The sequence below is a fragment of the Primulina eburnea genome, chromosome 4 (genome assembly GCF_022965805.1).
Source record: "Primulina eburnea isolate SZY01 chromosome 4, ASM2296580v1, whole genome shotgun sequence".
NCBI lineage: Eukaryota > Viridiplantae > Streptophyta > Magnoliopsida > Lamiales > Gesneriaceae > Primulina > Primulina eburnea.
Window position 1 is genome coordinate 13,181,012 of NC_133104.1, and position 72,089 is coordinate 13,253,100.

Here is a 72,089-nt window from a genome sequence, read left to right on the forward strand (position 1 = left end):
ATTTTGTGCCAAGTTTAGCCCATAAATTATTCCAAAAGTAACTCAAAAATTTAACATTGCGACGAGAAACAATAGTCCTAGGCAAGACATGCAACCTAACGACTTCTCTAAAGAACAAATCCATAATGTTTGAAGCATCATCGGTTTCATGACAAGCTATAAAATGTGCCATCTTAGAGAATCTATCCACAACTACAAATATAGAATCCCTCCTCTTCTTAGGCCTAGGCAACTCCAAAATAAAGTCCAGAGAAATGTCAATCCAATTTCTTTTTAAGAATAGCACGCAAAAGTGTTCCCAAAGTTCTATTGACAACTTCAGTTTGTCCATCCGTTTGAGGATGACAAGTAGTAGAAAACAACAATTTTGTGCCAAGTTTAGCCCATAAATTATTCCAAAAGTAACTCAAAAATCTAACATTGCGACGAGAAACAATAGTCCTAGGCATGCTTATGCAACCTAGCGACTTCTCTAAAGAACAAATCCGCAATGTTTGAAGCATCATCGGTTTTATGACAAGCTATAAAATGTGCCATCTTATAGAATCTATCCACAACAACCCCAAAATAAAGTCCATAGAAATGTCAATCCAAGTTCTTTTAAAGAATAGCACGCAAAAGTGTTCCCAAAGTTATATTGACAACTTCAGTTTGTCCATCCGTTTAAGGATGACAAGTAGTAGAAAACAACAATTTTGTGCCAAGTTCAACCCATAAATTATTCCAAAAGTAACTCAAAAATTTAACATTGCGACGAGAAACAATAGTCCTAGGCATGCCGGCATGCAACCTAGCGACTTCTCTAAAGAACAAATCCGTAATGTTTGAAGCATCATCGGTTTCATGACAAGCTATAAAATGTGCCATCTTAGAGAATCTATCCACAACTACAAAAATAGAATCCCTCCTCTTCTTAGGCCTAGGCAACTCCAAAATAAAGTCCAGAGAAATGTCAATCCAAGTTCTTTTTAAGATTAGCACGCAAAAGTGTTCCCAAAGTTCTATTGACAACTTCAGTTTGTCCATTCGTTTGAGGATGACAAGTAGTACAAAACAACAATTTTGTGCCAAGTTTAGCCCATAAAGTCTTCCAGAAGTAAATCAAGAATTTAACATCGCGACCAGAAACAATAGTCCTAGGCATGCCAAGCAACCTAGCGACTTCTCTAAAGAACAAATCCGCAATGTTTGAAGCATCATCGGTTTTATGACAAGCTATAAAATGTGCCATCTTAAAGAATCTATCCACAACAACCCCAAAATAAAGTCCATAGAAATGTCAATCCAAGTTCTTTTTAAGAATAGCACGCAAAAGTGTTCCAAAAGTTATATTGACAACTTCAGTTTGTCCATCCGTTTGAGGATGACAAGTAGTAGAAAACAACAATTTTGTGCCAAGTTCAGCCCATAAAGTGTTCCAAAAGTAACTCAAGAATTTAACATTGCGACGAGAAACAATAGTCCTAGGCATGCCATGCAACCTAGCGAATTCTCTAAAGAACAAATCCGCAATGTTTGAAGCATCATCGGTTTCATGACAAGCCATAAAATGTGTCATCTTAGAGAATCTATCTGTGACACCCCGATCCTCTTTTAAAATAAATACGCAGCGGAAATAAAATTTTCTCTTTAAAATATACGGAAGGAGTTTCAAAATACATTTCATCAAATATCTTTACAAAATAAATACATGATCATTTAAATGACATAACAAAAACAAAACATCATTCCTATGATCATGCCAAAATCCTCCTTCCAACGGTGTATGCATATGACCCCCGATCTACAGTCAACGTCCCGAGGCACCACTCTGATCTGCATCACATGAAAATAACTGAAATGAGAATAAATCTCAGCAAGTGGAACTCTTATATAACAATGAACAATAACTCTGTAAAACATCTCTTTGAAATCATAAATACCATCAACTCTGAACTGTAAACTCTGAATATCAATAATATAGCAATAGCATAAAATATGATGGTATTTCTCTTTTGCTCTGGGGATTGATATCAATAGTATCTCTGCTCTGGGGTTGCTCGTATCCCAAATCGATATAAATACCGATAACTCTGAGGGATATAAGCCTCTGGGCGATGATCATCTAATATTGCATGCAATCTCTGACTATGTATTTATCAATCCGAAAACATTTAAACTCTTCTCTGGTTTTAACAATCACTTTGAACTCTATATATCTCTTTGTATTCCCTTTAATCAATAATGAGACATACAATGCCTCCAATACATATAACAATACATACTATGGATCAAATGAAAGGGAATAACACCATAAACTCTTTGAAACACATACATATAAAATCATGTGAGCAAAAGGAATGAATTTCCACTTACAAACCACAACAAACACCTCAACTTAGCTCTTGATCACCACCTACAACAAATAATCCACAAATAACACCAATATCAACTAAATATCCAAGATTACAAGCTAAATAATACATAAATCCACATAAACAACCAACCTAAACAACTCTTAATTTACAACCTTAACAGAATCGCACCAAAAACTTACCCAAGCTTCCTAGCACCAAGGAGAACGTCGAACTCAAGTCGAAATTCCAAACAAACGCTTGAATCGAAGATAGGAAGTGAAAGAAATGACCAAAAACCCTCGCAATGGAGAGAAATGCGAAAATGAGAAGGAAAGAAAAAGGAAAAGTGATGGCCAACCACTCCAAAATCGACTAAATATCTCGCCCATACCTTCACCGCGGGTGCGCCAACACAAGGACCGCGGGTGCGCTGAGCTTTCGGCAGTCCACAAAAATCCTGAACCACAGACACCGCGGGTGCGGTACTGCAAGCACCGCGGGTGCGCTACACACCGCGGGTGCGGTCACTGCATCACCGCGGGTGCGGTGATGCTACGGCCCTCCAACACAAAAACTGGAACAGTCGACCGCGGGTGCACTCCTTGCACTACCGCGGGTGCACTAAGGTCACGGCCAAGATCACCTCCAATGCAACTAAAATCGATCCGAAACTCTGAAACGAACAACCAACATCAACTAACACTTCAAGACAATAAAACTAACAATACTATCGCCCAAAAATACAACTCTGAACATCTAATCAAATATCCCAAATAACAAACGAAACTTAAATCGTACCGTACACCGGGCTCGGCTATTACAATCTCCCCCCCTTAAGGGAATTTCGTCCGCGAAATTGACGTCACGGCACGAACAACTCAGGATACTTCTCTCTCATCTCATCCTCTGGTTCCCACGTAGCCTCCTCTAACAAATGGTTCCTCCAAAGAACTTTGACAATGCCGATCTCTTTGTTCCTCAGAACTCTAACTGTGCGATCCAAAATCTGAATCGGAATCTCTTGATATGTCAAATTCGGCGTCAAGTCCAATGGCTCATGGCGTAGAACATGGGAAGGATCTGCAACATACTTCCTGAGCATCGAAACGTGAAACACATTATGAACTCTGTCAAGATCTGGAGGTAGGGCTAATCTGTAGGCTCTGTCACCAACTCTGTCCAAAATCTCGAATGGACCAATAAATCTAGGACTCAACTTGCCCTTCTTGCCAAATCTCATCACACCCTTGAGAGGTGCTATCTTCAGAAACACGTGGTCGCCAATCTCGAACTGCAAAGGTCTGCGACGAACATCTGCATAGCTCTTCTGTCTGGACTGGGCAGTCTTCATCCTTTCTCTGATAACAGCAACAACATCAGCAGTCTGCTGGACCAACTCTGGTCCCAACATCTTCCTCTCACCAACCTCGTCCCAATACAAGGGAGACCTGCACTTCCTGCCATAAAGTGCCTCATACGGTGCCATGCCAATCGTTGCCTGGTAGCTATTATTATAAGTGAACTCAGCCAAAGGCAACAAAGAATCCCAGCTACCTGGAAAGTCTATAGTACACGCTCTGAGCATATCCTCAAGAATCTGAATGACTCTCTCTGACTGACCATCACTCTGAGGATGATAGGCTGTACTGAACGCTAATCGCGAACCCATAGCTCTGTGCAAACTCTTCCAAAACTCTGAAGTAAATCTGGGGTCACGATCAGACACGATCGACACAGGAACACCATGAAGTCTGACAATCTCTGCTATGTAGTCCTCGGCATACTGGTTCATCGAATACGTCGTCTTGACTGGAAGAAAGTGCGCTGACTTAGTCAATCTATCAACGATAACCCAAATAGAATTGAAACCTCTCCGCACTCTGGGAAGACCAGTCACGAAATCCATCGTAATATGCTCCCACTTCCACTGAGGAATCGGCAACGACAACAATGTCCCAGCAGGTCTCTGGTGCTCAATCTTCACCTGCTGACAAGTAAGGCACTGAGAAATGAACACGGCAACATCCTTCTTCATACCTGGCCACCAGTAGAGTCGACGAAGATCCTGATACATCTTCGTACTGCCTGGATGAATCGAATACGGCGCGGTATGAGCCTCTGTCAGAATATCTCTACGAATATCGTCGCCAGAAGGAACACAAATACGACCTCTGAAAGTCACCAAACCATCACCATTCAAGACGAACTCTGAATTACCTCTAATCTCTGCTCTATCTCTCAACTCTGTCAACTGAACATCAGTCGACTGCTCTCTACGAATCCTGTCCGTCAATGAAGATCGAATAACTAACGCTGAAAGACGAGCAATGGTGCCTGGAATCACCAGATCAATATCCTCTCTCTGCAAATCCATCAGTAACGGTCTCTGAATCAAAGAACTCAATGAAACACTCGACTTGCGGCTTAAAGCATCAGCCACAACATTCGCCTTCCCTGGGTGATAACTGATAGTTACATCGTAATCCTTGACAAGCTCTAACCACCTCCTCTGCCGCATATTGAGCTCTTTCTGCGAGAACAGATACTTCAAACTCTTGTGGTCTGTGAAGATCTCACACTTTTCGCCATACAGATAATGTCTCCAAATCTTAAGGGCGAAAACCACAGCTGCTAGCTCCAAATCGTGCGTCGGATAATTCTTCTCATAATCCTTCAACTGGCGAGAAGCATAGGCAATGACCTTACCTCTCTGCATCAACACTGCACCGAGACCCTTCTTCGACGCATCGGTAAAGACCACAAAATCCTCTGAACCACTGGGCAATGCGAGAATAGGAGCTGACGTCAATCTATCCTTCAACTCCTGAAATGCGCTCTGGCAATCTATAGACCACTCGAACTTCACAGTCTTCCTTGTCAGATTGGACAATGGCAGGGCAATCTTGGAAAAATCCGAAATAAAACGACGATAATAACCCGCCAAACCAAGGAAACTGCGTACCTCTGAAACAGTCGTAGGAATAGGCCACTTCTGAATCGCCTCTATCTTCATCGGATCAACAGCAATGCCATCCCTCGAAACGACATGGCCTAGAAAAGAAATCTGATCCAGCCAAAACTCACACTTCTTCAACTTAGCAAACAACCTCCGCTCTCTCAGCAACTGGAGAACAACTCTGAGATGCTCTGAATGAAGCTCTCTGGTCTTGGAATAGATCAATATATCGTCGATAAAGACAATGACGAAGCTATCCAAATACGGCTTGAACACACGGTTCATCAGGTCCATGAAAACAGAAGGGGCATTGGTCAAACCAAAAGACATCACGAGAAACTCATAGTGACCATACCTGGTCCTGAAAGCCGTCTTAGGGATATCAGACTCCCTAACCTTCAACTGATAGTAGCCAGACCGAAGATCAATCTTCGAGAAAACAGTGGCACCCTGGAGTTGGTCAAATAGATCGTCAATCCGTGGCAACGGATACTTGTTCTTGATCGTCACTTTGTTGAGCTCTCTGTAATCGATACACAGACGCAAAGACCCGTCCTTCTTCTTAACAAATAGAACCGGAGCTCCCCAAGGCGAAGAACTCGGACGAATGAAACCCTTATCTAGAAGATCCTGCAACTGCGTCTTCAACTCTTTCATCTCGGTAGGAGCCATCCTATACGGAGCCTTAGAAATAGGAACCGTACCTGGAGCAAGATCAATAACAAACTCTACATCTCTATCCGGCGGCAAACCCGGAACATCATCCTCAAACACATCCGCAAACTCCCTCACCACATCAATATCATCAATATTCAACTTAATCAGTCTATCCATATCCACAACAGATGCTAGAAAAACATCACAACCTCTACACAATAGCCTCTCAGCACCAAGACACGAAATAAAAGGAAGGACCAGCGAAGTACCTGAGCTGGCGAGAATTCCTCCCTGGTCATCATCTGCAAAAGTCACCGTCTTAGCAACGCAATCAATAACAGCACGATAGGTCGACAGCCAATCCATGCCAAGAATAACATCAAAGGCAACCATCGGGATCACAATCAAATCAGCAAAGACCTCTCGATCAACAAAACGAACGGGGCACGCATACACTATGGAAGTCGGGCACAAAACATCTCCCGAAGGCAAAACAACACTAAGCTGAAGGGGAATAACAGAAGGAACTATACCCAAAGATCTCAAAAACAATTCAGACATAAAAGAATGAGTAGCACCAGTATCAATCAAAGTAGTAGCTACTCTGCCTGAAATCAAAATGGAACTAGAGATTACAGAAGAATTACGATTAATACCTTCCTTAGTCATCGAAAAGATACGACCCTGCACCTTCTCCTGGCTAGCTCCCCTAGGACAATCTCTGGAAATATGGCCTGGCATGCCACAACGATAACAAGAACGAGTGCCAAATCTACACTCTCCACGATGGGGTCTGCTACACTTGGGACACAAAGATCTCTCAGAATCAGACGGAGCAACTGGCACTGACGGTGGCCTAGGACTCTGATCCACCTTGCCCTTCCCCTTGAATCGATCTCTGCCACGCTGACCTGAACTCTGGCCTCTTTGAACATTAGCCTGGTGCCTCGCCTGTCTCTCCCTGGCGATATCTTTCTCGTCCTGCTCTGCTAGCAACGCCTTGGACACAATCTCCTTGAAAGTCACAGCCTTGGACATATTGATATCACGCCTGATCTCCGCTCTAAGGCCTCGAATGAAGTGAGCACCTTTATCTTTATCACTGGTAGCAATGTACGGAGCAAAAAGGCAACCCTCCTCGAACTTGAGAATATACTCGTCCACATTCAAGCTCCCCTGACGAAGCTCCAAGAACTCTGTGACCTTCCTCGCTCGCAGTGCATCAGGAAAGTACTTGTCGTAGAAAAGCTCAGTAAACTCAGACCACTTCAAAGTAGAAACATCAATGCCAACCTTGGTCGCATTCCACCACAAACGTGCAGCTTTAACCAGCATGAAAACAGCACAACTGATACGGTCTCTGTCCTCATAGTGGAGATGATCAAAAATCGCCTCCAAAGCCTTGACCCACTCTACTGCAGCTAAAGGATCGGAGCTGCCTGGAAACTCGGGTGGATCCATCCTCTTAAACGCAGAAAAGATAGCATCAGAACCAACTGCTACTGGAGCAACCTGCCCCCTACCTTGGTCTCTGCCCTGGCCTGCTCCTTGCAGTCTAAGCAACTGCTGGATCTGCTCACTGTGAACCTTAGCCTGCTCCTTCAGTAACTTGCCGAACTCGTCGACAACTCTCGAGGACGAACTATCCTCCCCCTCTGACGCCTTACGCTTAGGAGGCATCCTCTACTCTACAATGCTCACAAGATACCAATCAATACATAACAATAGATAGATGCAAAGAAAACATACCCGGACAGTTGAAAGTAGACGAAGTCATATGCATTGGTCCGAAGAACACCGCTCTGATACCACTAAATGTGACACCCCGATCCTCTTTTAAAATAAATACGCAGCGGAAATAAAATTTTCTCTTTAAAATATACGGAAGGAGTTTCAAAATACATTTCATCAAATATCTTTACAAAATAAATACATGATCATTTAAATGACATAACAAAAACAAAACATCATTCCTATGATCATGCCAAAATCCTCCTTCCAACGGTGTATGCATATGACCCCCGATCTACAGTCAACGTCCCGAGGCACCACTCTGATCTGCATCACATGAAAATAACTGAAATGAGAATAAATCTCAGCAAGTGGAACTCTTATATAACAATGAACAATAACTCTGTAAAACATCTCTTTGAAATCATAAATACCATCAACTCTGAACTGTAAACTCTGAATATCAATAATATAGCAATAGCATAAAATATGATGGTATTTCTCTTTTGCTCTGGGGATTGATATCAATAGTATCTCTGCTCTGGGGTTGCTCGTATCCCAAATCGATATAAATACCGATAACTCTGAGGGATATAAGCCTCTGGGCGATGATCATCTAATATTGCATGCAATCTCTGACTATGTATTTATCAATCCGAAAACATTTAAACTCTTCTCTGGTTTTAACAATCACTTTGAACTCTATATATCTCTTTGTATTCCCTTTAATCAATAATGAGACATACAATGCCTCCAATACATATAACAATACATACTATGGATCAAATGAAAGGGAATAACACAATAAACTCTTTGAAACACATACATATAAAATCATGTGAGCAAAAGGAATGAATTTCCACTTACAAACCACAACAAACACCTCAACTTAGCTCTTGATCACCACCTACAACAAATAATCCACAAATAACACCAATATCAACTAAATATCCAAGATTACAAGCTAAATAATCCATAAATCCACATAAACAACCAACCTAAACAACTCTTAATTTACAACCTTAACAGAATCGCACCAAAAACTTACCCAAGCTTCCTAGCACCAAGGAGAACGTCGAACTCAAGTCGAAATTCCAAACAAACGCTTGAATCGAAGATAGGAAGTGAAAGAAATGACCAAAAACCCTTGCAATGGAGAGAAATGCGAAAATGAGAAGGAAAGAAAAAGGAAAAGTGATGGCCAACCACTCCAAAATCGACTAAATATCTCGCCCATACCTTCACCGCGGGTGCGCCAACACAAGGACCGCGGGTGCGCTGAGCTTTCGGCAGTCCACAAAAATCCTGAACCACAGACACCGCGGGTGCGGTACTGCAAGCACCGCGGGTGCGCTACACACCGCGGGTGCGGTCACTGCATCACCGCGGGTGCGGTGATGCTACGGCCCTCCAACACAAAAACTGGAACAGTCGACCGCGGGTGCACTCCTTGCACTACCGCGGGTGCACTAAGGTCACGGCCAAGATCACCTCCAATGCAACTAAAATCGATCCGAAACTCTGAAACGAACAACCAACATCAACTAACACTTCAAGACAATAAAACTAACAATACTATCGCCCAAAAATACAACTCTGAACATCTAATCAAATATCCCAAATAACAAACGAAACTTAAATCGTACCGTACACCGGGCTCGGCTATTACACTATCCACAACTACAAAAATAGAATCTCTCCTCTTCTTAGGCCTAGGCAACCCCAAACTAAAGTCCATAGAAATGTCAATCCAAGTTCTTTTTAAGAATAGCACGCAAAAGTGTTACCAAAGTTTTATTGACAACTTCAGTTTGTCCATCTGTTTGAGAATGACAAGTAGTAGAAAACAACAATTTTGTGCCAAGTTTAGCCCATAAATTATTCCAAAAGTAACTCAAAAATTTAACATTGCGACGAGAAACAATAGTCCTAGGCATGCCATGCAACCTAACGACTTCTCTAAAGAACAAATCCGTAATGTTTGAAGCATCATCGGTTTCATGACAAGCTATAAAATGTGTCATCTTAGAGAATCTATCCACAACTACAAATATAGAATCCCTCCTCTTCTTAGGCCTAGGCAACTCTAAAATAAAGTCCAGAGAAATGTCAATCTAAGTTCTTTTTAAGAATAGCACGCAAAAGTGTTCCCAAAGTTCTATTGACAACTTCAGTTTGTCCATCCGTTTGAGGATGACAAGTAGTAGAAAACAACAATTTTGTGCCAAGTTTAGCCCATAAATTATTCCAAAAGTAACTCAAAAATCTAACATTGCGACGAGAAAGAATAGTCCTAGGCATGCCATGCAACCTAGCGACTTCTCTAAAGAACAAATCCGCAATGTTTGAAGCATCATCGGTTTTATGACAAGCTATAAAATGTGTCATCTTAGAGAATCTATCCACAACAACCCCAAAATAAAGTCCATAGAAATGTCAATCCAAGTTCTTTTTAAGAATAGCACGCAAAAGTGTTCCCAAAGTTATATTGACAACTTCAGTTTGTCCATCCGTTTGAGGATGACAAGTAGTAGAAAACAACAATTTTGTGCCAAGTTCAGCCCATAAAGTCTTCCAAAAGTAACTCAAAAATTTAACATTGCGACGAGAAACAATAGTCCTAGGCATGCCATGCAACCTAGCGACTTCTCTAAAGAACAAATCCGTAATGTTTGAAGCATCATCGGTTTCATGACAAGCTATAAAATGTGCCATCTTAGAGAATCTATCCACAACTACAAAAATAGAATCCCTCCTCTTCTTAGGCCTAGGCAACTCCAAAATAAAGTCCAGAGAAATGTCAATCCAAGTTCTTTATAAGAATAGCACGCAGAAGTGTTCCCAAAGTTCTATTGACAACTTCAGTTTGTCCATCCGTTTGAGAATGACAAGTAGTAGAAAACAACAATTTTGTGCCAAGTTTAGCCCGTAAATTTTTCCAAAAGTAACTCAAAAATTTAACATTGCGACGAGAAACAATAGTCCTAGGCATGCCATGCAACCTAGCGAATTCTCTAAAGAACAAATCCGCAATGTTTGAAGCATCATCGGTTTCATGACAAGCTATAAAATGTGCCATCTTAGAGAATCTATCCACAACTACAAAAATAGAATCCCTCCTCTTCTTAGGCCTAGGCAACCCCAAACTAAAGTCAATAGAAATGTCAATCCAAGTTCTTTTTAAGAATAGCACGCAAAAGTGTTACCAAAGTTTTATTGACAACTTCAGTTTGTCCATCTGTTTGAGAATGACAAGTAGTAGAAAACAACAATTTTGTGCCAAGTTTAGCCCATAAATTATTCCAAAAGTAACTCAAAAATTTAACATTGCGACGAGAAACAATAGTCCTAGGCAAGCCATGCAACCTAACGACTTCTCTAAAGAACAAATCCGTAATGTTTGAAGCATCATCGGTTTCATGACAAGCTATAAAATGTGCCATCTTAGAGAATCTATCCACAACTACAAATATAGAATCCCTCCTCTTCTTAGGCCTAGGCAACTCCAAAATAAAGTCCAGAGAAATGTCAATCCAATTTCTTTTTAAGAATAGCACGCAAAAGTGTTCCCAAAGTTCTATTGACAACTTCAGTTTGTCCATCCGTTTGAGGATGACATGTAGTAGAAAACAACAATTTTGTGCCAAGTTTAGCCCATAAATTATTCCAAAAGTAACTCAAAAATCTAACATTGCGACGAGAAACAATAGTCCTAGGCATGCTATGCAACCTAGCGACTTCTCTAAAGAACAAATCCGCAATGTTTGAAGCATCATCGGTTTTATGACAAGCTATAAAATGTGCCATCTTATAGAATCTATCCACAACAACCCCAAAATAAAGTCCATAGAAATGTCAATCCAAGTTCTTTTTAAGAATAACACGCAAAAGTGTTCCCAAAGTTATATTGACAACTTCAGTTTGTCCATCCGTTTAAGGATGACAAGTAGTAGAAAACAACAATTTTGTGCCAAGTTTAACCCATAAATTATTCCAAAAGTAACTCAAAAATTTAACATTGCGACGAGAAACAATAGTCCTAGGCATGCCGGCATGCAACCTAGCGACTTCTCTAAAGAACAAATCCGTAATGTTTGAAGCATCATCGGTTTCATGACAAGCTATAAAATGTGCCATCTTAGAGAATCTATCCACAACTACAAAAATAGAATCCCTTCTCTTCTTAGGCCTAGGCAACTACAAAATAAAGTCAAGAGAAATGTCAATCCAAGTTCTTTTTAAGATTAGCACGCAAAAGTGTTCCCAAAGTTCTATTGACAACTTCAGTTTGTCCATTCGTTTGAGGATGACAAGTAGTACAAAACAACAATTTTGTGCCAAGTTTAGCCCATAAAGTCTTCCAGAAGTAACTCAAGAATTTAACATCGCGACCAGAAACAATAGTCCTAGGCATGCCAAGCAACCTAGCGACTTCTCTAAAGAACAAATCCGCAATGTTTGAAGCATCATCGGTTTCATGACAAGCTATAAAATGTGCCATCTTAGAGAATCTATCCACAACTACAAAAATAGAATCCCTCCTCTTCTTAGGCCTAGGCAACTCCAAAATAAAGTCCAGAGAAATGTCAATCCAAGTTCTTTTTAAGATTAGCACGCAAAAGTGTTCCCAAAGTTCTATTGACAACTTCAGTTTGTCCATTCGTTTGAGGATGACAAGTAGTACAAAACAACAATTTTGTGCCAAGTTTAGCCCATAAAGTCTTCCAGAAGTAACTCAAGAATTTAACATCGCGACCAGAAACAATAGTCCTAGGCATGCCAAGCAACCTAGCGACTTCTCTAAAGAACAAATCCGCAATGTTTGAAGCATCATCGGTTTTATGACAAGCTATAAAATGTGCCATCTTAAAGAATCTATCCACAACAACCCCAAAATAAAGTCCATAGAAATGTCAATCCAAGTTCTTTTTAAGAATAGCACGCAAAAGTGTTCCAAAAGTTATATTGACAACTTCAGTTTGTCCATCCGTTTGAGGATGACAAGTAGTAGAAAACAACAATTTTGTGCCAAGTTCAGCCCATAAAGTCTTCCAAAAGTAACTCAAGAATTTAACATTGCGACGAGAAACAATAGTCCTAGGCATGCCATGCAACCTAGCTAATTCTCTAAAGAACAAATCCGCAATGTTTGAAGCATCATCGGTTTCATGACAAGCCATAAAATGTGCCATCTTAGAGAATCAATCCACAACTACAAAAATAGAATCTCTCCTCTTCTTAGGCCTAGGCAACCCCAAACTAAAGTCCATAGAAATGTCAATCCAAGTTCTTTTTAAGAATAGCACGCAAAAGTGTTACCAAAGTTTTATTGACAACTTCAGTTTGTCCATCTGTTTGAGAATGACAAGTAGTAGAAAACAACAATTTTGTGCCAAGTTTAGCCCATAAATTATTCCAAAAGTAACTCAAAAATTTAACATTGCGACGAGAAACAATAGTCCTAGGCATGCCATGCAACCTAACGACTTCTCTAAAGAACAAATCCGTAATGTTTGAAGCATCATCGGTTTCATGACAAGCTATAAAATGTGTCATCTTAGAGAATCTATCCACAACTACAAATATAGAATCCCTCCTCTTCTTAGGCCTAGGCAACTCTAAAATAAAGTCCAGAGAAATGTCAATCCAAGTTCTTTTTAAGAATAGCACGCAAAAGTGTTCCCAAAGTTTTATTGACAACTTCAGTTTGTCCATCCGTTTGAGGATGACAAGTAGTAGAAAACAACAATTTTGTGCCAAGTTTAGCCCATAAATTATTCCAAAAATAACTCAAAAATCTAACATTGCGACGAGAAAGAATAGTCCTAGGCATGCCATGCAACCTAGCGACTTCTCTAAAGAACAAATCCGCAATGTTTGAAGCATCATCGGTTTTATGACAAGCTATAAAATGTGTCATCTTAGAGAATCTATCCACAACAACCCCAAAATAAAGTCCATAGAAATGTCAATCCAAGTTCTTTTTAAGAATAGCACGCAAAAGTGTTCCCAAAGTTATATTGACAACTTCAGTTTGTCCATCCGTTTGAGGATGACAAGTAGTAGAAAACAACAATTTTGTGCCAAGTTCAGCCCATAAAGTCTTCCAAAAGTAACTCAAAAATTTAACATTGCGACGAGAAACAATAGTCCTAGGCATGCCATGCAACCTAGCGACTTCTCTAAAGAACAAATCCGTAATGTTTGAAGCATCATCGGTTTCATGACAAGCTATAAAATGTGCCATCTTAGAGAATCTATCCACAACTACAAAAATAGAATCCCTCCTCTTCTTAGGCCTAGGCAACTCCAAAATAAAGTCCAGAGAAATGTCAATCCAAGTTCTTTATAAGAATAGCACGCAGAAGTGTTCCCAAAGTTCTATTGACAACTTCAGTTTGTCCTTCCGTTTGAGAATGACAAGTAGTAGAAAACAACAATTTTGTGCCAAGTTTAGCCCGTAAATTTTTCCAAAAGTAACTCAAAAATTTAACATTGCGACGAGAAACAATAGTCCTAGGCATGCCATGCAACCTAGCGAATTCTCTAAAGAACAAATCCGCAATGTTTGAAGCATCATCGGTTTCATGACAAGCTATAAAATGTGCCATCTTAGAGGATCTATCCACAACTACAAAAATAGAATCCCTCCTCTTCTTAGGCCTAGGCAACCCCAAACTAAAGTCAATAGAAATGTCAATCCAAGTTCTTTTTAAGAATAGCACGCAAAAGTGTTACCAAAGTTTTATTGACAACTTCAGTTTGTCCAACTGTTTGAGAATGACAAGTAGTAGAAAACAACAATTTTGTGCCAAGTTTAGCCCATAAATTATTCCAAAAGTAACTCAAAAATTTAACATTGCGACGAGAAACAATAGTCCTAGGCAAGCCATGCAACCTAACGACTTCTCTAAAGAACAAATCCGTAATGTTTGAAGCATCATCGGTTTCATGACAAGCTATAAAATGTGCCATCTTAGAGAATCTATCCACAACTACAAATATAGAATCCCTCCTCTTCTTAGGCCTAGGCAACTCCAAAATAAAGTCCAGAGAAATGTCAATCCAATTTCTTTTTAAGAATAGCACGCAAAAGTGTTCCCAAAGTTCTATTGACAACTTCAGTTTGTCCATCCGTTTGAGGATGACAAGTAGTAGAAAACAACAATTTTGTGCCAAGTTTAGCCCATAAATTATTCCAAAAGTAACTCAAAAATCTAACATTGCGACGAGAAACAATAGTCCTAGGCATGCCATGCAACCTAGCGACTTCTCTAAAGAACAAATCCGCAATGTTTGAAGCATCATCGGTTTTATGGCAAGCTATAAAATGTGCCATCTTAGTGAATCTATCCACAACAACCCCAAAATAAAGTCCATAGAAATGTCAATCCAAGTTCTTTTTAAGAATAGCACGCAAAAGTGTTCCCAAAGTTATATTGACAACTTCAGTTTAACCATCCGTTTGAGGATGACAAGTAGTAGAAAACAACAATTTTGTGCCAAGTTCAGCCCATAAAGTCTCCCAAAAGTAACTCAAAAATTTAACATTGCGACGAGAAATAATAGTCCTAGGCATGCCATGCAACCTAGCGACTTCTGTAAAGAACAAATCCGTAATGTTTGAAGCATCATCGGTTTCATGACAAGCTATAAAATGTGCCATCTTAGAGAATCTATCCACAACTACAAAAATAGAATCCCTCCTCTTCTTAGGCCTAGGCAACTCATAAATAAAGTCCAGAGAAATGTCAATCCAAGTTCTTTATAAGAATAGCACGCAGAAGTGTTCCCAAAGTTCTATTGACAACTTCAGTTTGTCCATCCGTTTGAGAATGACAAGTAGTAGAAAACAACAATTTTGTGCCAAGTTTAGCCCGTAAATTTTTCCAAAAGTAACTCAAAAATTTAACATTGCGACGAGAAACAATAGTCCTAGGCATGCCATGCAACCTAGCGAATTCTCTAAAGAAAAAATCCGCAATGTTTGAAGCATCATCGATTTCATGACAAGCTATAAAATGTGTCATCTTAGAAAATCTATCTACAACTACAAAAATAGAATCCCTCTACTTCTTAGGCCTAGGCAACCCCAAACTAAAGTCCATAGAAATGTCAATCCAAGTTCTTTTTAAGAATAGCACGCAAAAGTGTTCCCAAAGTTATATTGACAACTTCAGTTTGTCCATCCGTTTGAGGATGACAAGTAGTAGAAAACAACAATTTTGTGCCAAGTTCAGCCCATAAAGTCTTCCAAAAGTAACTCAAAAATTTAACATTGCGACGAGAAACAATAGTCCTAGGCATGCCATGCTACCTAACGACTTCTCTAAAGAACAAATCCGTAATGTTTGAAGCATCATCGGTTTCATGACAAGCTATAAAATGTGCCATCTTAGAGAATCTATCCACAACTACAAATATAGAATCTCTCCTCTTCTTAGGCCTAGGCAACTCCAAAATAAAGTCCAGAGAAATGTCAATCCAAGTTCTTTTTAAGAATATCACGCACAAGTGTTCCCAAAGTTCTATTGACAACTTCAGTTTGTCCATCCGTTTGAGGATGACAAGTAGTAGAAAACAACAATTTTGTGCCAAGTTTAGCCCATAAATTATTCCAAAAGTAACTCAAAAATCTAACATTGCGACGAGAAACAATAGTCCTAGGCATGCCATGCAACCTAGCGACTTCTCTAAAGAACAAATCCGCAATGTTTGAAGCATCATCGGTTTTATGACAAGCTATAAAATGTGCCATCTTAGTGAATCTATCCACAACAACCCCAAAATAAAGTCCATAGAAATGTCAATCCAAGTTCTTTTTAAGAATAGCACGCAAAAGTGTTCCCAAAGTTATATTGACAACTTCAGTTTGTCCATCCGTTTGAGGATGAAAAGTAGTAGAAAACAACAATTTTGTGCCAAGTTTAACCCATAAAGTCTTCCAAAAGTAACTCAAGAATTTAAAATCGCGACCAGAAACAATAGTCCTAGACATTACAGGCAACGTAACGACTTCTCTAAAGAACAAATTCGCAATGTTTGAAGAATCATCGGTTTAATGACAAGCTATAAAATGTGCCATCTTAGAGAATGTGGGGACCCGGGCTCTAACTCTATTCTTTTGGGATTTAATTGGATCTTTGTTCGAAAATGTGGGTCAAAATTTTGCTTTTAATTTTAATTCAAATGTATTAACTAAAGCATAACATATCTCGATAGAAATTAAACAACGTAATGTACATACAAGTCTGTTCGTACAACATACACTAGTGTTCACATGACAACTACAAACATAAGTAGTACAAGTGCCATAAGAAACCACTAGTAATCTGCAATGCCCGAGATCTCCACGCTATCATCATCTCTCATCTAGCTCGTGACCCCGATCCTGCCCCACCTGTTGCCATGCACACATACAGACACGACAACAGCCGGATAACTCCGGTGAGAACATATCCCAGTATAAAACATGGATGCATGCAATGTAATAAATCATGTACAAATGCATAACATAAATCAAGTAACATGAATATACATCTAAACATGTAGTAGAATACAAATCTGTATTCGACAATTCAAATCTTGACTCGACTCTTTTCTAATCTAGGGATCCCGGTGTGAATAAGACGGTCTGTTACCTACCCAACCACTCGGGGCAACGGTACGTCTTATTCCTAGACTTCGGTCAACTCTGTATCGAGGGTCTACACATATAGCAAATCTGCTCCTATGCGTACGATACACCGAAACGTCTAGTTTTGGCAAGTCTGCCAATCTCTCCTATCTCAGGACTCGAATATAAATCAATAAACAAGGCATTACATAATCAATGTAATAACAATCTAGTATGTGATTTAGGGAAACTCGTATCAAATCTGAATCGAGTTGTGCAATCCCGTGACCACATGAATTATACCTTTCTTATCGCACAATGTCTGTCGAGATCTTGAAATCGGAATGTCGAGTCTGACAATAACAACTCTGAAAGGCAATGTAGACATGCAATATCAGTTCTCAATTCAATTCAGCACATATACAATTCAATACTCGGTTTTGATATAATTTGACGGCATAACAGCGTACTTCTTCGATACCGATAACTCACTAATAGTCTACTCCATCATACTCAATCACAAGCAACTCATACTATCAATATACATGCTGAAATCTGCATATTCTCAACACAATACATGCTGAAAATCGAGCCAATAACATACGGTGTCTGAAAATCGATCCGACAACGAATATACTATGCTCTATATATCAAGAACACATATTCTAACTCAAATCTGAATTCCCCCAACACATACATATCGAGACATGCTGGAAATGAACAATACTTACATCCTTTCGTAGCCAACGCTGTAAGGATCGCAAATCTTAACTCGGAACAAAATTCGGATGGCTAAATCATGCAAACTCTCAAGTTGAAAATCAAAAGAATGAAAGCTCCTCCCTCCAAGCTCTCTCGGTTCCTACTTGCTGATCAGATGAAGAAAATGAGGTGTCATGCAAGCTTATATACCCCAAGCCATGTGTCAACACGAAATTCAAAGGTGGCATTTTCGCATGCAAACCGCGGGTGCGGTGTCTCAAGAGCGCGGGTGCGCTAAGCTCTCGGCAGCCCTATCATTTTCGGAAATTCACGTACCGCGGGTGCGGCGCTTGCACCGCCGCGAGTGCGGTTTCAGCACCGCGGGTGCGGTCTTGCGCGCACCGCGGGAGCGGTGTTACTTCGCAAAATCTCCCAATTTTCTATCACCTACACCGCGGGGGCGGTAGTCTTAACACTGCGGGTGCGATGTGGCTTCGGCCCTGCTGCTCAAAATCTCATAATTCATGCATTCTTATCTATACAAGTCTAACATCCATGCCAATTGACAATTCTCGAGCCTTACATTTCTCCCCCTCTTAGACAAGAGTTCGTCCTCGAACTCACAAGCAATTACTCATGCAAGTATATACAAAATTGTAAAGTTAACACGGGAAGAAAGACTCACATCATACAAATAGCTCGGGATGCTTCTGTCTCATCTCAGACTCTGTCTCCCAAGTTGCTTCCTCGATGCCATGACGACTCCATTGAATCTTCACTAGCGGAATGGTCTTGGTTCTAAGCCGTTTCTCTTTCCGATCAAGAATCTGTATCGGTCTTTCAACGTAGCTCAAGGTCTGATCCAGCTCGGCTTCGTCAGGTTGAATGACATGAGAACCATCTTGTATATATTTGCGCAACATCGATACATGAAAAACATCATGTATACCGGATAGTGAGGAGGAAGAGCAAGTCTGTAAGCTCGATCGCCAATCTTCTCAAGAATCTCATACGGACCGACGTATCTAGGAGACAACTTTCCTCGCTTGCCAAATCTAACAACGCCTCTGAAAGGTGAAATTTTCAAAAATACTCTGTCTCCCTGTTCGAATACTAACGGTCTACGTCTAATATTGGCGTACTTCGCTTGCCTATCCTGTGCCGTCTTCATTCGTTTCTGAATGATCTTCACTTTTTCTGTCATCTCACGAATCATATCAGGCCCTAACTCTGGTACCTCAGAAATATCATCCCAGTACAACGGAGATCTGCACTTCTTTCCGTATAAAGCTTCGAACGGTGCCATCTCTATGCTCGTCTGATAGCTGTTGTTGTATGAAAACTCACACAATGGCAATGAATCTTGCCAACTAGTACCAAAATCTAGTACTACAGCTCTCAGCATATCCTCTAAAGTCTGGATAGTCCGCTCTGACTGTCCGTCCGTCTGGGGATGATAAGCAGTGCTCAGGTGTAAAGTCGTACCTAAAGCCTGCTGCAAGCTGTGCCAAAAGTGAGAAGTGAATCGTGGATCCCGATCTGATACGATCGACTTCGGCACACCATGCAATCTGATGACCTCTCTGACATACAACGCTGCCATCTGATCATGTCGATAAGTCATCCTGTACGGAATAAAGCACGCTGATTTGGTCAGTCTGTCTATCACAACCCAAATCGCGTCACAGCCCCGCGAAGATCGAGGTAACTTCGTCACGAAGTCCATGGAAATGTGGTTCCATTTCCATTCAGGAACAGACAAACTCTGAAGTAAACCTCCGGGCTTCTTTCCTCTCTGCCTTCACCTGCTGGCAATTCAGGCACTTAGACACAAATTCTGCAATGTCTGTCTTCATCTGCTTCCACCAGAATTGTGTCTTCAAGTCGTTATACATCTTCCTGCCACCAGGATGAATGCTGAACCGACTACAGTGTGCTTCCGACATGATCTGTCGTCTCAAATCTGAAATCTCTGGCACCACTAAGCGGTTATTCACATACAGAACAGAATCTCTGACCTGATATTCTGAGATATGTCCAGCTCTGACCATATCAATCGATTTCTGCACACTCGGATCAGTTCTCTGTGCTTCTTTGATCCTCGAAATCAAGTCTGGCTCAATCTGAATCGCAGCAAGTCGCAACGGTCTACTCTCTGTATTAAATGTCAATCCAGACAAGCAACAATCTTCTACTAAACTCGATACACCTACAGTCGACAAGGAAAGAGCACATACCTTTCGACTCAAGGCGTCTGCCGCTGCATTCGACTTTCCTGGATGGTACTTGATCTCGCAATCAAAATCTTTCAGCAGATCAAGCCATCGTCGCTGCCTCATGTTCAACTCTGACTGAGAAAAGAGATATTTCAGGCTCTTATGATCGGAATAGATCTCAAATTTCTCGCCATACAGATAGTGACGCCAGATCTTGAGTGCAAATACAATCGCCGCCAATTCAAGATCATGAATCGGATAACGAGTCTCGTGTGGCTTCAGCTGTCTAGAGGCGTATGCTATCACGTGCCCTCGCTGCATAAGAACACATCCTAACCCTCTGTGAGATGCGTCACAGTATACAACGAACTCACCTGTACCTGCAGGAATCGTCAAGACAGGCGCACTAGTCAGCCTCTTCTTCAGCTCTACAAAACTGGCTTCACAATCTTCGGACCACACAAATGGCATATTCTTCTGTGTCAACTGGGTGATAGGCTTCGCTATACTGGAGAAATCTCGAATAAAACGACGATAATACCCGGCTAGACCCATGAAACTGCGTATCTCAGGCACAGAAGTCGGTCTCGGCCAACTGACCACAGCCTCAACTTTACTCGGATCTACCGCAATACCATCTCCAGATATAATATGCCCCAAGAAGACAACCTGTCTCAGCCAGAATTCACACTTGGACAGTTTGGCATACAACCGCTCATTTCTCAAAGTCTTCAATACAATCCTCAGGTGATCTGCATGCTCAGTCAAATTCTTCGAATACACCAAAATGTCATCGATAAATACAATCACAAAATCATCTAAATATCTCTGAAAAATGCGGTTCATCAAACTCATAAACACCGCTGGTGCATTCGTCAAACCGAAAGGCATAACAACAAACTCGTAATGTCCATACCTGGTTCGGAATGCAGTTTTCGGAATATCAACGTCTCTAACTCTGAGCTGATGATACCCTGATCTCAAATCAATCTTCGAATATACCGAAGATCCCTGTAACTGATCAAACAGATCGTCGATGCGAGGCAAAGGATATTTGTTCTTCACTGTTGCCTTGTTCAACTGTCTATAATCAATACACAGTCGCATCGAACCATCTTTCTTTCTAACGAAAAGCACCGGAGCACCCCAAGGTGATACACTGGGTCTGATATATCCCTTGGACAGAAGATCCTCCAACTGTGCTTTCAACTCTTTCAGCTCTATCGGCGCCATCCTATACGGAGCTCTCGAAATAGGAACAGAACCGGGCATAAGATCTATGCTGAAATCAACCTCTCGAACTGGAGGCAACCCTGGAATCTCATCAGGAAAAACATCTGCAAACTCGCAAACCACTGGCAAATCTGCCAATGCTGGGCTCGTCTTCAGTAGATCTACTGAATATACAAGAAAGCCCTCTGCTCCTCTCTGAAGCAATCTACTCATAGTCAGAGCAGATACTAAGGGAATCCGAGATCTGGAACCCTTGCCGTAAAATTTCCACTCGTCTGTCATTTCGGGTCTGAATCTGACAATCTTGTGGAAACAATCTACAGTGGCCCTGTACTTGGTCAACATGTCTATGCCAACTATACAGTCAAAATCAGCTAAACCAAGTACTACACAATCAAGATCAATCTCATGCCCCTCAAACTGAAGCATACAGTGTCTAACAGTAGTCACAGATATCAAACCACTTCCCAACGGAGAAGCTATAGACACTACTGTCGACATCGACTCAACAGGCAATGAATGTCTCAATGCAAAATGTTCAGATATAAATGTATGAGATGCCCCTGTGTCTATCAACACATATGCAGGATAACCGCAAAGAAAACAGTTACCTGCAATGACGTCATCTGGCGCCTCCTGCGCCTGTTCCTCTGTCAGGGCAAAAACACGTGCCTGCTGTCTGGGAGGCTGACTCACCGTCTGACTACCTCCTGGTCTCTGCTGGGTCGGTGTGGAGGGTGGCTGAAAGGAGTGCACAGAAGATGCCTGTCTCTCCATCTGTGGCGCTGGTGCTGATGATCCGGTGCTCTGGAATCGTTGTGCACCTCTCTGGGGACAAACTCTGGCGAAGTGTCCCTGTTGCCTACAGATGTTGCAGCGTCCCAGAACTCCTTGACACTGCTCCGTCGCATGTCGCCCTCCGCATGAACCACAGTATGCGCCACTATAATCTGACCCCTGACCTCTCTGTCGAGATCCACTCGAACTCGATGAACTACTCCCAGATTTCTTAAACTGTTTGCCTTAGCCTTCAGAAATTCCTTCTTACCACTACCACTAGCTCCACTGTCAAAACGAGGAGGAGGTGGTGGAAACTGTACGGTCGTGGACTGTGGCGGTCTCTGCCCCTGAACACCGTAGGAAGCTCCTCGCTGCCTGATCAAGCCAGCCTCTGCTCCCTTTGCTCGGTTCAGTGCCTCCGAAAAAGTACTAGGCCGGCCCGTGTTCACCAAAGTAAAGACATCGGGATTCAGCCGTTGATGAACTGATCGGCCACTGCCTCGTCGTTTCCGGCCACATGCGGTGCAAATCGTAGCAATGCAGAAAATTTAGCAACATACTCCTCGATGTTCCACTGTCCCCTGCCTCAGATTCGCGAATTCAGCTCCCTTGTCTTTCCGGTACGAAACGGGAAAGAAGCGCTGATAGAACTCATCTTTGAAGACTTTCCACGTGATATCAATGCCTCGGTGCTCCAAGGCTCTCTTCGTCGTCAACCACCAGCTCTTGGCAACCTCTTGCATCTGATGCCCTATCAACTTCACACGTCGCTCATCAGTATATGCCAAGGACTCAAACAACATCTCGATATCATCCAGCCAGCTCTCGCACTCTACTGCACTCTCTGTGCCTTCAGAGTAGGCGGATGGAAAGACTGAAATCTCTTCAATAAGGTCTCCATCGGTGTAGCGGTAACATCCATCTGTGCACCGGATGTGCTACCCTGCTCTGGTTGTGGCACTCGTCTAGGCGGCATAAATCTGATTATCAAACTGATTAGTACCCAATCAATATCATCTGTCTCAGCCCTCCTCTGATCATAGACTCTGATCGAGAATCGGTTCTGATTCAGGCTTGAAATGCTGTAAATCAATTCAGATAATACAACACAACATATAATAGGGAAAGCAATAAAGCATGCTAGCATCTCAAAAGCAAGGAAGATGACTCGATCTACCCCGCTCATTCTATTCTATTTCAGTCTACAGAACCTACTGCTCTGATACCACCTGTTGTGGGGACCCGGGCTCTAACTCTATTCTTTTGGGATTTAATTGGATCTTTGTTCGAAAATGTGGGTCAAAATTTTGCTTTTAATTTTAATTCAAATGTATTAACTAAAGCATAACATATCTCGATAGAAATTAAACAACGTAATGTACATACAAGTCTGTTCGTACAACATACACTAGTGTTCACATGACAACTACAAACATAAGTAGTACAAGTTCCATAAGAAAACACTAGTAATCTGCAATGCCCGAGATCTCCACGCTATCATCATCTCTCATCTAGCTCGTGACCCCGATCCTGCCCCACCTGTTGCCATGCACACATACAGACACGACAACAGCCGGATAACTCCGGTGAGAACATATCCCAGTATAAAACATGGATGCATGCAATGTAATAAATCATGTACAAATGCATAACATAAATCAAGTAACATGAATATACATCTAAACATGTAGTAGAATACAAATCTGTATTCGACAATTCAAATCTTGACTCGACTCTTTTCTAATCTAGGGATCCCGGTGTGAATAAGACGGTCTGTTACCTACCCAACCACTCGGGGCAACGGTACGTCTTATTCCTAGACTTCGGTCAACTCTGTATCGAGGGTCTACACATATAGCAAATCTGCTCCTATGCGTCGATACACCGAAACGTCTAGTTTTGGCAAGTCTGCCAATCTCTCCTATCTCAGGACTCGAGTATAAATCAATAAACAAGGCATTACATAATCAATGTAATAACAATCTAGTATGTGATTTAGGGAAACTCGTATCAAATCTGAATCGAGTTGTGCAATCTCGTGACCACATGAATTATACCTTTCTTATCGCACAATGTCTGTCGAGATCTTGAAATCGGAATGTCGAGTCTGACAATAACAACTCTGAAAGGCAATATAGACATGCAATATCAGTTCTCAATTCAATTCAGCACATATACAATTCAATACTCGGTTTTGATATAATTTGACGGCATAACAGCGTACTTCTTCGATACCGATAACTCACTAATAGTCTACTCCATCATACTCAATCACAAGCAACTCATACTATCAATATACATGCTGAAATCTGCATATTCTCAACACAATACATGCTGAAAATCGAGCCAATAACATACGGTGTCTGAAAATCGATCCGACAACGAATATACTATGCTCTATATATCAAGAACACATATTCTAACTCAAATCTGAATTCCCCCAACACATACATATCGAGACATGCTGGAAATGAACAATACTTACATCCTTTCGTAGCCAACGCTGTAAGGATCGCAAATCTTAACTCGGAACAAAATTCGGATGGCTAAATCATGCAAACTCTCAAGTTGAAAATCAAAAGAATGAAAGCTCCTCCCTCCAAGCTCTCTCGGTTCCTACTTGCTGATCAGATGAAGAAAATGAGGTGTCATGCAAGCTTATATACCCCAAGCCATGTGTCAACACGAAATTCAAAGGTGGCATTTTCGCATGCAAACCGCGGGTGCGGTGTCTCAAGAGCGCGGGTGCGCTAAGCTCTCGGCAGCCTTATCATTTTCGGAAATTCACGCACAGCGGGTGCGGCGCTTGCACCGCCGCGGGTGCGGTCTCAGCACCGGGGTGCGGTCTTGCGCGCACCGCGGGAGCGGTGTTACTTCGCAAAATCTCCCAATTTTCTATCACCTACACCGCGGGGGCGGTAGTCTTAACACCGCGGGTGCGATGTGGCTTCGGCCCTGCTGCTCAAAATCTCATAATTCATGCATTCTTATCTATACAAGTCTAACATCCATGCCAATTGAAGATTGGTTATATGCATGTTTAGCTGATTTGAAGTGCATGCTTGTTGTGATTAGATTTCATAGCTTATGAAATCTAATGTTTGATTTTATTCATGACAGCATGTTTCATGAACTATTTTATGTATATACATGTTACCATGTTTTATACTGGGATTTATTTCTCACCGGAGTTATCCGGCTGTTGTCTTGTTTTGTATGTGTGCATGGCAACAGGTGGGGCTGGATCAGGGTCAAGATGATGATGAGAGAAGACGGGTGTAGCGTGGTGATTCCGGACTTACAGTAGACTTGGTTTTATTACTGGACTTTAGTAGTTGACCCTTAAATTAGCTTGTTGTACTTTAATACTGAAATGTATTTTATACAGACATGTATAGTATTTAGATTCCATTATCTTCAGCAGTTATATCTTAAAACGAAAAAATTTTAGACCCTGTTTTATCTTAATTGATAATTAAATCCCAAAGATGATTGTTAAATTTTTGAGTTACTTTTGGAATAATTTATGGGCTAACTTGGCACAAAATTGTTGTTTTCTACTACTTGTCATCCTCAAACGGATGGACAAACTGAAGTTGTCAATAGAACTTTGGGAACACTTTGCGTGCTATTCTTAAAAAGAACTTGGATTGACATTTCTCTGGACTTTATTTGGAGTTGCCTAGGCCTAAGAAGAGGAGAGGATTCTATTTTTGTAGTTGTGGATAGATTCTCTAAGATGGCACATTTTATAGCTTGTCATGAAAACCGATGATGCTTCAAACATTACGGATTTGTTCTTTAGAGAAGTCGCTAGGTTGCATGGCATGCCTAGGACTATTGTTTCTCGTCGCAATGTTAAATTTTTGAGTTACTTTTGGAATAATTTATGGGCTAACTTGGCACAAAATTGTTGTTTTCTACTACTTGTCATCCTCAAACGGATGGACAAACTGAAGTTGTCAATATAACTTTGGGAACACTTTTGCGTGCTATTCTTAAAAAGAACTTGGATTGACATTTCTATGGACTTTAGTTTGGGGTTGCCTAGGCCTAAGAAGAGGAGGGATTCTATTTTGTAGTTGTGGATAGATTCTCTAAGATGGCACATTTTATAGCTTGTCATGAAACCGATGATGCTTCAAACATTACGGATTTGTTCTTTAGAGAAGTCGCTTAGGTTGCATGGCATGCCTAGGACTATTGTTTCTCGTCGCAATGTTAAATTTTTGAGTTACTTTTGGAAGAATTTATGGGCTAAACTTGGCACAAAATTGTTGTTTTCTACTACTTGTCATTCTCAAACGGATGGACAAACTGAAGTTGTCAATATAACTTTGGGAACACTTTTGCGTGCTATTCTTAAAAAGAACTTGGATTGACATTTCTATGGACTTTAGTTTGGGTTGCCTAGGCCTAAGAAGAGGAGGGATTCTATTTTTGTAGTTGTGGATAGATTCTCTAAGATGGCACATTTTATAGCTTGTCATGAAACCGATGATGCTTCAAACATTGCGGATTTGTTCTTTAGAGAAGTCGCTAGGTTGCATGGCATGCCTAGGACTATTGTTTCTCGTCGCAATGTTAGATTTTTGAGTTACTTTTGGAATAACTTATGGGCTAAACTTGGCACAAAATTGTTGTTTTCTACTACTTGTCATCCTCAAACGGATGGACAAACTGAAGTTGTCAATATAACTTTGGGAACACTTCTGCGTGCTATTCTTAAAAAGAACTTGGATTGACATTTCTCTGGACTTTATTTTGGAGTTGCCTAGGCCTAAGAAGAGGAGGGATTCTATTTTTGTAGTTGTGGATAGATTCTCTAAGATGGCACATTTTATAGCTTGTCATGAAACCGATGATGCTTCAAACATTACGGATTTGTTCTTTAGAGAAGTCGCTAGATTGCATGGCATACCTAGGACTATTGTTTCTCGTCGCAATGTTAAATTTTTGAGTTACTTTTGGAAGACTTTATGGGCTGAACTTGGCACAAAATTGTTGTTTTCTACTACTTGTCATCCTCAAACGGATGGACAAACTGAAGTTGTCAATATAAATTTGGGAACACTTTTGCGTGCTATTCTTAAAAAGAACTTGGATTGACATTTCTCTGGACTTTATTTAGGAGTTGCCTAGGCCTAAGAAGAGGAGGGATTCTATTTTTGTAGTTGTGGATAGATTCCCTTAGATGGCACATTTTATAGCTTGTCATGAAACCTGTGGGGACCCGGACGCTAATCATGTTCTTAATCATCATTGGGACTAATTAATCAATTATAAAACAGGGTCTAAAATTTGTTTCTTTTAATATACAAAGCGGAAACGTAATGTAATTCAATTCAAATTTCATATTAAATATAAACATACACATCCTGTATGATCTACAAGTATTCAACTAGGTTCAACTACTACAATCAAGTAATAAAACCTATCTATGTCCAAGTCCGGAATCACCACGCTAATCTCGATCTTTCTTCACCTCTGTGACCCTGAACCTGCCCCACCTGTTGTCATGCACACATACAAACAAGACAACAGCCGGATAACTCCGGTGAGATATGAATATCCCAGTATAAACAATGTATACATGCAATCATATAAAAACATATATAAAAGCATATAAGCAATAATCATAACATGTATCAAATCAGAACATGAAATCAATATAACAATGATATACTCAGACTCAAACTCAGACTCAAACTAACGCGTCGTCTCAGACTCGACTCAACTCTAACCTAGGGATCCCGATGTCTGGATATAGGTAATTATATCGAATCTCAGTCGATAGGAATGAATCAATCCCTAAACGACATTGATATAAATCATATATCCAGTGTCTGGGCGAATCAGCCTCAGAAGTGACGAATCAGTCAAGGATTATGCGAATCAGCAATGTCTGGGCGACTCAGCCGCAGAATTGACGAATCAGTCAATGATTAGACGAATCAGTCTATAGATAGGCGAATCAGCCTATGACTCAACGACTCAGTAGTCAATACATGCATTCAGTAATTAGGCGAATCAGCCGATGAGTATACAAATCAACAGTCAATACATGCTTTGGCTATGAATCACTAGCCTACGAACATCAATCTCAGACATATAATGACTATAACTCCATAGTCTACAAACATCAATCACAAATATCAAAGCAATCATAAAGTATGTGATTTAGGGAAACTCGAGTCAAATCTCACTCGAGTTGTGCAATCCCAACTCAACATTAATTTATACATTTCTTTCTGATATTCTGACTCTGTCGACGTCTCGAACCCCAAGCCTGTTAATACTCAGTCTGACAATAACAATATCGAGGGTACGGTATCAATACATTACCCAATCAATACTGGATATAATCAGAATTTAATCAAATTCTGTTTCAACAACATAACGGTATAATCTCAATATATCCAGTCATATCATATCAGTCAGATATCAATTCTCACATCTCATAATCAATAACAACTCAATTCTGATATCAATTCAACTCCGAAATTCATAATAATTTCATATGGTATCTGTTCCTCAGTTCGGTTTCAATTATACGATGTCTAACATGCCAAGAACATCATATATGAATCATATCAGATTCTGACAATACCATAATTTCAAATCATATCAAAACGTAGCAAAACTTACGTCCAGTTGTAGCCTACGTCGCTAGGAACTCGGTACCGAAGTCGGATTCCAAATCAGACGGACGGATCGATCGCGAATCCAATTCTAAAATCAAGAAGCAATATTTCCTCTGAATTTTCGATTTTTTATCTCTTCATTTACGTTACTGTATATATATATATATATATATATACACACGACCTGCAACCCGCCAAGTGGTGATCTTTCACGCTGCAGGTCTCGCGCATATGCGCGACACTACCGGCGCATATGCGCGAGACCTACTGGTCTTCGCGGTGAAATTCTCGGCAGCTCGCGCATATGCGCGACTCGTTTCCGCGCATATGCGCGAAGCCTTCTGGAGTTTCCGCGCATGCGCGAACTCTACTGGACCCGTCGCGCATGTGCGCGCGCATCTTCGCGCATATGCGCCGAGTGTTCTGATTTGCACCATGGCTCCTGCCCTGCTCGCGCATATGCGCGCCAATCTTCGCGCATATGCGCGAGACCTTCGGCTCTCGCACTCACGATTTCACCAACAGACTTTTAATTCGTGTCCTGGTTAGCCCTTTAATAATCGTCTTGATTAAAAATCAATAATCGTAATTGACACGATATTAAATCTCGGGCATTACATTTCTCCCCCTCTTAAATCTGAGTTCGTCCTCGAACTCATAAACAATCAATTCAGATATATCAGAAGAAATGTATACAGAGCTTAAATTAAATTCTTCTCTTCATGAATCTATTCTGAAATCCATCTCACCATACTGGCTATACAACATCCGTATACACCAATCAATAGTTCGTAACAACTCAACTTCATCAGCTGTTATCGAATCTATTTATCTTAATCAACGATATATTCGATCGTTGGCCTCGAATACCAATCGTCATCACCCTACGTTGGTTTCTTAATTCGTCCCTTCTGAATTAGCTTCATCTTCCTTCGAATTTTCTTCAAAAGAAATCTACAGTATTCACTGTATACCATCTCATCTATAACTATCTTATTACCCATCTGATAAGCTGATAGCTATTGTCACGTCATGATAATAAGTTATATCAATTAGTGCTAACATCCAGCACTAAAGCTGTACCAAAGTCTCCCAATATCTGGATAACACCTTCTGTTTGCCTATCAATCTGGGAAACAATCTAAGAGAGAGCTCATGATATACTCTATCATAAGTACACAATCAATCAAATCATAATCTGATATAATCTACTGTGGTATTCTGATCTTTCTGACCACTTTTCTGACATCGATCTGTGTCATTTGGTCATAACTGTACGTCATCTAGTACTGAATAAGGCATGCGAATTGGTCAATCTGTCAGTCACAACCCAAATCGCATCACGACCTCGAGAGGATCTCATAATTTCCTTACAAAATTCATGTAAATGTGCTCTCATTTCCTTACAGGAATAGTCAAACTCTGTAATAGTCCTCCGGGTTTCATTTTCTCAGCCTTCATCTGTTGGCAATTTAGATATTTGGCTACAAATTCAGCAATATCAGCTTTCATTTGTTTCCACCAACACTGTCTTCTATCTGATTCAAACCCGAATTCAGAATAGCAACACTATTCAGTCGGATTCAAGACATCACTCATTAGTACCGATCTGCTAAACTCATAAAACCGCAAATATCTGACACTGATATTCACCTTGGTCAACTAAGCACGGTTAACTCAATCTCTCTGACTGAACTCAGATCTGAAATCTTATCAGGGGAAAACATTACTAACTTTCATATCATTGGTAAATCAGCCAATGATAGACTCAATTTCAGTAAATCAACTGAAGACATAAGGAGTCATTCTGCTCCTTTCTGTACTAATCGAATCATAGCTAGTACGAATTATCAAAGGAATTCTCAATCTAGAATCCTTATCGTACAATATTCATCCCTTGGCCATCTCAGGTTCAATTCTCACCCTCTTCTAAAATTAATCTAGGGTAGCTCTGTACTTGGTCCGCATATCAATATCCGTAATGCAGTCCCAAACTCAGACAACATCGGTACAATACTAGCTACCATATACTCTAACTCGATCTCATTCTTATCCTACTGTAGTATACCAGATCTAACAGAACTCACTGATACCAGATCTTTTCCCAAAGGAACAGAAACACATACTACAGTAACTAGGGATTCAACAGATAATGCATGGATCAATGCAAATTTTTCAGAAATAAAAATATGTGAAGCACCGGTATCCCTCAATACATATGCAGGATAATCAAACAAATCAGTTACCTGCAACATGTCATCTGGTGCTTCCTGAGCCTGCTCCTCGGTCAAAGCAAATACTCTGGCCTGCTGTCTAGGAGGCTGGCCAACTGTCTGGCTTCCTCCTGGCCTCTGCTGTGACTGAGATGGTGCTGGCTGAAATGAAGGAACAGCAGCTGATCGTCTACTCCACTGTGCCGCTGATCCAGATGGTTCGGCTTCCTGGGATCTTTGGGAAACCCTCTGCGGACATACTCTGGCAAAATGTCCCTGTTGTTTGCAGAAGTGGCAACTACCAAGTACTCCTTGGCATTGCTCGGTGGAATGTCTCCCTCCACAATTTACGCAGTAAGCTCCAGTATAACTCTGTTGGGGACCACTAGAACTAGAGGAACTGCCGCCAGACTTCTTAAACTGCTTTCCTCTAGCCTTCAGAAATTCTTTCTTTCCACCACTACTATCACTCTCGAATCTGGAAAGTGGTTGCGGTGGTCTCCATTCTTGAGGCACAAATGCAGCTCCTCTCTGCCTTATCAGGCCCGCCTCAGTGCCCTTTGCTCTATTCATGGCATCAGCAAAGTTATTGGGTCGCCCTGTGTTCACCAATGTAAAATATCGGGGTTCAGGCCATTGATGAACTGGTCAGCAGTAGCTTCTTCGCTGTCCTCCACATGTGGAGCAAATTTCAGTAAAGAGGAGAACTTAGATACAAACTCCTCTATGTTCATCTGTCCCTGCTTTAGATTGGCAAACTCTGCCCCCTTATCTTTTCTGTACGATACGGGAAAGAATCGTTGATAAAATTCAGTTCTAAACATATTCCAGGTGATCGTCGTACCTCTATGCTCGAAGGCTCTCTTTCTCGTAATCCACCAGTCCTTGGCAACATCGTGCAACTGGTGTCCAATTAATTTCACTCTCTTCTCATCTGTATACTCCAAGGAGTCAAAAAGCATTTCTATATCCCCAAGCCAACTCTCGCATTCTACAGCATTCTCTGTTCCTTTCAAAGTCGGCGGATGAAATGACTGAAATCGTTTCAGTAACGTTTCCATTGGAGTCGGTGTTACATCCATTGAAGGATTTGATGTACTACCCTGTTCTGGAATTCGTCTAGGAGGCATATCTGAAACTCAAAAGGATTAGTGACCCAATCCAACACATCTGTTTCAATTCAATCTCCCTCCCAATCATCTTACTGCTGATCGAGAATCAATTCAGATTCGTGCCCAATAATACATATTACAAAATCAAATCAGATAAATCAAGTAACATGTATTATATAAAGCAGTAAGCATGCTAGCATTCAAAAGCAAGGAAAGAAAACCTCAATCTACCCCGCTCACTATCCTCTTCTATCTCAATCTCAAGAATCCACAGTTCTAGTACCTACAGCTCTGATACCACCTGTTGTGGGGACCCGGACGCTAATCATGTTCTTAATCATCATTGGGACTAATTAATCAATTATAAAACAGGGTCTAAAATTTGTTTCTTTTAATATACAAAGCGGAAACGTAATGTAATTCAATTCAAATTTCATATTAAACCTAAACATACACATCATGTATTATCTACAAGGATTTAACTAGGTTCAACTACATATCAGTGCTGAATCCTAAGTTGCTTCGAAGCCCGGATCTCCACGCTATCTAGTCCAGCCTCTTTCTTTTCTTGACCCTGAACCTGCCCCACCTGTTGTCATGCACACATACAAAACAAGACAACAGCCGGATAACTCCGGTGAGATATAAATATCCCAGTATAAACAATGTAAACGTGCAATCATATAAAAACATATATAAAAGCATATAAGCAATAATCATAACATGTATCAAATCAGAACATGAAACAATATCAAACAATGAATCATACTCAGACTCAAACTCGACTCAAATAACGCGTCGTCTCAGACTCGACTCAACTCTAACCTAGGATCCCGATGTCTGGACATTTACAAATATATCGAATCTCAGTCGATAGGAATGCATCAATCCCTAAACGGCATCGATATAAATCATATATCCAGTGTCTGGGCGAATCAGCCTCAGAAGTGACGAATCAGTCAAGGATTATGCGAATCAGCAATGTCTGGGCGACTCAGCCGCAGAATTGACGAATCAGTCAATGATTAGACGAATCAGTCTATAGATAGGCGAATCAGCCTATGACTCAACGACTCAGTAGTCAATACATGCATTCAGTAATTAGGCGAATCAGCCGATGAATATACAAATCAACAGTCAATTCATGCTTTGGCTATGAATCACTAGCCTACGAACATCAATCTCAGACATATAATGACTATAACTCCATAGTCTACAAACATCAATCACAAATATCAAAGCAATCATAAAAGTATGTGATTTAGGGAAACTCGAGTCAAACCTCACTCGAGTTGTGCAATCCCAACTCCACATTAATTTATACCTTTCTTTCGTCAGTTTCTGGCTCAGTCGAAGTCCTGAATTCAAAGCCTGTCTGGTACTGACAATATCAATAATCTCATATCAATATACTAGTCAATTCCATAAAAATCTGATCAATCTGGAATTAATTCAAAATCAACGGTATAACGGTACAATTCCAATATCCCCGTCTATACCAATTCACCAGATAATAGTTACAATCTATAACCCATATCCAATACATTCTATAATCAATCCATAATCCAAATCTGTCCGATATCAACCGATTATAATCAGAAATTCATAACAATTCCATAATCAGTCTATTTCTTAATCTGACTTCGATTCTATGATGTCCATCATGTCAAGAACATCATATATGAATCCTATTTAATTCTGACAATAGCATAATTTCAAAGCATGTCAAAACGTAGCAAAACTTATGTCAAGTTGTAGCCTACATCTATAGGATTACCGTACCGAAGTCGGATTACAATTTGGACAGACGGATTGATCGCACGATTGAATTTGAATCACAAAAGCTAAATTCTCCCGAAGCTTTCGTTTCCTTCTTCGATTTCCTTTCTGAAGAAATGATTTTGCATGTATATATATATATATATATACACGAACATGCATAAGGCCGAGTGGCACACCCAACGTGCAACACGTCTCGCGCATATGCGCGACTACCTTCGTGCATATGCGCGAGACATTCTGCCTCGGCCCTTCGCTTCTCGGCACCCTCGCGCATGTGCGCCGCTTCCTGCCGCGCATGTGCGCGAACTCTACTGGACCCGTCGCGCATGTGCGCGCGCATCTTCGCGCATATGCGCCGAGTGTTCTGATTTGCACCATGGCTCCTGCCCTGCTCGCGCATATGCGCGCCAATCTTCGCGCATATGCGCGAGACCTTCGGCTCTCGCACTCACGATTTCACCAACAGACTTTTAGTTCGTGTCCTGGTTAGCCCTTTAATAATCGTCTTGATTAAAAATCAATAATCGTAATTGACACGATATTAAATCTCGAGCATTACAAAACCGATGATGCTTCAAACATTACGGATTTGTTCTTTAGAGAAGTCGCTAGGTTGCATGGCATGCCTAGGACTATTGTTTCTCGTCGCAATGTTAAATTTTTGAGTTACTTTTGGAAGACTTTATGGGCTGAACTTGGCACAAAATTGTTGTTTTCTGCTACTTGTCATCCTCAAACGGATGGACAAACTGAAGTTGTCAATATAACTTTGGGAACACTTTTGCGTGCTATTCTTAAAAAGAACTTGGATTGACATTTCTATGGACTTTATGTTGGGGTTGTTGTGGATAGATTTTCTAAGATGACACATTTTATAGCTTGTCATAAAACCGATGATGCTTCAAACATTGCGGATTTGTTCTTTAGAGAAGTCGCTAGGTTGCATGGCATGCCTAGGACTATTGTTTCTCGTCGCAATGTTAGATTTTTGAGTTACTTTTGGAATAATTTATGGGCTAAACTTGGCACAAAATTGTTGTTTTCTACTACTTGTCGTTCTCAAACGGATGGACAAACTGAAGTTGTCTATAGAGTTTTGGGAACACTTTTGCGTGCTATTCTTAAAAAGAACTTGGATTGATATTTCTCTGGACTTTATTTTGGAGTTGCCTAGGCCTAAGAAGAGGAGGGATTCTATTTTTGTAGTTGTGGATAGATTCTCTAAGGTGACACATTTTATAGCTTGTCATGAAACCGATGATGCTTCAAACATTACGGATTTGTTCTTTAGAGAAGTCGCTAGGTTGCATGGCATGCCTAGGACTATTGTTTCTCGTCGCAATGTTAAATTTTTGAGTTACTTTTGGAAGACTTTATGGGCTGAACTTGGCACAAAATTGTTGTTTTCTACTACTTGTCATCCTCAAACAGATGGACAAACTGAAGTTGTCAATATAACTTTGGGAACACTTTTGCGTGCTATTCTTAAAAAGAACTTGGATTGACATTTCTATGTACTTTATTTTGGGGTTGTTGTGGATAGATTCTCTAAGATGGCACATTTTATAGCTTGTCATAAAACCGATGATGCTTCAAACATTGCGGATTTGTTCTTTAGAGAAGTCGCTAGGTTGCATGGCATGCCTAGGACTATTATTTCTCGTCGCAATGTTAGATTTTTGAGTACTTTTGGAATAATTTATGGGCTAAACTTGGCACAAAATTGTTGTTTTCTACTTCTTGTCGTCCTCAAACGGATGGACAAACTGAAGTTGTCAATAGAGTTTTGGGAACACTTTTGCGTGCTATTCTTGAAAAGAACTTGGATTGACATTTCTCTGGACTTTATTTTGGAGTTGCCTAGGCCTAAGAAGATGAGGGATTCTATTTTTGTAGTTGTAGATAGATTCTCTAAGATGGCACATTTTATAGCTTGTCATGAAACCGATGATGTTTCAAACATTACGGATTTGTTCTTTAGAGAAGTTGCTAGGTTGCATGGCATGCCTAGGACTATTGTTTCTCGTCGCAATGTTAAATTTTTGAGTTACTTTTGGAATAATTTATGGGCTAAACTTGGAACAAAATTTTTGTTTTCTACTACTTGTCATTCTCAAACAGATGGACAAACTGAAGTTATCAATAAAACTTTGGGAACACTTTTGCGTGCTATTCTTAAAAAGAACTTGGATTGACATTTCTATGGACTTTAGTTGGGGTTGCCTAGGCCTAAGAAGAGGAGGGATTCTATTTTTGTAGTTGTGGACAGATTCTCTATGATGGCACATTTTATAGATTGTCATGAAACCGATGATGCTTCAAACATTGCGGATTTGTTCTTTAGAGAAGTCGCTAGGTTGCATGGCATGCCTAGGACTATTGTTTCTCGTCGCAATGTTAAATTTTTAAGTTACTTTTGGAATAATTTATGGGCTAAACTTGGCACAAAATTGTTGTTTTTTAATACTTGTCATCCTCAAACGGATGGACAAACTGAAGTTGTCAATATAACTTTGGGAACACTTTTGCGTGCTATTCTTAAAAAGAACTTGGATTGACATTTCTATGGACTTTATTTTGGGGTTGTTGATAGATTCTCTAAGATGGCACATTTTATAGCTTGTCATAAAACCGATGATGCTTCAAACATTGCGGATTTGTTCTTTAGAGAAGTCACTAGGTTGCATGGCATGCCTAGGACTATTGTTTCTCGTCGCAATGTTAGATTTTTGAGTTACTTTTGGAATAACTTATGGGCTAAACTTGGCACAAAATTGTTGGTTTCTACTACTTGTCATCCTCAAACGGATGGACAAACTGAAGTTGTCAATATAACTTTGGGAACACTTCTGCGTGCTATTCTTAAAAAGAACTTGGATTGACATTTCTCTGGACTTTATTTTGGAGTTGCCTAGGCCTAAGAAGAGGAGGGATTCTATTTTTGTAGTTGTGGATAGATTCTCTAAGATGGCACATTTTATAGCTTGTCATGAAACCGATGATGCTTCAAACATTACGGATTTGTTCTTTAGAGAAGTCGCTAGGTTGCATGGCATGCCTAGGACTATTGTTTCTCGTCGCAATGTTAAATTTTTGAGTTACTTTTGGAAGACTTTATGGGCTGAACTTGGCACAAAATTGTTGTTTTCTACTACTTGTCATCCTCAAACGGATGGACAAACTGAAGTTGTCAATATAACTTTATGAACACTTTTGCGTGCTATTCTTAAAAAGAACTTGGATTGACATTTCTATGGACTTTATTTTGGGGTTGTTGTGGATAGATTCTCTAAGATGGCACATTTTATAGCTTGTCATAAAACCGATGATGCTTCAAACATTACGGATTTGTTCTTTAGAGAAATCGCTAGGTTGCATGGCATGCCTAGGACTATGGTTTCTCGTCGCAATGTTAAATTTTTGAGTTACTTTTGGAATAATTTATGGGCTAAACTTGGCACAAAATTGTTGTTTTCTACTACTTGTCATTCCCAAACAGATGGACAAACTAAAGTTGTCAATAAAACTTTGGTAACACTTTTGCGTGCTATTCTTAAAAAGAACTTGGATTGACATTTCTATGGACTTTAGTTTGGGGTTGCCTAGGCCTAAGAAGAGGAGGGATTCTATTTTTGTAGTTGTGGATAGATTCTCTAAGATGGCACATTTTATAGCTTGTCATGAAACCGATGATGCTTCAAACATTGCGGATTTGTTATTTAGAGAATTCGCTAGGTTGCATCACATGCCTAGGACTATTGTTTCTCGTCGCAATGTTAAATTTTTGAGTTACTTTTGGAAAAATTTACGGGCTAAACTTGGCACAAAATTGTTGTTTTCTACTACTTGTCATTCTCAAACAGATGGACAAACTGAAGTTGTCAATAAAACTTTGGGAACACTTTTGCGTGCTATTCTTAAAAAGAACTTGGATTGACATTTCTATGGACTTTAGTTTGGGATTGCCTAGGCCTAAGAAGAGGAGGGATTCCATTTTTGTAGTTGTGGATAGATTCTCTAAGATGGCACATTTTATAGATTGTCATGAAACCGATGATGCTTCAAACATTGCGGATTTGTTCTTTAGAGAAGTCGCTAGGTTGCATGGCATGCCTAGGACTATTGTTTCTCGTCGCAATGTTAAATTTTTAAGTTACTTTTGGAATAATTTATGAGCTAAACTTGGCACAAAATTGTTGGTTTCTACTACTTGTCATCCTCAAATGGATGGACAAACTGAAATTGTCAATAGAACTTTGGGAACACTTTTTCGTTCTATTCTTAAAAGGAACTTGGATTGACATTTCTATGGACTTTAGTTTGGGGTTGCCTAGGCCTAAGAAGAGGAGGGATTCTATTTTTGTTATTGTGGATAGATTTTCTAAGATGGCACATTTTATAGCTTGTCATAAAAGCGATGATGCTTCAAACATTGCGGATTTGTTCTTTAGAGAAGTCGTTAGGTTGCATGGCATGCCTAGGACTATTGATTCTGGTCGCGATGTTAAATTCTTGAGTTACTTTTGGAAGACTTTATGGGCTAAACTTGGCACAAAATTGTTGTTTTCTACTACTTGTCATCCTCAAACAGATGGACAAACTGAAGTTGTCCATAGAACTTTGGGAACACTTTTGCGTGCTATTCTTAAAAGGAACTTGGATTGACATTTCTATGGACTTTAGTTTGGGGTTGCCTAGGCCTAAGAAGAGGAGGGATTCTATTTTTGTAGTTGTGGATAGATTCTCTAAGATGGCACATTTTATAGCTTGTCATGAAACCGATGATACTTCAAACATTGCGGATTTGTTCTTTAGAGAAGTCGCTAGGTTGCATGGCATGCTTAGGACTACTGTTTCTCGTCGCAATGTTAAATTTTTAAGTTGCTTTTGGAATAATTTATGGGCTAAACTTGGCACAAAATTGTTGGTTTCTACTACTTGTCATCCTCAAACGGATGGACAAACTGAAGTTGTCAATAGAACTTTGGGAACACTTTTTCGTGCTATTCTTAAAAGGAACTTGGATTGACATTTCTATGGACTTTAGTTTGGGGTTGCCTAGGCCTAAGAAGAGGAGGGATTCTATTTTGTTATTGTGGATAGATTTTCTAAGATGGCACATTTTATAGCTTGTCATAAAAGTGATGATGCTTCAAACATTGCGGATTTGTTCTTTAGAGAAGTCGTTAGGTTGCATGGCATGCCTAGGACTATTGATTCTGGTCGCGATGTTAAATTCTTGAGTTACTTTTGGAAGACTTTATGGGCTAAACTTGGCACAAAATTGTTGTTTTCTACTACTTGTCATCCTCAAACAGATGGACAAACTGAAGTTGTCAATAGAACTTTGGGAACACTTTTGCGTGTTATTCTTAAAAGGAACTTGGATTGACATTTCTATGGACTTTAGTTTGGGGTTGCCTAGGCCTAAGAAGAGGAGGGATTCTATTTTATTTGTTGTGCATAGATTATCTAAGATGGCACTTTTTTATAGCTTGTCATAAAACCGATGATGCTTCAAACATTGCGGATTTGTTCTTTAGAGAAGTCGCTAGGTTGCATAGCATGCCAGAGACTATTGTTTCTTGTCGCAATGTTAAATTTTTGAGTTACTTTTGGAATAATTTATGGGCTAAACTTGGCACAAAATTGTTGTTTTGCTACTACTTGTCATCCTCAAACGGATGGACAAACTGAAGTTGTCATTGGAACTTTGGGAACACCTTTGTGTGCTATTCTTAAAAAGAACTTGGATTGACAATTCTATGGACTTTATTTTGGGGTTGCCTAGGACTAAGAAGGGGAGGGATTCTATTTTTGCTGTTGTGGATAGATTCTCTAAGATGGCACATTTTATAGCTTGTCATAAAACCGATGATGCTTCAAACATTGCGGATTTGTTCTTTAAAGAAGTCGCTAGGTTGCTTGGCATGCCTAGGACTATTGTTTCTGGTCGCGATGTTAAATTCTTGAGTTACTTTTGGAAGACTTTATGGGCTGAACTTGGCACAAAATTGTTGTTTTCTACTACTTGTCATCCTCAAACTGATGGACAAACTGAAGTTGTCAATAGAACTTTGGGAACACCTTTGCGTGCTATTCTTAAAAAGAACTTGGATTGATATTTCTATGGACTTTATTTTGGGGTTGCCTAGGATTAAGAAGGGGAGGGATTCTATTTTTGTTGTTGTGGATAGATTCTCTAAGATGGCACATTTTATAGCTTGTCATAAAACCGATGTTGCTTCAAACATTGCGGATTTTTTCTTTAGAGAAGTCGCTAGGTTGCTTGGCATGCCTAGGACTATTGTTTCTGGTCGCGATGTTAAATTCTTAAGTTACTTTTGGAAGACTTTATGGGCTGAACTTGGCACAAAATTGTTGTTTTCTACTACTTGTCATCCTCAAACTGATGGACAAACTAAAGTTGTCAATAGAACTTTGGGAACACCTTTGCGTGCTATTTTTAAAAAGAACTTGGATTGACAATTCTATGGACTTTATTTTGGGGTTGCCTAGGACTAAGAAGGGGATGTATTCTATTTTTGTTGTTGTGGATAGATTCTCTAAGATGGCACATTTTATAGCTTATCATAAAATCGATGATGCTTCAAACAGTGCGGATTTGTTCTTTAGAGAAGTCGCTAGGTTGTTTGGCATGCCTAGGACTATTGTTTCTGGTCGCGATGTTAAATTCTTGAGTTACTTTTGGAATAATTTATGGGCTAAACTTGGCACAAAATTGTTGTTTTCTACTACTTGTCATCCTCAAACAGATGGACAAACTGAAGTTGTCCATAGAACTTTGGGAACACTTTTGCGTGCTATTCTTAAAAGGAACTTGGATTGACATTTCTATGGACTTTAGTTTGGGGTTGCCTAGGCCTAAGAAGAGGAGGGTTTCTATTTTTGTAGTTGTGGATAGATTCTCTAAGATGGCACATTTTATAGCTTGTCATGAAACCGATGATGCTTCAAACATTGCGGATTTGTTCTTTAGAGAAGTCGCTAGGTTGCATGGCATGCCTAGGACTACTGTTTCTCGTCGCAATGTTAAATTTTTAAGTTGCTTTTGGAATAATTTATGGGCTATACTTGGCACAAAATTGTTGGTTTCTACTACTTGTCATCCTCAAACGGATGGACAAACTGAAGTTGTCAATAGAACTTTGGGAACACTTTTTCGTGCTATTCTTAAAAGGAACTTGGATTGACATTTCTATGGACTTTAGTTTGGGATTGCCTAGGCCTAAGAAGAGGAGGGATTCCATTTTTGTAGTTGTGGATAGATTCTCTAAGATGGCACATTTTATAGATTGTCATGAAACCGATGATGCTTCAAACATTGCGGATTTGTTCTTTAGAGAAGTCGCTAGGTTGCATGGCATGCCTAGGACTATTGTTTCTCGTCGCAATGTTAAATTTTTAAGTTACTTTTGGAATAATTTATGAGCTAAACTTGGCACAAAATTGTTGGTTTCTACTACTTGTCATCCTCAAATGGATGGACAAACTGAAATTGTCAATAGAACTTTGGGAACACTTTTTCGTTCTATTCTTAAAAGGAACTTGGATTGACATTTCTATGGACTTTAGTTTGGGGTTGCCTAGGCCTAAGAAGAGGAGGGATTCTATTTTGTTATTGTGGATAGATTTTCTAAGATGGCACATTTTATAGCTTGTCATAAAAGTGATGATGCTTCAAACATTGCGGATTTGTTCTTTAGAGAAGTCTTTAGGTTGCATGGCATGCCTAGGACTATTGATTCTGGTCGCGATGTTAAATTCTTGAGTTACTTTTGGAAGACTTTATGGGCTAAACTTGGCACAAAATTGTTGTTTTCTACTACTTGTCATCCTCAAACAGATGGACAAACTGAAGTTGTCCATAGAACTTTGGGAACACTTTTGCGTGTTATTCTTAAAAGGAACTTGGATTGACATTTCTATGGACTTTAGTTTGGGGTTGCCTAGGCCTAAGAAGAGTAGGGATTCTATTTTATTTGTTGTGGATAGATTATCTAAGATGGCACTTTTTATAGCTTGTCATAAAACCGATGATGCTTCAAACATTGCGGATTTGTTCTTTAGAGAAGTCGCTAGGTTGCATAGCATGCCAGGGACTATTGTTTCTTGTCGCAATGTTAAATTTTTGAGTTACTTTTGGAATAATTTATGGGCTAAACTTGGCACAAAATTGTTGTTTTGCTACTACTTGTCATCCTCAAACGGATGGACAAACTGAAGTTGTCATTGGAACTTTGGGAACACCTTTGCGTGCTATTCTTAAAAAGAACTTGGATTGACAATTCTATGGAGTTTATTTTGGGGTTGCCTAGGACTAAGAAGGGGAGGGATTCTATTTTTGCTGTTGTGGATAGATTCTCTAAGATGGCACATTTTATAGCTTGTCATAAAACCGATGATGCTTCAAACATTGCGGATTTGTTCTTTAAAGAAGTCGCTAGGTTGCTTGGCATGCCTAGGACTATTGTTTCTGGTCGCGATGTTAAATTCTTGAGTTACTTTTGGAAGACTTTATGGGCTGAACTTGGCACAAAATTGTTGTTTTCTACTACTTGTCATCCTCAAACTGATGGACAAACTGAAGTTGTCAATAGAACTTTGGGAACACCTTTGCGTGCTATTCTTAAAAAGAACTTGGATTGATATTTCTATGGACTTTATTTTGGGGTTGCCTAGGATTAAGAAGGGGAGGGATTCTATTTTTGTTGTTGTGGATAGATTCTCTAAGATGGCACATTTTATAGCTTGTCATAAAACCGATGTTGCTTCAAACATTGCGGATTTTTTCTTTAGAGAAGTCGCTAGGTTGCTTGGCATGCCTAGGACTATTGTTTCTGGTCGCGATGTTAAATTCTTAAGTTACTTTTGGAAGACTTTATGGGCTGAACTTGGCACAAAATTGTTGTTTTCTACTACTTGTCATCCTCAAACTGATGGACAAACTGAAGTTGTCAATAGAACTTTGGGAACACCTTTGCGTGCTATTCTTAAAAAGAACTTGGATTGACAATTCTATGGACTTTATTTTGGGGTTGCCTAGGACTAAGAAGGGGATGTATTCTATTTTTGTTGTTGTGGATAGATTCTCTAAGATGGCACATTTTATAGCTTATCATAAAATCGATGATGCTTCAAACAGTGCGGATTTGTTCTTTAGAGAAGTCGCTAGGTTGTTTGGCATGCCTAGGACTATTGTTTCTGGTCGCGATGTTAAATTCTTGAGTTACTTTTGGAATACTTTATGGGCTGAACTTGGTACAAAATTGTTGTTTTCTACTACTTGTCATCCTCAAACAGATGGACAAACTGAAGTTGTCAATAGAACTTTGGGAACACCTTTGCGTGCTATTCTTAAAAAGAACTTGGATTGACAATTCTATGGACTTTATTTTGGGGTTGCCTAGGCCTAAGAAGAGGAGGGATTCTATTTTTGTTGTTGTGGATAGATTCTCTAAGATGGCACATTTTATAGCTTGTCATGAAACCGATGATGCTTCAAACAATGCGGATTTGTTCTTTAGAGAAGTCGCTAGGTTGCATGGCATGCCTAAGACTATTGTTTCTCGTCGCAATGTTAAATTTTTAAGTTACTTTTGGAATAATTTATGGGCTAAACTTGGCACAAAATTGTTGTTTTCTACTACTTGTCATCCTCAAACGGATGGACAAACTGAAGTTGTCCATAGAACTTTGGGAACACTTTTGCGTGCTATTCTTAAAAAGAACTTGGATTGACATTTCTATGGACTTTAGTTTGGGGTTGCCTAGGCCTAAGAAGGGGAGGGATTCTATTTTTGTTGTTGTGGATAGATTCTCTAAGATGGCACATTTTATAGCTTGTCATGAAACCGATGATGCTTCAAACATTGCGGATTTGTTCTTTAGAGAAGTCGCTAGGTTGCATGGCATGCCTAGGACTATTGTTTCTCGTCGCAATGTTAAATTTTTAAGTTACTTTTGGAATAATTTATGGGCTAAACTTGGCACAAAATTGTTGTTTTCTACTACTTGTCATCCTCAAACGGATGGACAAACTGAAGTTGTCCATAGAACTTTGGGAACACTTTTGCGTGCTATTCTTAAAAGCAACTTGGATTGACATTTCCATGGACTTTAGTTTGGGGTTGCCTAGGCCTAAGAAGGGGAGGGATTCTATTTTTGTTGTTGTGGATAGATTATCTAAGATGGCACATTTTATAGCTTGTCATGAAACCGATGATGCTTCAAACATTGCGGATTTGTTCTTTAGAGAAGTCGCTAGGTTGCATGGCATGCTTAGGACTATTGTTTCTCGTCGCAATGTTAAATTTTTGAGTTATTTTGGAATAATTTATGGGCTAAACTTGGCACAAAATTGTTGTTTTCTACTACATGTCATCCTCAAACGGATGGACAAACTGAAGTTGTCAATTGAACTTTGAGAACACTTTTGCGTGCTATTCTTAAAAAGAACTTGGATTGACATTTCTATGGACTTTATTTTGGGGTTGTCTAGGACTAAGAAGGGGATGTATTCTATTTTTGTTGTTGTGGATAGATTCTCTAAGATGGCACATTTTATAGCTTGTCATAAAACCGATGATGCTTCAAACATTGCGGATTTGTTCTTTAGAGAAGTCGCTAGGTTGCTTGGCATGCCTAGGACTATTGTTTCTGGTCGCGATGTTAAATTCTTGAGTTACTTTTGGAAGACTTTATGGGCTGAACTTGGCACAAAATTGTTGTTTTCTACTATTTGTCATCCTCAAACGGATGGACAAACTGAAGTTGTCAATATAACTTTGGGAACACTTTTGCGTGCTATTCTTAAAAAGAACTTGGATTGACATTTCTATGGACTTTATTTTGTGGTTGTTGTGGATAGATTCTCTAAGATGGCACATTTTATAGCTTGTCATAAAACCGATGATGCTTCAAACATTGCGGATTTGTTCTTTAGAGAAGTCGCTAGGTTGCATGGCATGCCTAGGACTACTGTTTCTCGTCGCAATGTTAAATTTTTAAGTTGCTTTTGGAATAATTTATGGGCTAAACTTGGCACAAAATTGTTGGTTTCTACTACTTGTCATCCTCAAACGGATGGACAAACTGAAGTTGTCAATAGAACTTTGGGAACACTTTTTCGTGCTATTCTTAAAAGGAACTTGGATTGACATTTCTATGGACTTTAGTTTGGGGTTGCCTAGGCCTAAGAAGAGGAGGGATTCTATTTTGTTATTGTGGATAGATTTTCTAAGATGGCACATTTTATAGCTTGTCATAAAAGTGATGATGCTTCAAACATTGCGGATTTGTTCTTTAGAGAAGTCGTTAGGTTGCATGGCATGCCTAGGACTATTGATTCTGGTCGCGATGTTAAATTCTTGAGTTACTTTTGGAATAATTTATGGGCTAAACTTGGCACAAAATTGTTGTTTTCTACTACTTGTCATTCTCAAACAGATGGACAAACTGAAGTTGTCAACAAAACTTTGGTAACACTTTTGCGTGCTATTCTTAAAAAGAACTTGGATTGACATTTCTATGGACTTTAGTTCAGGGTTGCCTAGGCCTAAGAAGAGGAGGGATTCTATTTTTGTAGTTGTGGATAGATTCTCTAAGATGGCACATTTTATAGCTTGTCATGAAACCGATGATGCTTCAAACATTGCGGATTTGTTCTTTAGAGAATTCGCTAGGTTGCATGGCATGCCTAGGACTATTGTTTCTCGTCGCAATGTTAAATTTTTGAGTTACTTTTGGAAAAATTTACGGGCTAAACTTGGCACCAAATTGTTGTTTTCTACTACTTGTCATTCTCAAACAGATGGACAAACTGAAGTTGTCAATAAAACTTTGGGAACACTTTTGCGTGCTATTCTTAAAAAGAACTTGGATTGACATTTCTATGGACTTTAGTTTGGGATTGCCTAGGCCTAAGAAGAGGAGGGATTCCATTTTTGTAGTTGTGGATAGATTCTCTAAGATGGCACATTTTATAGATTGTCATGAAACCGATGATGCTTCAAACATTACGGATTTGTTCTTTAGAGAAGTCGCTAGGTTTCATGGCATGCCTAGGACTATTGTTTCTCGTCGCAATGTTAAATTTTTGAGTTACTTTTGGAAGACTTTATGGGCTGAACTTGGCACAAAATTGTTGTTTTCTACTACTTGTCATCTTCAAACGGATGGACAAACTGAAGTTGTCAATATAACTTTGGGAACACTTTTGCGTGCTATTATTAAAAAGAACTTGGATTGATATTTCTATGGACTTTATTTTGGGGTTGTTGTGGATAGATTCTCTAAGATGGCACATTTTATAGCTTGTCATAAAACCGATGATGCTTCAAACATTGCGGATTTGTTCTTTAGAGAAGTCGCTAGGTTGCATGGCATGCCTAGGACTATTGTTTCTCGTCGCAATGTTAGATTTTTGAGTTAATTTTGGAATATTTTATGGGCTAAACTTGACACAAAATTGTTGTTTTCTACTACTTGTCATCCTCAAACAGATGGACAAACTGATGTTGTCAATAGAACTTTGGGAACACTTTTGCGTGCTATTCTTAAAAAGAACTTGGATTGACATTTCTCTGGACTTTATTTTTGAGTTGCCTAGGCCTAAGAAGAGGAGGGATTCTATATTTGTAGTTGTGGATAGATTCTCTAAGATGACACATTTTATAGCTTGTCATGAAATCGATGATGCTTCAAACATTGCGGATTTGTTCTTTAGAGAAGTCGCTAGGTTGCATGGCATGCTTAGGACTATTGTTTCTCGTCGCAATGTTAAATTTTTGAGTTACTTTTGGAATAATATATGGGCTAAACTTGGCACAAAATTGTTGTTTTCTACTACATGTCATCCTCAAACGGATGGACAAACTGAAGTTGTCAATAGAACTTTGAGAACACTTTTGCGTGCTATTCTTAAATAGAACTTGGATTGACATTTCTATGGACTTTATTTTGGGGTTGCCTAGGACTAAGAAGGGGATGTATTCTATTTTTGTTGTTGTGGATAGATTCTCTAAGATGGCACATTTTATAGCTTGTCATAAAACCGATGATGCTTCAAACATTGCGGATTTGTTCTTTAGAGAAGTCGCTAGGTTGCTTGGCATGCCTAGGACTATTGTTTCTGGTCGCGATGTTAAATTCTTGAGTTACTTTTGGAAGACTTTATGGGCTGAACTTGGCACAAAATTGTTGTTTTCTACTACTTGTCATCCTCAAACTGATGGACAAACTGAAGTTGTCAATAGAACTTTGGGAACACCTTTGCGTGCTATTCTTAAAAAGAACTTGGATTGACATTTCTATGGACTTTATTTTGGGGTTGCCTAGGACAAAGAAAGGGAGGGATTCTATTTTTGTTGTTGTGGATAGATTCTCTAAGATGGCAGATTTTATAGCATGTCATAAAACCGATGTTGCTTCAAACATTGCGGATTTTTTCTTTAGAGAAGTCGCTAGGTTGCATGCCGGCTTGCCTAGGACTATTGTTTCTCGTCGCAATGTTAAATTTTTGACTTACTTTTGTAATAATTTGTAAGGCTCGAAGATTTAGTTATCATAATCAGACGGATTTGTTAATAATTAAGATGATTGTAGATGTATTTTATTGAATTTAAAAAGAAGGCAAAATGTACAAAAGAAAGGTAAAAACTCGAAGCATGGGCGCACATGCGCGAAGAAAAGCGCGCACATGCGCGAGCAGGCCAGTAGCCTTGGTGCACATGCACGAGAATGGTGGCGCATATGCGCGGAGCTTCCAGTGAGTTGGCGCACATGCGCGAAGGCATGCGCGCAGCGTAGCGCGAGGCGTCCAGTAGCCTCGGCGCATATGCGCGAGGTACTGCGCGCATATGCGCGATACCTCCAGTAGATGTGGCGCATATGCGCGAGATAAGTGGCGCATATGCGCGAAGTGTTAAATTTCTGCATGGCCGAGACAGCAGGTCTCGCGCATATGCGTGAGTGATTCCGCGCATATGCACGAGACGTGTACTTCAAAGGACTTGCCATGTATGTGTAGGCATGCAATATATATATAACATTGCACGATTTCCTCTCCATTTTGCAGCAAAAATCGGAAGTTTCAGAGGAAAGCTTCAACCTTTCTTTATCCTTTTAAATTGTGGTTTAACAAGATTTAGCCATCCATACTTTAATCCGATTGCGGTTTTGAACTCCTTGCATCAAAGGTTACAAAGTGATGTAAGTTTTATGTAATTTCAACAGGTTTCGAAATTCAGATGTTTGGGAAATTAGAATATGATAGTTATATTGTGTTCTTGATGTATTGAGCATGATATATTCGTAAACGGATCAAAGAAATGATATCATATGCATTTCCTATGAATTTCAGTATGGTTTATGAATTATTGGGGCAGAATTATTGTGTTTTGGATGGATATTGTATTGGATTATGATTGAGAATGAGATAGTGTTGATATCTGTTAAGAATTGGATTGACCGGTATCGAGAATTACGTCGTTATGCCGTCAAATTGTATCGAGATCACGTAGTGACTTGGATATGTGTTGATTTAGATTAGAGATTGATAGATTGTATATCAACATTTCCATTTCAGATTCAGTTTGGCGACCGTGACAACGATTGTGCGACGAAAGGTATAGTACATGTTTTGTTTGGGGAATCACGACTCAAATGAGATTACATTTGAGTTTCCCAACCAAAATCACATACTTGTGTTATTGTTTATATCTAGATATGATTATGATTGTTTATAGATTTGTTTATAGAACTTGTATACAAATCTTGCTATGCTTTGTTTACAGATCATGTGGCATTGCATTAGAATGATTATACTTGTTTACAGATTGTGTATTCATGCATTAAGATAGGACAGTCTGGAGATCAGGCAGACTTCTAGATGTTCGGCGATATCTCAGCTTAGGGGAAGATCACCGCCCCTTTGTAGACGTGGATACAGATCAGGCCGAAATCTAGGAATAAGACGTACAGCACCACGATTGGTAGGGTAGGTGACAATCAGTGACGTCTTATTCACAACGGGATCCCTAGAGTTCTAGTCGAGTCGCGTCTAGACATGATTAGACTCGCATTGCATGATTATATATGAATGACATTCATATTAGCACGTTTCATGTTTTAGATTGTTTTAATGCATGTATACATGTTTATACTGGGATTTGTTCTCACCGGTTTTCCGGCTGTTGTTATGTCTGTATGTGTGCATAACAACAGGTGGGACAGGATCTGGGTCGAGACAGAGATGATCGTGTTAGCGTGGAGATCACGGGCGTATCAGATGGACCAGTAGTTGTCTTTTATTATGTACTCTCTTTTAATACTGGTTAGTTGAGGACATATAGAATAAGACATGTATATTATGTTTGTATGTTGTAAATTAAATAAAGATTGATGCTTGTTTAATTACATTTGATTAAATGTAAAAGCGAAAAATTGACCCACGTTTTAGAATAATGATCCATTTAATCCCAAGAAAAAGAATTAGAGCCCGGGTCCCCACAACAGGTGGTATCAGAGCCGATAGTTCCTTTAGACTAAGATAGGATAGAATGAGCGGGGTAGATTGAGTCTTCTTCCTTGCTTATGATGTGCTAGCATGATTATTGCTTTCCTTATTACATGTTGTTGTTATTTGATTTCGTTCAGCATGTGATTGACTGAATCAGAACTGATTCTAGATCAGAGGTAACTGACTAGAGGATGGCTGAGACAGTTGTATATTTTGTCTACTAATCCGTTGGTTTATTAGATATGCCTCCTAGAAGAGCAGCCGTACCTCTACGACCAGCAGCACCAGAACAGGGGAGCACATCCGGAGATCCTATGGATGTTACGGCGACCCCTATGGAGACGTTGCTGAAGCGATTCCAATCCTTTCGACCTCCCACATTAAAAGGTACCGAGAATGCCATCGAGTGCGAAAGTTGGCTTGAGGACATTGAAATGTTATTCGACTCTTTGGAGTATAGTGACGAGAAGAGAATAAAGCTAATTGGCCATCAATTGCAAGATATAGCAAAGAATTGGTGGTTGAACATTAGAAGAGCTTTAGAGCAGCGGGGTACCGAGATTACTTGGAAGGCATTCAAGACGGAGTTCTATCAGCGTTTCTTTCCCATCTCCTATCGCAAGGATAAAGGTGCAGAATTTGCCAATCTGAGGCAAGGGCCACTGAACATTGAGGAGTACGTTGCCAAATTCTCTTCTTTGTTTCGTTTTGCACCCCATGTTTCAGGTAGTGACGAGGCGGTGGCGGACCAATTCATAAATGGCTTGAACCCGGACATCTTTACCTTGGTAAACACGGGAAGACCTAATAACTTTGCGGATGCGTTGAATCGAGGCAAGGGTGCAGAAGCAGGATTGTTGAGGCAGCGGAGTGCTCCTTATGTTGCTCCGATACCGAGACCACCAGCACCTCCCATTCCACCCCCTCCAAGATTTGATAGTGGCGGTAGTAGCAGTGGCAGAAAGGAACAGCTGAAGGCGAAGGGGAAACAGTTTATGCGACCTGGGAGCAGTTCGTCCAGCTCCAGCGGGTCAAGACAGACGGGTTTTGATCAAAGTTCAAGGACTTCAGGTGTCTACTGTAATTCTTGTGGAGGTAGGCATGCGACTGAATAGTGCCAAGGAGTTACAGGCCGATGTAACATTTGTAGGCAACCGGGGCATTTTGCCAAAGTCTGTCCACAGAGAGGTGTACAGCAATTCCAGAGTGGAAGAGTATCCGGTTCCGTACCTCAACTTGAGCGGCAGGCATCATCGGTTCACTCTTTTCAGCCTCCCCCAGCACCGACTCCACCCAGAGGCCGAGGTAGTCAGACGGTGAGTCAACCTCCGAGGCAACAGGCCCAAGTGTTTGCATTGACCGAAGAGCAAGCACGAGATGCACCAGATGATGTTATAGCAGGTAATTGTCTCCTTTATGGTTATCCTGCTTATATCTTGATAGATACAGGTGCATCGCATACATTCATTTCAGAGCGATTTGCATTGTTTCATTCCTTGCCTGTTGAGTCTTTGCTAGATGTTGTATCTATTAATTCTCCGTTGGGAAGTGGATTGATATCTGTAACTACGGTTAGACATTGCATTCTACAGTTTGAAGGGCATGAGATTGACCTAGATTGTATAGTGTTGGGTCTAGCTGATTTTGACTGTATAGTCGGTATTGATATGCTAACAAAGTACAGAGCTACCGTGGATTGTTTCCACAAGATTGTCAGATTCAGACCCGAGATGACAGACGAGTGGAAATTCTACGGGAAGGGTTCCAGATCTCGGATTCCCTTGATTTCGGCTCTTACTATGAACAGATTGTTACAAAAAGGAGCATATGGTTTCTTTATTTATGCTGTAGATATGCAGAAGTCTAGCCCGTCGTTGGCGGATTTGCCAGTAGTACGGGAATTTCCAGATATTTTTCCAGATGAAATCCCAGGATTACCTCCGGTTCGAGAGGTAGATTTTAGCATTGAACTTGTGCCAGGTACCGTTCCTATTTCGAGAGCTCCGTATAGGATGGCACCTATTGAACTAAAAGAATTGAAAGCACAATTAGAAGATCTTCTAGCCAAGGGATATATCAGACCTAGTGTATCTCCTTGGGGCGCTCCGGTGCTATTTGTGCGAAAGAAAGATGGTTCGATGCGTTTATGTATTGATTACGGGCAACTGAACAAGGCAACGATCAAGAATAAATATCATTTGCCTAGGATTGATGATTTATTTGATCAGTTGCAGGGATCCTCCGTGTATTCGAAGATTGATTTGCGTTCTGGGTATCATCAGCTCAGAGTTCGAGATATAGACATACCAAAGACAGCATTTCGAACCAGGTATGGACATTACGAATTTATTGTCATGCCTTTTGGTTTAACCAATGCTCCTGCGGTATTTATGGGCTTGATGAACCAAGTGTTTCAGAAATATTTGGATGAATTTGTTATTGTTTTCATCGATGATATTTTGGTGTATTCGAAGAACATAAATGAGCATGCAGAGCATCTCAGAATTGTTTTGCAGATGTTGAGAAACGAGCGACTGTATGCTAAATTGTCAAAGTGTGAGTTTTGGTTGAATCGAGTTGTATTCTTGGGGCATATCATTTCTGGAGATGGTATTTCTGTAGATCCGAGTAAAGTGGAAGTTGTGATCAGTTGGTCGAGACCGACTTCTGTACCAGAAATACGCAGTTTCATGGGCTTAGCCGGATACTACAGAAGATTTATCGAAGATTTCTCCAGTATTGCCAAGCCAATAACTCAATTGACGCAAAAGAATGCACCATTTGTTTGGTCAGAGGAGTGCGAGTCTAGCTTCCTAGAACTGAAGAAAAGGCTGACTAGTGCTCCAGTATTGGCGATACCTTCAGGTACGGGTGATTTCGTTGTATATTGTGATGCCTCTCACAGAGGTTTGGGATATGTTCTTATGCAGCGAGGTCATGTGGTCGCATACGCCTCGAGACAATTGAAGCCACACGAGATCCGATACCCCATTCATGATCTGGAATTGGCGGCTATCGTATTTGCATTAAAGATTTGGCGTCATTATCTCTACGGCGAAAAATTTGAGATATTTTCCGATCATAAGAGCTTAAAGTACCTATTTTCTCAATCAGAACTGAATATGAGGCAGCGTAGATGGCTAGATCTTCTGAAAGACTTTGACTGTGAAATCAAATATTATCCAGGGAAGTCAAATGCAGCAGCAGATGCCTTGAGTCGTAAGGTATGTTCTTTGTCCTTATCGACGATATGTGTTAACAAGTTAGTTGAAAATTGCTGTACATCTGGATTAGAATTTGATACAGATAGTAAGCCACTACGACTTTTTACGATCCAAGTTGAGCCCAATTTGATTATGAGGATCAAGGAAGCACAAAGAACCGATCAGAATGTGCAGAAATCGATCCAAATGGTTCAAGCAGGGCACATGTCAGAATATCAGGTACGGAATCATGTGCTATATGTGAATAATCGTCTAGTCGTGACAGATGTTGCAGATTTGAGACAGCAGATTCTATCAGAAGCACATTGTAGTCGGTTCAGAATTCATCCTGGTGGCAGGAAGATGTACAATGACTTGAAGACACAGTTCTGGTGGAAGCAAATGAAGTCAAACATTGCCGAATTTTTTCTAAATGTTTAAATTGCCAACAGGTGAAAGCTGAAAGAAAGAAACCCGGAGGTTTACTTCAAAGCTTAGCCATTCCTGAATGGAAATGGGATCACATTTCCATGGATTTCGTGACGAAGTTACCTCGATCATCCAGAGGCTGCGATGCGATTTGGGTCATTATTGACAGACTGACCAAATCTGCGTGCTTCATTCCGTACAAAATGACGTATGACAAGATCAGATGGCGGAGATATATATTCGAGAGGTAGTCAGGTTGCATGGAGTGCCGAAGTCTATCGTATCAGATCGTGATCCACGATTCACTTCTCACTTTTGGCACAGCTTACAGCAGGCTCTAGGTACGACCTTACACCTGAGTACTGCTTATCATCCTCAGACAGACGGACAGTCAGAATGGACTATCCAGACTCTAGAGGATATGTTGAGAGCCGTCGTGCTAGATTTTGGCATTGGTTGGCAAGATTCTCTACCTCTTTGCGAATTCTCTTACAACAATAGCTACCAGACGAGCATTGAGATGGCACCGTTTGAAGCTTTATATGGTAAGAAGTGCAGATCTCCGCTATACTGGGATGACGTTGCAGAGGTACCAGAACTTGGGCCAGATATGATTCGTGACATGACGGAGAAGGTGAAAGTCATTCAGAAGAGAATGAAGACAGCACAAGATCGACAAGCAAAGTACGCCAATATCAGACGTAGACCGTTAGTATTTGAAGCAGGAGATAGAGTATTCTTAAAGATTTCCCCTTTCAGAGGCATTGTAAGATTTGGCAAACGCGGGAAACTATCTCCTCGATACATTGGTCCTTACGAGATTCTTGAGAAGATTGGCGATCGAGCTTATCGACTTGCACTTCCTCCTTCTCTATCCGGAATACATGACGTGTTTGATGTATCAATGTTACGAAGATATATGCCAGATGTTTCTCATGTCATTCAACCTGACGAAGCTGAACTTGATCAGACCTTGAGCTACGTGGAACAACCGATACAGATCCTTGATCGGAAAGAAAAGAAGCTCAGAACAAAGATTATTCCACTTGTGAAAGTTCAGTGGAGTCGTCATGGCATTGAGGAAGCGACTTGGGAGACAGAGACAATCATGAGACAAAGATATCCAGAGTTATTTACATGATGTACGTAGTTATGAAATTTTGCTTGTATTGCATTTCGTATGTACTTGAATTTATCATCTACAATTTCGAGGACGAAATCATTTTTTAGAGGGGGAGAAATGTAAGGCTCGAAGATTTAGTTATCATAATCAGACGGATTTGTTAATAATCAAGATGATTGTAGATGTATTTTATTGAATTTAAAAAGAAGGCAAAATGTACAAAAGAAAGGTAAAAACTCGAAGCATGGGCGCACATGCGCGAAGAAATGCGCGCACATGCGCGAGCAGGCCAGTAGCCTTGGCGCACATGCGCGAGAATGGTGGCGCATATGCGCGGAGCTTCCAGTGAGTTGGCGCACATGCGCGAAGGCATGCGCGCAGCGTAGCGCGAGGCGTCCAGTAGCCTCGGGGCATATGCGCGAGGTACTGCGCGCATATGCGCGATACCTCCAGTAGCTGTGGCGCATATGCGCGAGATAAGTGGCGCATATGCGCGAAGTGTTAAATTTCTGCATGGCCGAGACAGCAGGTCTCGCGCATATGCGCGAGTGATTCCGCGCATATGCGCGAGACGTGTACTTCAAAGGACTTGCCATGTGTGTGTAGGCATGCAATATATATATAACATTGCATGATTTCCTCTCCATTTTGCAGCAAAAATCGGAAGTTTCAGAGGAAAGCTTCCACTTTTCTTTATCCTTTTAAATTGTGGTTTAACAAGATTTAGCCATCCATACTTTAATCCGATTGCGGTTTTGAAATCCTTGCATCAAAGGCTACAAAGTGATGTAAGTTTTATGTAATTTCAACAGGTTTCGAAATTCAGATGTTTGGGAATAGTCCTAGGCATGCCATGCAACCTAGCGACTTCTCTAAAGAAAAAATCGCAATGTTTGAAGCATCATCGGTTTCATGACCATCTATAAAATGTGCCATCTTAGAGAATCTATCCACAACACAAAAAATGAATCCCTCTCTTCTGCGCTAGGCAACCCAAACTAAAGTCCATAGAAATGTCAATCCAAGTTTTTTAAGAATAGCACGCAAAAGTGTTCCCAAAGTTTATTGACAACTTCAGTTTGTCCATCCTGTTTGAGAATGACAAGTAGTAGAAAACAACAATTTTGTGCCAAGTTTAGCCCCTAATTTTTCCAAAAGTAACTCAAAAAATTTAACATTGCGACGAGAAACAATAGTCCTAGGCATGCCATGCAACCTAGCGAATTCTCTAAAAACAAATCCGCAATGTTTGAAGCATATCGGTTTATGACAAGCTATAAAATGTGCCATCTTAGAGAATCTATCCACAACTACAAAAATAGAATCCCTCCTCTTATTAGAATATGATAGTTATATTGTGTTCTTGATGTATTGAGCATGATATATTCGTAAACGGATCAAAGAAATGATATCATATGCATTTCCTATGAATTTCAGTATGGTTTATGAATTATTGGGGCAGAATTATTGTGTTTTGGATGGATATTGTATTGGATTATGATTGAGAATGAGATAGTGTTGATATCTGTTAAGAATTGGATTGACCGGTATCGAGAATTACGTCGTTATGCCGTCAAATTGTATCGAGATCACGTAGTGACTTGGATATGTGTTGATTTAGATTAGAGATTGATAGATTGTATATCAACATTTCCATTTCAGATTCAGTTTGGCGACCGTGACAGCGATTGTGCGACGAAAGGTATAGTACATGTTTTGTTTGGGGAATCACGACTCAAATGAGATTACATTTGAGTTTCCCAACCAAAATCACATACTTGTGTTATTGTTTATATCTAGATATGATTATGATTGTTTATAGATTTGGTTATAGAACTTGTATACAAATCTTGCTATGCTTTGTTTACAGATCATGTGGCATTGCATTAGAATGATTATACTTGTTTACAGATTGTGTATTCATGCATTAAGATAGGACAGTCTGGAGATCAGGCAGACTTCTAGATGTTCGGCGATATCTCAGCTTAGGGGAAGATCACCGCCCCTTTGTAGACGTGGATACAGATCAGGCCGAAATCTAGGAATAAGACGTACAGCACCACGATTGGTAGGGTAGGTGACAGTCAGTGACGTCTCTCTCTGTTGTGGAGAGAGAATCTCTCAACAACAAAGAGACGTCACTGACTGTCACCTACCCTACCAATCGTGGTGCTGTACGTCTATTCCTAGATTTCGGCCTGATCTGTATCCACGTCTACAAAGGGGCGGTGATCTTCCCCTAAGCTGAGATATCGCCGAACATCTGAAGTCTGCCTGATCTCCAGACTGTCCTATCTTAATGCATGAATACACAAGTCTGTACACAAGCATAATCATTCTAATGCAATGCCACATGATCTGTAAGCAAAGCATAGCAAGATTGTATACAAGTTCTATAACAAATCTATACACAATCATAATCATATCAAGATAAAATCAATAAAACAAGTATGTGATTTTGGTTGGGAAACTCAAATGTGATCTCATTTGAGTCGTGATTCCCCAAACAAAACATGTACTATACCTTTCGTCGCACAATCGCTGTCACGGTCGCCAAACTGAATCTGAAATGGAAATGTTGATATACAATCTATCAATCTCTAATCTAAATCAACACATATCCAAGTCACTACGTGATCTCGATACAATTTGACGGCATAACGACGTAATTCTCGATACCGGTCAATCCAATTCTTAACAGATATCAACACTATCTCATTCTCATCAATCCAATACAATATCCATCCAAAACACAATAATTCTGCCCCAATAATTCATAACCATACTGAAATTCATAGGAAATGCATATGATATCATTTCTTTGATCCGTTTACGATATATCATGCTCAATACATCAAGAACACAATATAACTATCATATTCTAATTTCCCAAACATCTGAATTTCGAAACCTGTTGAAATTACATAAAACTTACATCACTTTGTAGCCTTTGATGCAAGGATTTCAAAACCGCAATCGGATTAAAGTATGGATGGCTAAATCTTGTTAAACCACAATTTAAAAGGATAAAGAAAGTGGAAGCTTTCCTCTGAAACTTCCGATTTTTGCTGCAAAATGGAGAGGAAATCATGCAATGTTATAATATATTGCATGCCTACACACACATGGCAAGTCCTTTGAAGTACACGTCTCGCGCATATGCGCGGAATCAACTCGCGCATATGCGCGAGACCTGCTGTCTCGGCCATGCAGAAATTTAACACTTCGCGCATATGCGCCACTTATCTCGCGCATATGCGCCACAGCTACTGGAGTATCGCGCATATGCGCGCAGTACCTCGCGCATATGCCCCGAGGTACTGGACGCCTCGCGCTACGCTGCGCGCATGCCTTCGCGCATGTGCGCCAACTCACTGGAAGCTCCGCGCATATGCGCCACCATTCTCGCGCATGTGCGCCAAGGCTACTGGCCTGCTCGCGCATGTGCGCGCATTTCTTCGCGCATGTGCGCCCATGCTTCGAGTTTTTACCTTTCTTTCGTACATTTTGCCTTCTTTTTAAATTCAATAAATACATCTACAATCATCTTGATTATTAACAAATCCGTCTGATTATGATAACTAAATCTTCGAGCCTTACATTTCTCCCCTCTAAAAAATGATTTCGTCCTCGAAATTGTAGATGATAAATTCAAGTACATACGAAATGCATACAAGCAAAATTTCATAACTACGTACATCATGTAAATAACTCGGATATCTTTGTCTCATGATTGTCTCTGTCTCCCAAGTCGCTTCCTCAATGCCATGACGACTCCACTGAACTTTCACAAGTGGAATAATCTTTGTTCTGAGCTTCTTTTCTTTCCGATCAAGGATCTGTATCGGTTGTTCCACGTAGCTCAAGGTCTGATCAGTTCAGCTTCGTCAGGTTGAATGACATGAGAAACATCTGGCATATATCTTCGTAACATTGATACATCAAACACGTCATGTATTCGGATAGAGAAGAGGAAGTGCAAGTCGATAAGCTCGATCGCCAATCTTCTCAAGAATCTCGTAAGGACCAATGTATCGAGGAGATAGTTTCCCGCGTTTGCCAAATCTTACAATGCCTCTGAAAGGGGAAATCTTTAAGAATACTCTATCTCCTGCTTCAAATACTAACGGTCTACGTCTGATATTGGCGTACTTTGCTTGTCGATTTGTGCTGTCTTCATTCTCTTCTGAATGACTTTCACCTTCTCCGTCATGTCACGAATCATATCTGGCCCAAGTTCTGGTACCTCTGCAACGTCATCCCAGTAAGCGGAGATCTGCATTCTTACCATATAAAGCTTCAAACGGTGCCATCTCAATGCTCGTCTGGTAGCTATTGTTGTAAGAGAACGCAAATAAAAAGAAGAGCCAAAGCATGCTGACTGCAACCATGCATCTAAGCTCTCTAGAGTCTGGATAGTCCATTTGACTGTCCGTCTGTCTGAGGATGATAAGCAGTACTCAGGTGTAAGGTCGTACCTAGAGCCTGCTGTAAGCTGTGCCAAAAGTGAGAAGTGAATCGTGGATCACGATCTGATACGATAGACTTCGGCACTCCATGCAACCTGACTACCTCTCGAATATATCTTCCGCCATCTGATCTTGTCATACGTCATTTTGTACGGAATGAAGCACGCAGATTTGGTCAGTCTGTCAATAATGACCCAAATCGCATCGCAGCCTCGGATGATCGAGGTAACTTCGTCACGAAATCCATGGAAATGTGATCCCATTTCCATTCAGGAATGGCTAAGCTTTGAAGTAAACCTCCGGGTTTCTTTCTTTCAGCTTTCACCTGTTGGCAATTAAACATTTAGAAAAAATTCGGCAATGTTTGACTTCATTTGCTCCACCAGAACTGTGTCTTCAAGTCATTGTACATCTTCCTGCCACCAGGATGAATTCTGAACCGACTACAATGTGCTTCTGATAGAATCTGCTGTTCAAATCTGCAACATCTGTCACGACTAGACGATTATTCACATATAGCACATGATTCCGTACCTGATATTCTGACATGTGCCCTGCTTGAACCATTTGGATCGATTTCTGCACATTCTGATCGGTTCTTTGTGCTTCCTTGATCCTCATAATCAAATTGGGCTCAACTTGGATCGTAAAAAGTCGTAGTGGCTTACTATCTGTATCAAATTCTAATCCAGATGTACAGCAATTTTCAACTAACTTGTTAACACATATCGTCGATAAGGACAAAGAACATACCTTACGACTCAGGCATCTGCTGCTGCATTTGACTTCCCTGGATAATATTTGATTTCACAGTCAAAGTCTTCAGAAGACAGCCACTACGCTGCCTCATATTCAGTTCTGATTGAGAAAATAGGTACTTTAAGCTCTTATGATCGGAAAATATCTCAAATTTTTCGCCGTAGAGATAATGAGAAATCTCAATGCAAATAGATAGCCGCCAATCAGATCATGATGGGGTATCGGATCTCGTGTGGCTTCAATTGTCTCGAGGCAGACGACCACATGACCTCGGCATAAGAAATATCCAAACCTCTGTGAGAGGCACATAACAAAACAACGAAATCACCGTACCTGAAGGTATCGCCAATACTGGAGCACTAGTCAGCCTTTTCTTCAGTTCTAGGAAGCTAGACTCGCACTCCTCTGACCAAACAAATGGTGCATTCTTTTGGTCAATTGAGTTATTGGCGCTGGCATACTGGAGACGATAATCTTCGAGTAATCCTGCTAGTAAACCATGTAAGCGATATCTGTGATTCTGGTACAGAAGTCGGTCAGAAATGTCGCTCCATGCCAACTGATCACAACTTCCACTTTACTCGGATCTACAGAATACCATCTCCAGAAAGATATGCCCCAAGAATACAACTCGATTCAACCAAACTCACACTTTGACAATTTAGCATACAGTCGTCGTTTCTCAACATCTGCAAACAATTCTGAGATGCTCTGCATGCTCATTTATGTTCTTCGAATACACCAAAATATCATCGATGAAAACAATAACAAATTCATCCAAATATTTCTGAAACACTTGGTTCATCAAGCCCATAAATACCGCAGGAGCATTGGTTAACCAAAAGGCATGACAATAAATTCGTAATGTCCATACCTGGTTCGAAATGCTGTCTTTGGTATGTCTATATCTCGAACTCTGAGCTGATGATACCCAGAACGCAAATCAATCTCGAATACACGGAGGATCCCTGCAACTGATCAAATAATCATCAATCCTGCAAATGTATTTATTCTGATCGTGTTGCCTTGTTCAGTTGCCCGTAATCAATACATAAACGCATCGAACCATCTTTCTTCGCACAGCACCGGAAAGCACCGTCGGATATGAGTCCCAATTGGCCTTGCTGTATTTATTCTGAATTTCTATAGTCATATGGTGTCACTTATAGACTAACAGCTTTACGAACTAGAAGTCCCCCGAAAAAGCTAATCTAATGCTGAACTGACCTAACTTGCTACATCTGTTCGTTGAATTGCATACTCGTAATACCCACACTCATCGATCATATAGCTGTATGATTCCAAGTTCAATGCTAAATCTACCTCTCGAACCGGAGGTAATCCTGGGATTCATCTGGAAAATATCTGGAAATTCCGTATACTGCTGCAAATCCGCCAACGACGGGTAGACTTCTGCATATCTACAGCATAATAAAGAACCATATGCTCCTTTTGTAACAATTTCATAGTAAGAGCGAATCAAGGGAATCCGAGATCTGGAACCTTCCGTAGAATTTCCACTCGTCTGTCATCTGGGTCTGACATTGACAATCTTGTGGAAACAATCCACGGTAGCTCTGTACTTTGTTAGATATCAATACCGACTATACAGTCAAAATCAGCTAGAACCAACACTATACAATTAGGTCAATCTCATGCCCTTCAAACTGTAGAATGCAATGTCTAACCGTAGTTACAGATATCAATCCACTTCCCAACGGAGAATTAATAGATACAACATCTAGCAAAGACTCAACAGGCAAGGAATGAAACAATGCAAATCGCTCTGAAATGAATGTTGCGATGCACCGTATCTATCAAGATATAAGCAGGATAACCATAAAGGAGACAATTACCTGCTATAACATCATTGGTGCATCTCGTGCTTGCTCTCGGTCAATGCAAACACTTGGGCCTGTTGCCTCGGAGGTTGAATCACGTCTGACTACCTCGGCCTCTGGGTGGAGTCGGTGCTGGGGGAGGCTGAAAAGAGTGAACCGATGATGCCTGCCGCTCAAGTTGAGGTACGGAAACGGATATCTTCCACTCGGAATTGCTGTACACCTTCTGTGGACAGACTTTGGCAAATGCCCCGGTTTGCCTACAAATGTTACATCGGCCTGTAACCCTGGCACTATTCAGTCGCATGCCTACCTCCACAAGAATTACAGTAGACACCTGAAGTCCTTGAACTTTGATCAAAACCCGTCGTCTTGACCCGCTGGAGTGGACGAACTGCTCCCAGGTCGCATAAACTGTTTCCCTTCGCCTTCAGCTGTTCCTTTCTGCCACTGCTACTAACCGCCACTCTCAAATCTTGGAGGGGGTGGAATGGGAGGTGCTGGTGGTCTCGGTATCGGAGCAACATAAGGAGCACTCCGCTGCCTCAACAATCCTGCTTCTGCACCTTGCCTCGATTCAACGATCCGCAAAGTTATTAGGTCTTCCCGTGTTTACCAAGGTAAAGATGTCCGGGTTCAAGCCATTTATGAATTGGTCCGCCACCGCCTCGTCACTACCTGAAACATGGGGTGCAAAACGAAACAAAGAAGAGAATTTGGCAACGTACTCCTCAATGTCCGTGGCCCTTGCCTCAGATTGGCAAATTCTGCACTTTATCCTTGCGATAGGAGATGGGAAAGAAACGCTGATAGAACTCGCTCTTGAATGCCTTCCAAGTAATCTCGGTACCCCGCCCTGCTCTAAAGCTCTTCTAATGTTCAACCACCAATTCTTTGCTATATCTTGCAATTGATGGCCAATTAGCTTTATTCTCTTCTCGTCACTATACTCCAAGAGTCGAATAACATTTCAAGTCCTCAAGCCAACTTCGCACTCGATGGCATTCTCGGTACCTTTAATGTGGGAGGGCGAAAGGATTGGAATCGCTTCAGCAACGTCTCCATAGGGGTCGCGTAACATCCATAGGATCTCCGGATGTGCTCCCTGTTCTGGTGCTGCTGGTCGTAGAGGTACGGCTGCTCTTCTAGGAGGCATATCTAATAAACCAACGGATTAGTAGACAAATATACAACTGTCTCAGCCATCCTCTAGTAGTTACCTCTGACTAGAATCAGTTTGATTCAGTCAATCACCTGCTGAACGAAATCAAATAACAACAACATGTAATAAGGAAAGCAATAATCATGCTAGCACATCATAAGCAAGGAAGAAGACTCAATCTACCCCGCTCATTCTATCCTATCTTAGTCTAAAGGAACTATCGGCTCTGATACCACCTGTTGTGGGGACCCGGGCTCTAATTCTTTTCTTTGGTTCTTGGATAATGGATCATTATTCTAAAACGTGGGTCAATTTTTCGCTTTTACATTTAATCAAATGTAATTAAACAAGCATCAATCTTATTTAATTTACAACATACAAACATAATATACATGTCTTATTCTATATGTCCTCAACTAACCGTATAAAAGAGAGTACATAATAAAAGACAACTACGGTCCATCTGATACGCCCGTGATCTCACGCTAACACGATCATCTCTGTCTCGACCCAGATCCTGTCCCACCTGTTGTTATGCACACATACAGACATAACACAGCCGGAAAACCGGTGAGAACAAATCCAGTATAAACATGTATACATGCATTAAACAATCTAAAACATGAAACGTGCTAATATGAATGTCATTCTATATAATCATGCAATGCGAGTCTAATCATGTCTAGACGCGACTCGACTAGAACTCTAGGGATCCCGTTGTGAATAAGACGTCACTGATTGTCACCTACCCTACCAATCGTGGTGCTGTACGTCTTATTCCTAGTTTCGGCCTGTCTGTATCCACGTCTACAAAGGGGCGGTGATCTTCCCCAGCTGAGATTGCCGACATCTAGAGTCGCTGTCTCCAGACGTCCTATCTTAATGCTGAATACACAATCTGTAAACAAGTATAATCATTCTATGCAATGCACATGTCTGTAAACAAGCTGCAGTTGTATACAGTTCTATAACAAATCCTTAACTAAATCAAATCCAATATGAACATCACATTTATTCATGTGTAACTAACCATATGTGATCTTTGTGTGCAACACATACAAGCTATGTACATCGTTGCTTCAAAGTAAACTCCATCACTTCACCCATATCTAAATCATACTATTCTACAAAACACAGTACCTGTATATCTGACTTCTCTTCAATCCAACGATAACCATCATGTCAATCTCTTTTAACAGTCATACCCGTCGCTAACCATAAACTGATACTATCGTGACAAATGGAAATGTTAATATACAACTCTATACACATCTCTAATCTAAATCAACCATAAATCCAGTCTACGTGATCTCGAAACAATTGACGGTCATAACTTTTCTCTACTCTTTATTATATTCCTCCTATGTACCTCAAAATAACGACACGATAATTTCGATACCGGTCAATCCAAAATCTCTTAACAGATATCAACATATCTCATTCTCAATCATAATCCAATAAAATATCCATCCAAAACACAATAATTCTGCCCCAATAATCATAAACCATAATGAAATTCATAGGAAATGCCTATGATATCATTTTTTTGATCCGTTTACGAATAATCATGCTCAATACATCAGACACAATATAACTATCATATTCTAATTCCCAAACATCTGACATTCGAAACCTGTTGAAATTACATAAAACTTACATCACTTTGTAACCTTGATGCCAAGGAGTTCAAAACCGCAACGGATTATTAAGTATGGATGGCTAAATCTTGTTAACCACAATTTAAAAGGAATAAAGAAAGGTTTAGCTTTCCTCTGAAACTTCGGATTTGTGCAAATGGGGAAATCGTGCAATGTTAATATATATATTGCATGCCTACACATACATGGCAATCCTTTGAAGTACACGTCTCGTGCATATGCGCGAAGGAATCACTCACGCATATGCGCGAGACCTGCTTGTCTGGCCATGCCGAAATTTAACACTTCGCGCATATGCGCCATTATCTCGCGCATATGCGCCACATCTACTGACATGGATGGTATCGCGCATATGCGCGCAGTACCTCGCGCCAGTATGCGCCGAGGCTACTGCGAGCCTGCGCTACGCTGCGCGCATGCTTCGCGCATGTGCGCCAACTCACTGGAAGCTCCGCGCATATGCGCCACCATTCTCGTGCATGTGCACCAAGGCTACTGGCATGCTCGCGCATGTGCGCGCTTTCTTCGCGCATGTGCGCCCATGCTTCGAGTTTTACCTTTCTTTGTACATTTTGCCTTCTTTTTAAATTCAAATAAATACATTCATCATCTTAATTATTAACAATCCGTCTGATTATGAAACTAAATCTTCGAGCCTTACAAATTATTACAAAAGTAAGTCAAAAATTTAACATTGCGACAGAGAAACAATTGTCCTAGGCAAGCCGGCATGAACTAGCGACTTCTCTAAAGAAAAAAATCCGCAATGTTTGAAGCAACATCGGTTTTATGACATGCTATAAAATCTGCCATCTTAGAGAATCTATCCACAACAACAAAAATAGAATCCCTCCCCTTCTTAGTCCTAGGCAACCCAAAATAAAGTCCATAGAAATGTCAATCCAAGTTCTTTTTAAGAATAGCACGCAAAGGTGTTCCCAAAGTTCTATTGACAACTCTCAGTTTTTGTCCATCAGTTTGAGGATGACAAGTAGTAGAAAACAACAATTTTGTGCCAAGTTCAAGCCCATAAAGTCTTCCAAAAGTAACTCAAGAATTTAACATCGCGACCAGAAACAATAGTCCTAGGCATGCCAAGCAACCTAGCGACTTCTCTAAAGAACAAATCCGCAATGTTTGAAGCATCAATCGGTTTATGACAAGCTATAAAATGTGCCATTTAGAGAATCTATCCACAACAGCAAAAATAGAATCCCTCCCCTTCTTAGTCCTAGGCAACCCAAAATAAAGTCCATAGAATGTCAATCCAAGTTCTTTTAAGAATAGCACACAAAGGTGTCCCAAAGTTCCAATGACAACTTCAGTTTGTCCATCCGTTTGAGGATGACAAGTAGTAGCAAAACAACAATTTTGTGCCAAGTTTAGCCCATAAATTATTCCAAAAGTAACTCAAAAATTTAAACATTGCCGACAAGAAACAATAGTCTCTGGCATGCCTATGCAACCTAGCGACTTCTCTAAAGAACAAATCCGCAATGTTTGAAGCATCATCGGTTTTATGACAAGCTATAAAAAAAAGTGCCATCTTAGATAATCTATGCACACAAATAAGAAATAGAATCCCTCCTCTTCTTAGGCCTAGGCAACCCCAAAATAAAGTCCATAGAAATGTCAATCCAAGTTCCTTTTAAGAATAACACGCAAAAGTGTTCCCAAAGTTCTATTGACAACTTCAGTTTGTCCATCTGTTTGAGGATGACAAGTAGTAGAAAACAACAATTTTGTGCCAAGTTAGCCCATAAAGTCTTCCAAAAGTAACTCAAGAATTTAACATCGCGACCAGAATCAATAGTCCTAGGCATGCCATGCAACTACCGACTTCTCTAAAGAACAAATCCGCAATGTTTGAGCATCATCACTTTTATGACAAAGCTATAAAATGTGCCATCTTAGAAAATCTATCCACAATAACAAAATAGAATCCCTCTCTTCTTAGGCCTAGGCAACCCCAAACTAAAGTCCATAGAAATGTCAATCCAAGTTCCTTTTTAAGAATAGCACGAAAAAGTGTTCCCAAAGTTCTATTGACAACTTCAGTTTGTCCATCCGTTTGAGGATGACAAGTAGTAGAAACAACAATTTTGTGCCAAGTTTAGCCCATAAATTATTCCAAAAGGCAACTAAAAATTTAACATTGCGACGAGAAACAGTAGTCCTAAGCATGCCATGCAACCTAGCGACTTCTCTAAAGAACAAATCCGCAATGTTTGAAGCTCATCGGTTTCATGACAAGCTATAAAATGTGCCATCTTAGAGAATCTATCCACAACTACAAAAATAGAATCCCTCCTCTTCTTAGGCCTAGGCAACCCAAACTAAAGTCCATAGAAATGTCAATCCAAGTTCCTTTTAAGAATAGCACGCAAAAGTGTTCCCAAAGTTCTATGGACAACTCAGTTTGTCCATCTGTTGAGGATGACAAGTAGTAGAAAACAACAATTTTGTGCCAAGTTTAGCCCATAAAGTCTTCCAAAAGTAACTCAAGAATTTAACATCGCGACCAGAATCAATAGTCCTAGGCATGCCATGCAAACCTAACGACTTCTCTAAAGAACAAATCCGCAATGTTTGAAGCATCATCGCTTTTATGACAAGCTATAAAATGTGCCATCTTAGAAATCTATCCACAATACAAAAATAGAATCCCTCCTCTTCTTAGGCCTAGGCAACCCCAAACTAAAGTCCATAGAAATGTCAATCCAAGTTCCTTTTTAAGAATAGAACGCAAAAGTGTTCCCAAAGTTCTATTGACAATTTCAGTTTGTCCATCCATTTGAGGATGACAAGTAGTAGAAACCAACAATTTTGTGCCAAGTTTAGCTCATAAATTATTCCAAAAGTAACTTAAAAATTTAACATTGCGACGAGAAACAATAGTCCTAGGCATGCCATGCAACCTAGCGACTTCTCTAAAGAACAAATCCGCAATGTTTGAAGCATCATCGGTTTCATGACAATCTATAAAATGTGCCATCTTAGAGAATCTATCCACAACTACAAAAATGGAATCCCTCCTCTTCTTAGGCCTAGGCAATCCCAAACTAAAGTCCATAGAAATGTCAATCCAAGTTCTTTTTAAGAATAGCACGCAAAAGTGTTCCCAAAGTTTTATTGACAACTTCAGTTTGTCCATCTGTTTGAGAATGACAAGTAGTAGAAAACAACAATTTTGTGCCAAGTTTAGCCCGTAAATTTTTCCAAAAGTAACTCAAAAATTTAACATTGCGACGAGAAACAATAGTCCTAGGCATGTGATGCAACCTAGCGAATTCTCTAAATAACAAATCCGCAATGTTTGAAGCATCATCGGTTTCATGACAAGCTATAAAATGTGCCATCTTAGAGAATCTATCCACAACTACAAAAATAGAATCCCTCCTCTTCTTAGGCCTAGGCAACCCCAAACTAAAGTCCATAGAAATGTCAATCCAAGTTCTTTTTAAGAATAGCACGCAAAAGTGTTACCAAAGTTTTATTGACAACTTTAGTTTGTCCATCTGTTTGGGAATGACAAGTAGTAGAAAACAACAATTTTGTGCCAAGTTTAGCCCATAAATTATTCCAAAAGTAACTCAAAAATTTAACATTGCGACGAGAAACCATAGTCCTAGGCATGCCATGCAACCTAGCGATTTCTCTAAAGAACAAATCCGTAATGTTTGAAGCATCATCGGTTTTATGACAAGCTATAAAATGTGCCATCTTAGAGAATCTATCCACAACAACCCCAAAATAAAGTCCATAGAAATGTCAATCCAAGTTCTTTTTAAGAATAGCACGCAAAAGTGTTCATAAAGTTATATTGACAACTTCAGTTTGTCCATCCGTTTGAGGATGACAAGTAGTAGAAAACAACAATTTTGTGCCAAGTTCAGCCCATAAAGTCTTCCAAAGTAACTCAAAAATTTAACATTGCGACGAGAAACAATAGTCCTAGGCATGCCATGCAACCTAGCGACTTCTCTAAAGAACAAATCCGTAATGTTTGAAGCATCATCGGTTTCATGACAAGCTATAAATGTGCCATCTTAGAGAATCTATCCACAACTACAAAAATAGAATCCCTCCTCTTCTTAGGCCTAGGCAACTCCAAAATAAAGTCCAGAGAAATGTCAATCCAAGTTCTTTTTAAGAATAGCACGCAGAAGTGTTCCCAAAGTTATATTGACAACTTCAGTTTGTCCATCCGTTTGAGGATGACAAGTAGTAGAAACCAACAATTTTGTGCCAAGTTTAGCCCATAAGTTATTCCAAAAGTAACTCAAAAATCTAACATTGCGACGAGAAACAATAGTCCTAGGCATGCCATGCAACCTAGTGACTTCTCTAAAGAACAAATCCGCAATGTTTGAAGCATCATCGGTTTTATGACAAGCTATAAAATGTGCCATCTTAGAGAATCTATCAACAACCCCAAAATAAAGTCCATAGAAATGTCAATCCAAGTTCTTTTTAAGAATAGCACGCAAAAGTGTTCCCAAAGTTATATTGACAACTTCAGTTTGTCCATCCGTTTGAGGATGACAAGTATTAAAAAACAACAATTTTGTGCCAAGTTTAGCCCATAAATTATTCCAAAAGTAACTTAAAAATTTAACATTGCGACGAGAAACAATAGTCCTAGGCATGCCATGCAACCTAGCGACTTCTCTAAAGAACAAATCCGCAATGTTTGAAGCATCATCGGTTTCATGACAATCTATAAAATGTGCCATCATAGAGAATCTGTCCACAACTACAAAAATAGAATCCCTCCTCTTCTTAGGCCTAGGCAACCCCAACTAAAGTCCATAGAAATGTCAATCCAAGTTCTTTTTAAGAATAGCACGCAAAAGTGTTCCCAAAGTTTTATTGATAACTTCAGTTTGTCCATCTGTTTGAGAATGACAAGTAGTAGAAAACAAAAATTTTGTTCCAAGTTTAGCCCATAAATTATTCCAAAAGTAACTCAAAAATTTAACATTGCGACGAGAAACAATAGTCCTAGGCATGCCATGCAACCTAGCAACTTCTCTAAAGAACAAATCCGTAATGTTTGAAACATCATCGGTTTCATGACAAGCTATAAAATGTGCCATCTTAGAGAATCTATCTACAACTACAAAAATAGAATCCCTCATCTTCTTAGGCCTAGGCAACTCCAAAATAAAGTCCAGAGAAATGTCAATCCAAGTTCTTTTCAAGAATAGCACGCAAAAGTGTTCCCAAAACTCTATTGACAACTTCAGTTTGTCCATCCGTTTGAGGACGACAAGTAGTAGAAAACAACAATTTTGTGCCAAGTTTAGCCCATAAATTATTCCAAAAGTACTCAAAAATCTAACATTGCGACGAGAAATAATAGTCCTAGGCATGCCATGCAACCTAGCGACTTCTCTAAAGAACAAATCCGCAATGTTTGAAGCATCATCGGTTTTATGACAAGCTATAAAATGTGCCATCTTAGAGAATCTATCCACAACAACCCCAAAATAAAGTACATAGAAATGTCAATCCAAGTTCTTTTTAAGAATAGCACGCAAAAGTGTTCCCAAAGTTATATTGACAACTTCAGTTTGTCCATCTGTTTGAGGATGACAAGTAGTAGAAAACAACAATTTTGTGCCAAGTTCAGCCCATAAAGTCTTCCAAAAGTAACTCAAAAATTTAACATTGCGACGAGAAACAATAGTCCTAGGCATGCCATGCAACCTAGCGACTTCTCTAAAGAACAAATCCGTAATGTTTGAAGCATCATCGGTTTCATGACAAGCTATAAAATGTGTCACCTTAGAGAATCTATCCACAACTACAAAAATAGAATCCCTCCTCTTCTTAGGCCTAGGCAACTCCAAAATAAAGTCCAGAGAAATATCAATCCAAGTTCTTTTTAAGAATAGCACGCAAAAGTGTTCCCAAAACTCTATAGACAACTTCAGTTTGTCCATCCGTTTGAGAACGACAAGTAGTAGAAAACAACAATTTTGTGCCAAGTTTAGCCCATAAATTATTCCAAAAGTAACTCAAAAATCTAACATTGCGACGAGAAACAATAGTCCTAGGCATGCCATGCAACCTAGCGACTTCTCTAAAGAACAAATCCGCAATGTTTGAAGCATCATCGGTTTTATGACAAGCTATAAAATGTGTCATCTTAGAAAATCTATCCACAACAACCCCAACATAAAGTCCATAGAAATGTCAATCCAAGTTCTTTTTAAGAATAGCACGCAAAAGTGTTCCCAAAGTTATATTGACAACTTCAGTTTGTCCATCCGTTTGAGGATGACAAGTAGCAGAAAACAACAATTTTGTGCCAAGTTCAGCCCATAAAGTCTTCCAAAAGTAACTCAAAAATTTAACATTGCGACGAGAAACAATAGTCCTAGGCATGCCATGCAACCTAGCGACTTCTCTAAAGAACAAATCCGTAATGTTTGAAGCATCATCGGTTTTGTAATGCTCGAGATTTAATATCGTGTCAATTACGATTATTGATTTTTAATCAAGACGATTATTAAAGGGCTAACCAGGACACGAACTAAAAGTCTGTTGGTGAAATCGTGAGTGCGAGAGCCGAAGGTCTCGCGCATATGCGCGAAGATTGGCGCGCATATGCGCGAGCAGGGCAGGAGCCATGGTGCAAATCAGAACACTCGGCGCATATGCGCGAAGATGCGCGCGCACATGCGCGACGGGTCCAGTAGAGTTCGCGCACATGCGCGGCAGGAAGCGGCGCACATGCGCGAGGGTGCCGAGAAGCGAAGGGCCGAGGCAGAATGTCTCGCGCATATGCACGAAGGTAGTCGCGCATATGCGCGAGACGTGTTGCACGTTGGGTGTGCCACTCGGCCTTATGCATGTTCGTGTATATATATATATATATATATACATGCAAAATCATTTCTTCAGAAAGGAAATCGAAGAAGGAAACGAAAGCTTCGGGAGAATTTAGCTTTTGTGATTCAAATTCAATCGTGCGATCAATCCGTCTGTCCAAATTGTAATCCGACTTCGGTACGGTAATCCTATAGATGTAGGCTACAACTTGACATAAGTTTTGCTACGTTTTGACATGCTTTGAAATTATGCTATTGTCAGAATTAAATAGGATTCATATATGATGTTCTTGACATGATGGACATCATAGAATCGAAGTCAGATTAAGAAATAGACTGATTATGGAATTGTTATGAATTTCTGATTATAATCGGTTGATATCGGACAGATTTGGATTATGGATTGATTATAGAATGTATTGGATATGGGTTATAGATTGTAACTATTATCTGGTGAATTGGTATAGACGGGGATATTGGAATTGTACCGTTATACCGTTGATTTTGAATTAATTCCAGATTGATCAGATTTTTATGGAATTGACTAGTATATTGATATGAGATTATTGATATTGTCAGTACCAGACAGGCTTTGAATTCAGGACTTCGACTGAGCCAGAAACTGACGAAAGAAAGGTATAAATTAATGTGGAGTTGGGATTGCACAACTCGAGTGAGGTTTGACTCGAGTTTCCCTAAATCACATACTTTTATGATTGCTTTGATATTTGTGATTGATGTTTGTAGACTATGGAGTTATAGTCATTATATGTCTGAGATTGATGTTCGTAGGCTAGTGATTCATAGCCAAAGCATGAATTGACTGTTGATTTGTATATTCATCGGCTGATTCGCCTAATTACTGAATGCATGTATTGACTACTGAGTCGTTGAGTCATAGGCTGATTCGCCTATCTATAGACTGATTCGTCTAATCATTGACTGATTCGTCAATTCTGCGGCTGAGTCGCCCAGACATTGCTGATTCGCATAATCCTTGACTGATTCGTCACTTCTGAGGCTGATTCGCCCAGACACTGGATATATGATTTATATCAATGTCGTTTAGGGATTGATTCATTCCTAT